This window comes from Dermacentor andersoni, chromosome 10, assembly GCF_023375885.2.
Source record: "Dermacentor andersoni chromosome 10, qqDerAnde1_hic_scaffold, whole genome shotgun sequence".
Lineage (NCBI taxonomy): Eukaryota > Metazoa > Arthropoda > Arachnida > Ixodida > Ixodidae > Dermacentor > Dermacentor andersoni.
Window position 1 is genome coordinate 32506824 of NC_092823.1, and position 72089 is coordinate 32578912.

The following is a 72089-nucleotide window of genomic DNA, read 5'->3' on the forward strand; positions in this document are numbered from 1 at the left end:
AAAAAATGACGCGCAATGGAACCAACGTGGTCATGAACAAGCGAGAAACATCAATAAGAAAACATGCGAGGACGCAACTGGCACATATCACTCTGTATTGTTTCATGTTACCAAAATATGCGCCCGCGAATGTCACAACCATGGATAATCAAATGCTCGATTCGTTATATGATGTCGCTCAACAAAAAAGTTGGCCAGTTAGCATTTTGCTGATAATTGTGCATTTGCTCAAATGTTGCGCCAGTTATACGTATTTTATAACCATGTATACTTTCAACCACAGTATTGTCGAACCCTGAGCACCCTTCTATTATACAAGCTGGTTCTGTTCTGGGTAAAAGTCTGCAACAAGAACAATACCTTCTATGTCGACGCCACGAGTGGGGTATGGGAGAGCTATCAACAATACGATGAGAGGCAATGTTTTGAGAATTGCTCCGAAAGCCTTTGAGCTAACCCTTATTTTCTTGCGGAGGGGGGAGGGGGTATACTGCACCTGAGTTAGGTTATACCCATGTCCCTCTTACTTATTACTGGTCAAGAAGCACGCTAAGCATCAAGTCTTGTCAGAGCGTGGTATTGAGTTCACTGAGAATGCTTCGGCTACACTTATCACAAAGCAGATAGAAATTCCCCACTACGGTAGCTGGCTTGGTATCCCTTTTTAGTTTCCTGACGCATATCTCTGAAACAGTTATTACAGCGAAGCTCTTTATCAGAATCAGAATCATATTCGGTATTTATTGAGATGATTAGAAAGATTACAAGATGTTAAATACAGAAGGAGGTCCCGAAATCAAAGACTGCAATGGGACCGTCTTTACAATGTAAACGTAATTGATTTGACAAAAGGGCACCTGGGTTATATTTAACCGGTTGTGTGACTGAAAGAATGTGATTAGTTCATAAAAATACGAGGCGTTGTGGTTATATGGGCTAAATGTAATTATCCTCATAGCCTGATTTATGGCCAGCGTTCACCCGCCGTGGTGGCTCAGTGGCTACGGTGTTGGGCTGCTGAGCACGAGGTCGCGGGATCGAATCCCGGTTACGGCGGCCTCATTTCGATTAGGGCGAATTGCGAAAACACCCGTGTACTTTGATTTAGGTGGACGTTAAAGAACCCCAGGTGGTCAAAATTTCCGGAGTCCTCCACTACGGCGTGCCTCATAATCAGAAAGTGGTTTTGGCACGTTAAACCACGTAATTTAATTTTATGGCCAGCGTTCCGTCGACTTGCCGTGTCCGTCAACAAATATTTGTGTTCAAGAATACAGCTCCCGAATTTGATTAAGATCGCTGCCTTCAATGAAAAAGCTGATGCGTCTGATCACTTGAATATGTATTTTCAGTGGATTAGTTATTAATAGGCATTCTCTTGAATATCAGAGTACTTGGTGAACTATATATTTTTTCTTGCTGACGGGGGTATGAGCCCTCGTCAACTTCGTCGTTAAAAGACAGAAAACTGCGGCGTTAACAGCCCAAGATGGCGGCACCTAAACGCTTCCGTAAAATAGTATTTACTTTCTCAAGAAGCATTTCACTCCAAGACTCATTGGGCTTGCCTCTTTTTATTTTCTGAGGACCCTCCATGGATCCCGTGCCTTTGTTGTTACCCCACCATTAGTTCTCGGTAGCGTGTTTAGAAAGGAAGAAGCAGTTCCTGCCTGCCTTCTCCTGTTCACTTTCGAGGCTTACAATTGGCTGTTGTCCACCCGGCGTAAAGAAATGCGTGGAGGGGAAACCTCTACAAGCGCCACCTGCTCTCCCCCTTCGAACCTCTCTCTTTACTGCCTATATATTCGCGGTCATCTGCACGAAGGAACATTCGCTACCAAATCTTTGGATTAGTAGCATTGTCGACAGTGCACGTCCGACGACCACGTGTTTTTGTACACTGAACCGACTCGTATTGGTGCGAGCTTACGGCGAAGCAGAGACGCCGTTGGAGACTGTTGCTCAGTTATTCACAGGTTAGATTCACCTTACTCATCACCCCTTCTTGCTTCAATGAATCCTTTCAAAAGATGCAAATGTTTGATAGTCAAGTGACGCGAAGGTAAAGCACCGGAGGAATTTAATTTGTTGAAGCAAACCTTTTATTTCAAATTTACCTTTCTATTTCGATAGGCAACTGATATCGCATTCTGAATTTTAGTGCCATGAAGTTAGAACATCGCTACCCAGCGCTAAACGGTCTTAACGGTATCGATAATGGGAAGTCCCTTTTTTTGCAATAACGCATTGAATGGAAACGTCAGCGCTTGTGCAGTGTTTAATGACGTTTTATTGCTTTCTTTTTCACATTGATTTATGCTTTCTTATTTATGACTGAGTAACAACAGTAAGTTATTATATCCTTTGCCTGCAGGACACCAACTCCTGCGCCAAGTGATTTCGTGCTGCAAACGGGTAGAGTCGTCTCAAACTCCCAACCTCGAGGACAGCCACGATGACGTCACCAGTCGTCAAGCGGTGGCCGTACACGCTCTCTTCTAAAATAGGCCTAATCGACACACACTGTCACTTGGATTTTCTTCTTCGGAGAACGGCCCACCACGGTTCCTTCGCCCAGTTCCGGATGAGGAATTGGGAAACATTCCCCACATGCCACGAAGGTTGCGTCGCCATTTTATGAGGCGCCGCCACATTCAAGAAGGTACTATTTTCGATACCCTAATGTATTCAGACGGCTTTGGAATGCGTAGAACAATGAAAGGCAAATTAGGCTTTCAAATAGTGATAGCTCGTAATCAATAATCCAGTTATCATTGTATGGAAACACGGATAGCTTTAGCACATATGTTTGCTTTCCTTCGGCCACGTAGACGTTTTCTATAATATTGCAGTCACCATGCGAGGATTCGCGGTTCTGAAAAACGGTAACAGCTATTTCGACTACAGGTATAAATCGCCGCCACGAAGGGGCGGATTTGAATGAGCTCACTCGAGAATATATGGGTGATGTCGCTTACGTTTTCCAGTATAGATTATGAAGAAATATAATGGTAGATTCGCAGCGCTTTATGAAGAGATAAGGGGAAAATTCCTATACGGGAACTGTCGAAGACGCGAAGCATATAAAGCGGTCGTTGTTGTGCGGAATTTGTTATTCGCAGCATTCATGTACATGGGGGTTATATCGATCTGAGATGCAGTGTGCATTTATACATGCGTTAGCAATACGAGCTGGCATATGCACATATCTACATTCCTGAACATACATGTTCCCCACCACCACAATCGTTATATAAATATGCGCGCATGTTCAACAGTGCCGGTTCAGAGAGATTGCACTTAATTGTTTTACAGCATTGGAAAGGTACTATCATCTTGTTCTCTACCGTACATTGCAAACAGTGAGCAGCGTTCCTATATATATTCTCGTGAAAGTTACGAACCCGCACGGGTTAATGCAGTCTTAATCAGCGGAGGGGGACGGCAGCCCGTGCACGCGTATTTAATGCTCGAGTGGCACATCCTCTCGTTTTGGGCCCTCTTTTGTCACCTCGAATCGTCACGGGTCGTGTTTTTACCAAGACGTCCCGTACTGCTTGCTTTGCACCTATTAGTATAAGCTCAAGCATTTCTGGCCTAGGCTTACCGCCCCCTTTCTACCTATGGGGTATGGGGAACAGCGAAAGCGGACGGGTTCGTAGAATGTGTTGCTCCGCCGCGCCTATTGCAATCGCGCGAAATGGGTCATTTGTCACTGTACACTCTAAGCAAAATCCCGGGGAAAACGGGGCTAACTGGGCCGTTAGTCCTAAAAAGGGCGATTTCGTCCCTCAAAGGACTAACTGCATGAATGTGCGTGCCGTGTGCAAATTTCGGAGAGTAAATGTTTAGTCCCTGGTCTGAAAGAGAGCAACGGGAGGACGAACGACAACAGTTACTCCCACTGCACGTCCATGTTTCCCTCCACATCATTGAGTGAAGCGACGCGGAAACGCAAACCTAAATAATTTGAAGTATATATGCCTGGTATGTTGAACTACATACACTGGAAGCACTATATGTAGGCCTATTCGAGACAAAATTCCGCGAAAAAATAGGCGGAATATATATGACGAGCCATGTGTTGAAATAAATGAACGATATCCATTAAACGCGCAAGTAATTACTCGACTGGCAGAATACTTTGTCCGTGGTGCCTAAGACAACGCTGGAGTACCATCATGTACAGCAAAGCTTGCAAACACAAACCCACTCACCCTGTAAATTGCTTCTCAGGAAAAAAGAAAAAAAACTCCGATTGCATTTGTACGCACAACGCATGCTGTGCTCTATCTGGTGCTCCATTCTGAGGATGTCAGTGACGTGCGCTGACACACACACACACAGACATGCGGTATACGGCGTGTCAACGTACAGGGGATGGGATCGGGACCCATTTGTGCAGCAGCCGTAGAGCAACGTGGCCAATCAGTTTTCGAGCCACTATGACAACGCCGGCGCTGATCGGCGGTGCCGATATCGTGGCTAAGCCTTCTCCGGTTCACTTCAAAGCCAATGACGGCGCTTCTACGCTCAGAAGCCGCAGTATTTTGCTGCCGTTATTGTCGCTCCTCGAAATACGCTGTAGCGGCGCCGTCGGCGGCGATGCGAGCACAGCCGATCCGGTTGTTCGCCGTCGGTACAGACGCGTGCACTGCAGCTGAGCTCGACAACTATCGGAGCTTTCGCTTGTGTTTGTTGTTCTTTTTTTCTTTTTAAGACATATTATGACGCTCCCTTTATCGCGCCGATCTACATACACCAGATGTAAGCCAGCGCCTTTGCTGTGCAGGGACATACGTTAAGTACGTATGCTGATTGCAAGCACGTAAATTCCAACGCAAAGCAACATACAGAAAGTGAGAAATAAAAAAATGGCACTGAAAATAAACGGACTCCATCTCGTCTCGTGTGGCGTAGCCAAGACGTACTGCGGGGAGGCGCGGTGAGGAGAGTGTATACGCACACCCGACCCATGTTTCCTCCCCACTTTCCGAAATTTTGGTATACCAGCACACCTGGCATAAAACGGCCTGCCGCAACACCCGCCTCCGCGGTCTACTCTGCCGTTGAATGCATACCCCTTTCCCCCCGCAACCCACTTTTTTCTTTTAAAAAATATTCCTTGCGATGGCACTGACTCTGCATGGTTACACGCCGTTCTCACTGCTCCTGAGCAGTGGAGACCTGTGGCGGCTTGAGCTGGTGGAGCTCCACATTTTGGTATAGCGAGGGAAGCGCGAGGAGTGGACAATATTTGTTTGTGTGCCTGAAACGACTGTCATATAGCACATCTATGTTAACCTGTACATCTAAATTATTAAATAGAGCAAAGAGGAAAACAATAAATGGACATGTATCAATCACCACACAACAATTTAATAGCATCACAACCAGGGCTGGGTGAAGATACTTTGCATTTGCATCATAATACGATGCAAGATACTCGGGCCACAAGTATTTAAATATAGATACAAAATACTACTGCAATTATTGTATCTTAAGATACTTCAACACATTCGCAGATTTCTTATTGATGATATGTGGTGTTTAATGGCGCAAGGGCCAGGTGTGGCCAAAGAGCGCCATGACAAGTGGTGATGTTGACGATGTATTATGGAGATGTGACTTGGCTGTAAAGTGGCCTAAAAATAGTTGCTGTAAAGTGCATAAAATCTACGTGATCTAAAATTATGGCGGTGACTAATGACGAATACTATGAACATTAAAATCCATCGTAAAAGAATGACATAGAATTGAAAATATATGAGATGGTAAAAATAGCTGGAGCACTGTTGCCTCGCCGGAGCCCTTGAAACACAAGGGCCTAGAGGCACGTGCTATACGAGAGAACTATCACAGCGCCATCCTCTGAAGAGAGGAGACGCTACGAACATGTCGGGCTAACAACATGCAATACAACATCTTTCAGGTAACTTAAGACTGCATTGGTGTCAAAGAGTGGTTCTGGGCCAAGTAACATAACAGGATAAAGGGGGATGTGCTGCCGGTATGCTAAGAGAAAATGTTTCCTTCTTTCAGATTCGGCTTCCCGACACTCCAGTAGAACGTGGAGGACTGTCAGCCTCTCCCCGCATCTACCACAGGTTGGAGGCTCGTTTCCCGTGAGTAAAAAGTTATGTGTTCCAAAAGTGTGTCCTATTCTTAGACGGCAGAAGAGGACATCTGTCCGGCGGGATTTTGTTACAGGAGGCCAGAAACCTAATTGTGGCTTTATTACATGCAGTTTATTATTTATTTCTTCGTCCCACATTCGTTGCCAGTGGTTTCGCAGTTTCCTTCTCAACAGAGGCTTCAGGTCTGTGACAGGGACTGAAGCAGTAGGATTAACTGCATTCAATGAAATTGATGTGGCCATCTGGTCCACTAGAACGTTACCCTGGATGCCCCTATGGCCAGGCAGCCAGCAAATAATCACATGCTGGTTAGATACATATGCCTTACATAACACGGAATAGAGTTCAATTATAACAGGATTTTTGTGCTTACAGAACGATATCAAAGACTTTACGGCACTTAGGGAGTCTGTATATATAACTGATCTTTTGAGTTTTGATTTCCTTATATGCTTCATGGTCGATAATATTGCGTAGGCTTCAGCCGTAAAGATACTAGTTTCCCGATGCAGTACGCCGCATTCCGAGAAGCATGGACCGACGGCTGCATAGGACACCCCGTCGTGCGACTTCGATGCGTCTGTGTAGAACTCCGTGCAGGAGTGTTTGTGTTGGAGTTCCCGGAAATGCATTTGGATTTCAATGTCTGAAGCGTGCTTTGTAACTTGAACGAAAGATGTGTCGCATTGTATCAGCTGCCACTCCCAAGGAGGTAGCAGCTTGGCTGGAGGCATTAGGCAGAGCTCGAGGAGTGGGACATGCATTTGATCACTAAGCTCCCTCACACGTAGCGAGAAAGGCTGTCTTACTGAGGGACGATTATGAAAGAGTGTAGCATATGTCATATCGTTAACGGTAATGAAACATGGATGTTGAGGGTTAGAGTGGACTTTTAGGAAATAACTTTGGCTGATGTATGTTCTTTGAAAATGGAGTGACCACTCATTTGATTCTACATACAGACTTTCAATGGGACTTGTCCTAAAAGCGCCCGTGGCTAAGCGGATACCTAGATGGTGAATAGGGTCTAGCATTTTTAGCGCACTTGGGGCGGCAGAGTGATAAATCACGGCACCATAGTCTAGTCGTGATCGAATGAGGCTTTTATAGAGGTTCATTAAGCACTTTCTGTCACTACCCCACGTAGTCTGGGATAGAAGTTTGATTATGTTCATTGTTTTTAGACACTTTTCTTTAAGATGTTTAATGTGGGGGACGAAAGTGAGTTTGTAGTCAAGTATGACACCTAGAAATTTGTGCTCTTTGTTTACTGGTATCTGTTGTCCACACATTTGTAAGCAAGGATCCGGAACTAGGCCTCTCTTCCTTGTGAACAGCACACAAGAACTCTTTTGAGGATTGATTTTAAATCCGTTTTTCTCTGCCCACTGTGACACCTTGTTCAAACCATGCTGTACCTGTCTCTCGCAAACAGTGAGATTGCAGGATTTGAATGCTATCTGTATATCGTCTACGTAGACGGAGTAGAAAATAGCTGGTGGTAAAGATGCACGAAGCGTGTTCATTTTGACGACAAAGAGCGTGCAGCTGAGTACGCCACCCTGGGGTACCCCAGTTTCCTGTATGAATGTACGCGACAGTGCAGGACCTATTTTCACTCGAAATGTACGGTTCTCTAGGTAGCTCTCTATAATATTTAACATATTGCCGCGGATACCTATCGCGGAAAGATCGCGCAGGATTCCGTACCGCCAGGTTGTGTCGTACGCTTTTTCCATATCCAGAAATACAGATAAGAAAGATTGCTTGTGCACGAATGCATCGCGAATGCTCGCTTCGATGCGCACAAGATGATCGGTTGTAGATCGCCCTTCCCGAGAACCACACTGAAATGGGTCAAGCATTTTCCTGGACTCTAGGAGATGCACGAGACGGCGATTGATCATTTTTTCAAATACCTTACAAAGGCAACTTGTCAGGGCTATCGGGCGGTAACTTGCCACTGAGGAAGGATCTTTGCCTTGTTTCAAAACCGGGATCACTATAGCTTCTTTCCATGCAGTCGGGAGGTATCCCGCAGCCCAGATGGTGTTGAAAAGTGTGACTAGTGTAACTTGGGTGTCTTTATGTAAGTTTTTGATCATTTCATACATGATCCTGTCAGATCCCGGTGCAGAGCTCTTGCATGCACTCAAGGCAGCTCTCAACTCGGCAATGCTAAAAGGACAGTTGTATGGTTCATTCTGTTGACATTTTCTCATGAGTGGCTTACATTCTTCTATTTGTTTATATTTGAGAAAGGATTGCGAGTAATGGTTGGCACTTGACACGCTCTCAAAGTGCTCCCCAAGTGAGTCCGCCTGATCTTGTAGGGTATCGCCTTCTGTGTTTACCAAAGGGAGTGCATGTGCTTGTCGCCCTCTTATCCTATTGACCCTGTTCCAGGCTTTCGCCTCATCTCTGAACGAGTTAATACTCGATAGGAACTTTTGCCAACTTTCTCGTCTGGCCTGTCGGCGGGTTCGCCTGCCTTCGGATTTTACTTTTTTAAAGTTGACTAGATTCTCTGCAGTGGGAGAAGCGCGTAGCAACCCCCACGCCCTGTTCTGTTTTTTACCAGCGATCCTACAATCGTCGTTCCACCATGGGACACGTCGTTTGCAGGCCAAGCCTTTTACATCTGATATGCATTTAAATGCGACATCTAATATGAATGCTGTAAAAAACTCGACTGCAGCGTCAATTCCTAACGAAGACAGGTCAGCCCATGAGATACTAGTTAGAGATCGAAATTTCTCCCAATCAGCTGTCTCAATCTTCCACCTAGAAGCGTATGGTGGATATTCGTTTTCTTTATATGATCTTAGCAGTATAGGGAAGTGGTCGCTACCGTAAGGGTTGTCGGTAACTTCCCATTCAAGTTCAGGCAGTACAGACGGGGAGACTATACTAAGATCTATTGACGAAAAGGATCGGTTTGCAAGAGAGTAATATGTGGGTTCTTTCTTATTGAGAAGGCACGCTCCAGAAGAAAGAAGGAACTGCTCAACAAGGCGACCTCGCGCATCTATACGAGAGTCGCCCCACAGGGAGCTGTGCGCATTGAAATCGCCAAGAAGAGCATAAGGTTCTGGCAATTGATCGATCAGGGAGTGAAATTCATGTTTGTTCAGTTGGTAATGCGGGGGTATGTAAAGGGAGCAAATGGTGATGAGTTTGTTTAGTAGGACAACTCGAACCGCCACTGCTTCAAGGGGCGTTTGTAGCTGTAGAGGTTGACACGCAGTACTTCTATGAGTAAGAATCGCGACACCACCCGATGATGCGACGGCATCATCGCGATCTTTGCGAAACGTAACATACGTACGGAGAAAGTTTGTGTGTTTAGATTTTAAGTGTGTTTCCTGTAAACACAGCACTTTTGGATTATGTTTGTGGATGAGTTCTTGCAAATCATCAAGGTTTCTAAGGAGACCTCTGATGTTCCATTGAATGATTTGTGTATCCATGTTTAAGGTAAATTGGTGCTGTGTTTACGGAAACGGAAAGATGCCTTATATTACAGAGCCCTTTCGAGGCCCTGTAATAGGTGTTTTGTTCTTTTTGAAGCGTTCGAGTGATTCTCGACGCTCCTTAGGCGCCTGGTGCGCCTTGAGGATAGGTGTGGTGTCCATTGCCTCTTGTGAGGCGCCGGACACGTGCTCTTGCGAGCGGGAAGTTTTCAGAGGGAGTCCCGCCTTGGAGGGCAAGACCCCTGCGCCCACCAGCCCGGAGGTCGATGGGGCTCCCAGAGGGATTTGGCTGCGCTGGCCGCTGCCAGCGCTGGAGGGGGCCTCGGAGGTTGGGGCAGCCTCGGCTGCGCCCACCTTCGGGGTCGATGGCTCCGTCTGCTCTGTTGGCGGAGCTGCGCTAGCTGCAACCACCGTGGGGGCAGATGGCGTGACTGGCGACTCACTGCTTGTGAGCCGGACAGCCGCCGGAGGCCGTTGTGACGCTGCCCCCTGACGCGCCACATCGGCAAAGGTTTTCTTGGGCAGGTATGATACCCGCCTCCGTGCCTCCTTGAAAGTTATGTTTTCTTTGACTTTGATTGTAACGATTTCCTTTTCTTTTTTCCAGGCAGGGCACGACCGCGAGTACGCGGCGTGCTCGCCATCACAGTTAACACAATGTGGAGTGTTCTGGCACGTTTCGGAAGAATGTTCTTTGTCACTGCACTTGGCACAAGTCAGCCGGCCTCGACAGTTCTGTGAACTGTGGCCGAAACGTTGGCACTTAAAGCATCTGAGAGGATTGGGAACGTATGGCCGAACACGAAGTTTGATATAACCGGCTTCGATAGACTCGGGAAGGACACTTGAGCCGAAGGTGAGTATCAGGTGTTTCGTCTTGATCTCTTTTCCATCTCGCCTCATCTTAATTCGTTTAACATTTATTACATTCTGGTCACTGAAGCCCTCCAAGAGTTCAGCCTCAGTGAGCTCCATCAAGTCATCGTCAGAGACAACACCACGGGTGGTGTTCATCGTGCGGTGCGGGGTTATAATTATTTGGGTTTCCCCAAATGACACTAGTGTTGACAATTTTTCATATTGTTTTTGATCGTGGAGCTCCAAGAGGAGATCCCCGCTTGCCATCCTCGACGCCTTATATCCAGGACCAAAGGCTTCAGTCAATGACTTCGAGACAAGGAAGGGTGAGATAGTTCTTACTGGTTTATCTGGTTTTGCAGAATGGATAACATGGAAGCGCGGGAAGGATTCTTTTTGGCGGCCAAAAAATTGGAAGACTTCATCGGTGCGCCCTCTTTTCTGAGGGCGATCAAGTAGTGGAGGGAAGGAAGTAGCCATGTGTGGACGTGTAGTTTTCGGCAGCAACGCCAGCCACCCACCATGGAGTCCAACAAGGGGACGCTGCAGGGCCTGAAAAACAGGGCCTGCAAACGCCAGCTGTACGTTGCCACTATAACCCAATATGGCATAACCAAGGTTGGCTACTCACACAAGGTTAACCCTTGCTGCCAGGAAGGTCGGAAGTAATAAAGAAATGAGAAGGAGACAGGAAAGGTGGAAAGTAAGAAAAAGACGAAGGTTGTAGGGAGAGAGAGACAGGAAAAGGCAACTACCGATTTCCCCCGGGTGGGTCAGTCCGGGGGTGCCGTCTACGTGAAGCAGAGGCCAAAGAGGTGTGTTGCCTCCGCCGGGGGGGCCCTAAAGGTCCGGACACCCGGCATCGGCTCAACCCCCAGGATCCCCCTTTCCCCGGACACGGCTAAGCCGCGCACGGCTACACGCGGGAGGGTTCAACCCTCGTGTGCTCGGGTCCGTGGTGTCGCAACACACCAAACGCCTGCTGACGCAGACGCCCCTGCGGGCGCAGATTTCTTATTATAGATCTATATAATTTAGCAGCAAACATGTATGCTCATCAATGTTTGCTTGGAAATTTCTTAACTTCGACAAACCCTGTTTCATTTGAACGAAATTTCTGTTAGTATCTCAAAATTTTTGTCTTTCTTGCTCAAAGTATAATATCTTCATTCCGAAACAGTTTGTTGGGGTTGCTTTAGCTGCTTAACACGAAAGCTCTCATACGCTGCGTTCTCAGGTTTTGGTTGTTGCTTTTGTGACGCTTGCCAATTAGCTTGCGGGTCACCATCTAATTAAAAGAATGTCGATAAGAAGCCTCTGCACGATCGCACAAATACCGCTGTGGAGTTTTACCTTGTCGGTAAACATATTACTGTTACCGTTTTACGCAATACCGTATCATCGGACAGGTGTACAGCAGCAACAGCGCTAGATGCAAGGCAACACCATTCTTGCATTCTTCAGACTTCATAACAAAACATCATGCAAGAGAAACTTTGATAACGACACTATAGAGGCATAACAATTTGTGTGAGAGATGCCGCATGCATTGGCGTAGGCAGCAGCGTACGGTGGCTACAAGCAAATGTCATAGCACCGACCCAACTAAATACCAGAAACCAAGAAAACAAGAAGTAGGCTGTTCGCTTGTTTTTGTTGAGACGGCACGAGCGCCGCCACATGTCCGCTCCACGAATAGGGACATGCAGACCTCATTGCCGGCCTTTACTGGAAAGCCCTGGCGGAAAGATAAAAGAATGTCACTGCCTTACCCAAACTGACTGACTGACTTACCCAAATAATGCACATGATAAAGCGCATTACAAACCACCAACAAGGACTGAAAGAAAAAGACGTACTCCGAATTGTGCCAGCCCTCATAATTTGCCGATTAACCTACCACCTCCCCTATTATAATCTGACTCAGACTGAGATGCACCAGATGGACACTCTCCTCCGTACGGCACTAAAGGCAGCGCTGGAACTACCCCAACATGTGTCTACGCAGCTCCTACTACGACTGGGGGTGCACAACACCATCCGCGAACTAGTTAAAGGTCATCTTAACAGCCAATTGTAACGTCTGCAACGAACAATGCAAGGGTGCCACATTCTATCCCGACTAGGATACCAAACACCAAGAAAACCACAACAGGAAAACCGCACACTTCTTCCACTTAGTATTCGCAACAAAATTCACGTGGCCCCAATTCCCCGGAATATGCACCCTGACCGTCATAAAGGTCGAAGAAAGGCAAGAGCACAAGCCAGGGCTCGACTCTTTGGCGATGACACATCAAACACACCAGTCCTATACACCGATGTGGCCCGCTACCCACAGAAACGTACCCTATGTGTAGTTGTACTAGATAGTGCAGACATTCTGAGGGCTTCGGCCACGCTCAACACTGTGGACAGTGGCACGGCGGAAGAGGCTGCTATCACCCTAGCTATCGTACGCGCTTCAACCATGCCGGCACCGGATGGACCTATCACAGTGCTCACTGATTCTCAGACCGCCTGCAGGACTTTGGCACAAGGGAGGGTGACACCCTACACACACCGCATCCTTACATCATTACACCCCACAGCGTTACACAGGGTGCATATCGTCTGGACACCTGGACACGCCTCTCTCCATGGTAATGAACGCGCTAATGCGGTAGCCCGAGAGCTCGCTAACCGAGCGCCATTGGAAGAGCTGTCCAACCCAGACCGACGCACCGACAGAACCACTGAACTACACTGAAACTCTACAATATTACAGAAATACCAGGAGACACTTCCCTCCACCACATAATTCCCTTAATCGAGAAGTTGCTGTCGCATGGCGACAGATTCAAACTAATTAATTTCCCTGCCTCTTTTATCTTCACCTCTTCCACCCCACACAATATCCCTCATACTATATCTATTGTGGAGCAAAGCCCACAGTATATCATTGCACCTGGGAGTGCCCACACCCTCCGGGCTACTCCTCTATTCCTTCACCTTCCTCCCGGCAGACTGTGCTGACCAGCTCAGACCCGCAAGAGCAGCGACGGCTGATTCGGCAGGCATGCAGAGTGGCGCGAGCCAATGGGGCCCTGAGCTAAGGGCTCCACCCTGCGAGGAAGTCGCCCAATCTCATGACAAATAAATGTTCTCTCTCTCTCTTCAGTTTTATTCAGGTGACTCAGTGGCAGCAGCATCAGTTTGAGAAGTGGAATTAAGCCAACGTTTATAGTTTCACGCAGTGATGTTGCGATAGCCAGTATATGTATTTTAAGATACACAATACATTCTTTCATGTATTGGAAATACAGATATAGATATCGGCACTTTTCCACATCTTTATGCAGTGTGTCACACTGTGAACATCGCCACCATGTTCTTGTTTCTTGTTTTTAGTTGTGTCGGTTCCATGACATTTGCTCGTACCCACCGTACGGTGCTGCCTATGTCAATGCGTGCGGCACTCTCGCACAAATTCTTATGCCTCTATAGGGTCGTTATCGAACTTTCTCTTGCATGGTCTCATCTACATTTTCGATGGCTTGGATGTCAAGCAAACATTCCTGCATAAAACATTGTCAGGGTCTGCAACCACCGTGAATCTACCTGCAGCCAAAATTGCGGGTAGAGATAGAAGGCATGAAGAAAAAATGCAACATTCTTTCCTTGGTCTAGCCTGTTCTGCTTCAACATCACTAGAAGATCTCAGGCAGAAAAAAGATATTCACACATGGAGCCTATATGCGGTATTTCTCATTGTGCCCCCATGTAATTCCAGCCTTGGATGAACAGCATCTACTTAGACTATTCTCGCTTGACATCCAGTACAGCAGATCTATGTGCCACACTAGAAGCAGCAGAGTTCATTGCCAGAAGTGATGCACCTGAAAACTGGATGGTCTTCTTGTACTCAAAGCTGGCATTGGAGCTCCTATATATGTATAACATCCATGCGAAATCATCATACAATGAGATTACTGTTTCAGCTATGGAACATACACATAGCCCAGCATGTTGTGGACATGCATGGTGCTACATTTCAGTGAGTGCCCAGTCACACTGGATTATCCAGGAATGACCAGACAGGCAAAATGGGCCCGTGAATATGGTGACACATGTATTGTTGCGCTCTTCAGCTTTGGGATAGAAAACGCATTGTGAACAGCGCTTCCATAGAATAGCCTTTGACAGCATGGTTAGACAATACAGTGAAAAGATCTGTTCTGTATGCAGTAAACTCTGAAGTTCACTTTCTGGAAACTGTTGCAACTTTGCTAGGTGTGGCCTTTACCAACTGCCTTCCACATGAAATAGGGTGTGCTGAATAATCATAATGTGCCTCGTGGCAAACCAGATACCTCGCATGTGCTGCTAACTTGTCCATTAAAATAAAGTAAGGCTAGGCAAGATGGTAATTTATAACGAATTGGCAGCAAATTACAGTGCATGTGATATTTGTCACTACTTTCCTTGTCTCTTGATTGGATCGTCATGATGCTGATTCTTTGTAAGTTGCCTGTTTTGTGCCGAGCAGAGGTGAGAACTGTGTATCAAGCTTAGAGGAACAAGGGAACAGACATTCTCTTTAGCGATTCCTCTCAAACCGTGGCCTTCTCCAGTTATTGTGAGAAGGACATGATGTGCTGCGCAGTTTTTCGTTTTGTGGAACCTAGCCTAAAATTACTGACAGCGTGCATTTCTTAAAGCTATTCTATTTTCAACCTTGTGCTTAAGTATAATATAATGTTCCCTACTATTTATTATTTATTCTTTTACCAATTTTTACATGTCAATCAGCATTTCTTTTTGAAGTAATTTTGGTCCCTTTTTTTATAGCACCTTCGCCAAAACAATATTAAGTCAAAAGTCTGTCTTTATGCCAACGACTGCGTCCTATACCAGGTAATTTCTTCTCCTAGTGATCACACCTTACTTCACGATTCCTTTAACCTATTTTGCACCTAGTGTATGGACTGGCAGATGCGCCTTAACTTTCAAAAAACCGTAGTAGTGTCATTTACAAACAGCCATTTTCCTTCGCAGCGTGCGTACGCTTTCAATAACACAATAGTTCCCCAGGCACAGGTGTACAAATACCTTGAAGTTATCTTGATGCACAACATGAAGTGGTCCCAGCATATTGATTACATTACATCTATAGCACGAAGAAAATTAGGTTACTTGAGACGAAAACTATGTAAATTGCCAAAGCACACTAAATTACTAATGTATAATAGACTCATTCGTCCTGTATTAGAGTACGCTTCATGCGTCTGGAACCTGTATAAAGTGTGCGACATAAACAAAGTTGAATCTGTACAAAGGAAGGCTGTTCATTTCATTTGCCATCGCTATGATCGTGATTTGTCGCCCTTATCCACAATGAATTCCTTGATTTTATCTCTTCTATGCACGAGGTGGCAGATAGATTCCATGAAGCTATCACATTCAATTATTCACTCATGTTGTCGACTATCCGCTGTTGATTACATCGTGTATGCCAGTGCTCTTCCAACTAGACGTTGTCACACCCTCAACCTAAAGCCTTTCTTTGCATGCACTAACATGTTCAAACACAGTTATTTCCTGAGAGTTGCTGATTGTTGGAACGAGTTACCCGGTTCTGTGCGTGAATTGGCACTATCTGATTTTCTAGAAGCACTAGTGTGATAAGACTGCTGTCCTTTTTTTATTTATCTATTATGTTCAACTGCCTTTTTTTCTGTTTCTTGTGTTTGTTGTACCTGCACTCCTGCAATAGCCCTGAATAGGGCTGCAGTATTTGAAAATAAAAAATAAATAGATGAGTGGAGTAGAGTAGCCGTAATCTCTCAGAATGAAGCAGCAATCTCTCCACTTAATCCCTCATCTATATTCAATCTAGTCTGAGAACATTACGAGACATTTTTGGGCTTTCATCCAAAACTTTAGACCATTCTCCAGCTCATCCCACAATCACAACTTTTATCCCTGTCGTGTCACTGTATTCTTTTCTCCAGAACCGTACAGGAATCACTGCTTAAATGTGTTAATGTGTGTGTGCATGTTCATGCACACAATGACACAAATCCTGATGTGTACATATATATGCACATCACTACAGGTGCTGAGGATCAGAACTCCTCTCATATATATCTCATATACTTAACACCTCATTTTATGTATTGCCCTGGGAGGCACCTTTCAGGGCACCACAAATAATGCCATGATTGACTTGACAGGCCATGTTTGCACCACAGCTTTGTCTCCATCGCCCCCGAGTCTGTCATGCCTTCATTATCCATCATGCTCAGATCCTTGTGTTGATAACTGCTGCTCAATATATGTCACTGAACACTGGTATGGTCCCCCATCTGTCTGGTGTCAAGTGTGCACCCCCCTGGCTACATTCCTGGCGATAATCTAACCTAAATATCAAGCTTTTAGTTATATTATATAGTGACCTAAGAATGAAAAAAAAAAACTCATTGTATCAGCCTACACACATACCCTTACCAAAGTGAGTTAATTAGTTAGTTAGTTAATTCGGGTTTAATGGCGCAAAAGCGACTAAGGCTATGCTGCGCCAGTCACAGGACAGTACAAGATCCAATGTTAAGGTAGTTACAGCTGTGTTACCTTAAAGTCGATGTAAATAATCGGTTTCACCTAAAAACTGGAACAGGTTAGTGAATGGCACTAGTGGGTCATCGCCCAATATTAAGGTAGGGTGCACAGGTATGTGTAAGTGATACAAGTTTTTGAAATGTTTCTGCCTCTGTGTTTCAGTGTGTGGGCATGATATAATGATGTGGGTTACTGTGAGCGTTTCGTGACATTTCTCGCATGTTGGTGGACTTTCGTTTCGAAGTAAAAAATTGTGTGTTAGATGCGTGTGTCCAATTCGAAGTCGACATAACATTACCTCATAAAACCGTTCTTGGTGAGTGCATGATTTCCACTCGCGAAGCAGGGGTTTAGTTATATGTAACTTGTTATTTACACATGAGTTCCATTCTTGTTGCCATTTTGTTGCTAGGGCCTTACGAACCGCTCTGATACTGTCTCTGTATGGAAGTGTTATGTGTGTTATGCTTTTGTGCGCTGCCATGGATGCGCTTCTATCGGCAGCTTCATTCCCTGCTATCCCTATATGGCTTGGGACCCAGCAGAATCGTATGGTTCCTTCGTATTTCTTGTTAAATACTATGTTTAATATATCGCCAAGCAGGGGTTCACACGCGGAGGTAAAGTTAAGGGCTCTAGGGCACTTAACGAGTCGGTATAAATAATAGCATTCTTCTGCTTGTCGGAAGTAATTTTCTTAACTGCCATCCATATCGCATAAACTTCGGCGGTAAAAACTGAAGAAAAATTATTTATGCGAATGCTGTTTTCCCAATTTTTTGTTACGATCCCGACACCTACGTATTCTTGTGTTTTAGAGCCGTCAGTGTAATATTCTGTGTAATTTTTATATTTTTCTTTGATGACTCGGAACTCTTGTATTATATGTTCTTGTGGTATGTCTCTTCTTTATATGTGTTAACGTCCAGTCACACAGCTGTGTAAAATTGCACCACGGGGGCAATCTTAGTGGCCTTTCGGCAACCTGCAGAGCTTCGGGAGGAACATCATAGGTCTGACAATATTGTTCGTGTCTTAAGATGAGTGGCCGAATCATGTTTGGTTTATTTCTGTAGTGTATTCGTGATTGGCACTGTGTTACGATGCTATAGCATATATGTTGTGGTGATGACCGAATTCTTAATACATAGCGAAGTGTAAGTTGTGACGGCTCATTAGAGTCAACATATAAACTTTGTACAGGCGATGTCCTGTAAGCACCACTTGCCAGTCGTAGGCCGAGATTATGAACTGGATCAAGTCGCCTAATGTAGGACTGCCTAGCTGCCCCATAAACTACACTGCCGTAGTCGAGGATGCTACGTACAAGGGACCGATATATACGTAGTAGACATGTTCGGTCAGATCCCCAGTGCTTACGTGATAAAACCTTGAGGATATTTAGCGCTTTATTTCCTTTAATTTTAGTTGCGTTAATGTGGGACAGGAAGTTCAGTTTAGTGTCAAACGTTACGCCTAAAAATTTATAGTGTTCTTTGACTGGCAGCGTTGTACCGTGTAAAGTGAGACCTGGAGTGCAGTGTAACCCTCGCTTCTGCGAAAACAGAACTGTAACAGTTTTGTGTGTTGAGAACCGGAAGCCATTTTTATCAGCCCATTGTGTAAGATTATTTATTGTTATTTGTAGTTGTCGTTCGCAGGTGGGTAGGTTTGAGGCGCGGCAAGCTATTTGCAAATCGTCGACATATATTGAGTACATAACTGATGGTGGGATGACCTTATTTACAGAGTTCATTTTGACTATGAAGAGCGTCGTGCTAAGAATGCAACCTTGTGGAACGCCATTTTCTTGTGTGAATGTGCGCGAGAGTATTGTGCCAAGACGTACTTGAAATGTTCGATTTGACATGAAATCGCATAGACAATTTAGCATTCTTCCGCGAATTCCCATGTCAGCCAGGTCTCTCAAAATTCCATATCGCCATGTGGTATCATACGCCTTTTCAAAATCAAAGAAAACAGCAAGGCAGTATTGCTTGTGAAGAAACGCATCACGTATTTCATGCTCTAGTCGCACGAGATGGTCAGTGGTGGAGCAGCCCTTTTTGTATCCGCACTGGTGTTTGTCTATTAGGTTTCTTGTTTCTAGGATGAATGTGAGTCTTATGTTTATAATGCTCTCATAAGATTTGGCTAGACAGCTTGTTAGTGCAATGGGTCTGTAGCTGCTAGGGGATGTAGCGGGTTTACCAGGTTTTAGAAAAGGTACTACTACCGCTTTTTTCCAATCTGTGGACATTACCCCAGACTCCCATATATTATTGAAAAATTTAAGGAGTGCCCCTACCGACGCTTCGGATAGGTGTGCCAGCATTGTGTAGTGCACACGGTCAAGACCTGTTGCCGTTTTTTTACCAGCAGAGAGAACTCTGTTCAATTCATGTATTGTGAGGGGTTTATTGTACATTTCAGCTGAAGCCCCAGTGGTAGGCAGCCTCTCTTTCTCAGCCGATTCTTTATATTTTAAAAATGTGTTTGAATAGTTTGCTGAGCTGGATATGTTATGAAAGTGTTCACCTAATAAGTTGGCCTGGTCCTGTAGTGTTGTTTGTGTGCCTGGACATGTAAGTAGTGGTATAGTGTATGATGAGTACTCTCCTCTAAATTTCCTCACCTGGTCCCACATTCGTTTTGATGTCACTGTACTATTGATTGAAGATATGTATTTTTGCCATGATAATTTTTCTGCATTTCTTCGAATATATCGTGCTTTGGCTTTGGCCTGTTTGAAATTTAGAAGATTGGTATAAGTGGGGTACCTTCGTAGGATTCCCCAGGCCTTATTTTGTTCTTTTTTGGCTTTAGTACATTCGTTTGTCCACCAAGGATTTAGCTTTTTGCGGACAATACCGGAAGACTGCGGTATCGCCTTTTCTGCCGCTGTGATTATAACTTCAGTGATTTTTTTATTGAGATCATCAATACTGAGCTCTGGCGAAAAGACATTTTCCAGTTTCGCGTTCTGCGTAAAAACCTGCCAGTCAGCGAGCTGTAATTTCCATCGGCGTGGTCTAGTTAGTAGGGTTTGTGGTGATGATAGGTGTTTGATGAGTGCGGGTAAGTGGTCGCTACCATATGACGTGTCGAGAGCTTCCCATTTAAAATCAGTAAAAAGAGAGGGTGAACAAAAAGCTAAATCTAAACAACTAAATGTGCGAGAAGTCGGTGAGAAGTAAGTTGGCGCACCTGAGTTTAAAAGACAAATATTATTTGACAGGATAAAATCTTCAACGAGTTGCCCCCTTTGGTCAGTTTTGACACTGCCCCAAAGAGTACAATGAGCGTTAAAATCTCCTACCAAGACAAATGGCTCCGGTAACTGTTCTGTTAGGTTTTCTAAGTCTTTGATAGTGAAATGTGTGTGGGGTGGGATATATAGTGAGCAAATGGTGATTGTTTTGTAGGATAGAATGGTGACAGCTACGGCCTCTAAAGATGTACTTAATGGGACATTTCGGGTGGGAGTGCCGCCCTGCACGACTATAGCCACTCCACCTGACAACCGGTTGGAACATTCGCGGTCCTTTCGGACAACGGTGAAACCTCTAAGGAATTGACTGTGTTTAGGGCCTAAGTTTGTTTCCTGTAGGCAAAATGCGATTGGCGAAAAGTTATTTATTATGTCCTTAATGTCACCTAAATTGCGAATCAGTCCTCTACAATTCCAATGCACTATAAAAGCCATAGTGGCAGAATTGAGAATGGTAATTTACATATATATACTAAGTAACTGTAGGTGACATTTGTTAGTCGGAATGTGCTATTGGAAGAACGGTAACCGTTCAGGTTACCGGTCCCTTTATTCGCGTAGTTATTGTGAGCTTGTCTTTCTTAGTGCGCTCCAGAGAGCGCTGATGTTTTGGCGTCGATGACGCCGGAGTTTTGGTGTCGACATCCATAACCTTCTCTGAGGCGCTGGATGATCGAGAACCAGGCGCTGAGACGCGCGTCTCAGGCCTGGGAGTTCGATTTAGCCTGGGGCCCTGTGGAACCGGGGTCTGCAGGCCAGTCTGTGATGATGATGATGATGGAGCAGGACTGGCTGCTGCCACCAAGGGGACGGATGGAGTTACTACTGGGTCACTGACTGCGGTCCCTGTAGACTCCTGAGACCACTGCAGTGCTGTCCCCTGTCGCACCGCACTGGCGTAGGTTGTTTGAGGTAAGTGTGCTAGTTTCTTTCTTGCTTCATAAAAGGAAATCTTCTCTTTCACTGTAAGTGCAATTATCTCTTTCTCTTTCTTCCAGCAGGGGCAAGATCGTGAATATGCTGGATGATCTCCTTTGCAGTTTGTACAGTGTGGAGCAGCATTACAGTTTTCAGACTGATGGTCATTGGCACTACACTTTGCACATGTCGATTTACCTCTGCATGATTGCGATGCATGTCCGAATCTCTGGCACTTGAAACACCGCCTCGGGTTTGGGATATACGGTCTTACGTTGATCTTTAGATAGCCTGCATCAAGTGTAGTAGGTACAATACTGGTACCAAAGGTAAGTATAACGTGTTTGGTCGGGATTTGTTCATCATTTCTTCGGAGAGTTATTCTTTGAACTTTGATTACATTCTGTTCTTGGAAACCTTCTAGGAGTTCTTCATCACTTAGGTTTAAGAAATCTTCTTCTGATATTACACCTCTGCTTGTGTTGAGAGAGCGGTGTGCTGAGATTGTGACTTTGATGTTACCGACACTGGTTAGATCAGCGAGCTTTGCCACTTGGTCTTTGGTTTTGAGTTCAAGGAGGAGGTCCCCACTTGACATCTTTGAAGCTTTGTATTGCTTTCCGATTTTTTCAACTAGACATTTTGCTATTAGGAATGGCGATAGTTTTCTCATTGGCAGAGATCCTTCACTGTGGATCACATGGTAGCGTGGGAACGTTTCTGCGTTGGTTTTCAAAGTGAAATCAAAAATTGCTTCGGTGCGCCCTCTTTTGATAGGACGATCTGCAAGGAGGGGGAATGCATTTGCCATGTATTCTTGGAATATTCAGCGGCGATGGTAGCCACCCACCACCGAGCCCAACAAGGGGACGCTACGAGGTTAGGAACATACCTGTATGCGTCAGCTATACAACGCCGCTATAACCTAATATATGTACCCAAGGTCGGGTAGATACACACGGTTAACCCTTGCTGCCTGGAAAATGAGAAGTAAACTGAAGTGAGTAGAAGACAGGAAAGATTCAAAGTGAGAGAGAAAGACGAAGAGAGGAGAGGGGGACAGGAAGAGGCAACTGCCGATTTCCCCCGGGTGGGTCAGTCCGGGGGTGCCGTCTACGTGAAGCAGAGGCCAAAGAGGTGTGTTGCCTCCGCCGGGGGGCCTTAAAGGTCCGAACACCCGGCATCGGCTCAACCTCCAGGATCCCCCTTTCCCCGGACACGGCTAAGCCGCGCACGGCTACACGCGGGAGGGTCCAACCCTCGTGTGCTCGGGTACGTGGTGGCGCAACACACCAAACGCCTGCTTACGCAGACGCCCCTGCGGGGTACCAAAGTGAGTCTGTGTACAGCTTCATGAAGAAGAAAATAAAGTTAGCCTTGCACTGAGCTCCATTGTTCACCATGCAGACATTGTAACTTTCACTGCATTGTACATTTTTCGACGTTTGTAAGTTACCGAAGGTGATTGTTCTCATTCAGTCGATCCTTATCATTGAAAGGGCAACACATGTCAGTGACTGATATCATTTACGCACACCTTATTCTCTGTTCTCAGAAGTTAAGGCAACTAAAATGCCATAAGTAATTTTGTGGATAGCATAATGATTTACAGAGACTTTCACCAGCATATGTTGAAATGGGGTTGATTACTAATTGGACAGAAGAAAGCTTTTTTGCAGCATGCAAATGAGAGAGAGGGTATGAAAGGACATGACAGAGTGCTAACCAACTGCCAGCTGAAATTTATCACTTAGAATAACAATATAGAGAGACAAGAAAGTAAAATGCTGCATAATTAAATTATTGCAGGATAACAGAAAGGGACTTTCACAGCATTTTCTGATCAGCATTTATCCGCCCCTTCAGCTGTCATATCTAGGTACAATCTTGCATTTTCAAACATACATGTCCATGTGCATTGGTATTCATCAGCACTTTGTTCTATCCATTGTTTAGACACAGTAAAAAATTTCCCTACCTTCAGTGTTTAGTTATTCTCTGTAAAGTCTGCAGGCCAAGGCTGGCATTGTGTAAATAAATTTTGGATTGCCCGCAGAGTTGGATACAACAAGCTCTTTCTCTCTCCCTCTCGCTATGTGTGTGTGTGCCCTCAGTGTTACACAGCATTACAGAGGAAGGAGGCAATACACAACATCATATTAGATGTACAAAGAGTACAGTGCTTGAGTCCTAATTGCTGTTATGCAACAAAACTGTTTCTAATTATACAATATTGCTACAATATGCTTAGAAATTTCACCTACATAAAAAAAGTAATGCGCTACATGTGCACCGATTATCTACCTCGGCTGCACTTGCTACTAAAAGTAGAAGACTATGTAGACATTCTGTGATGTTGCTACTAGACCAACAGAATTGCAAAAATGGGTTCCTATTTGAGACCTTTGCTGCTGGTTTAGCTTATGTGCAAAAGCAAAACAAACTTGTTTTATTTATGTGACATCATGTCATGACAGTTTTAAAACTGGCTCTCAAAGTCATCAGGTACACCTGCTTTAAAATTTTTGTCAGCGCAATTCAGCAGCATATTAAAGCTGATTGGATAAGAATATGGCTCTGATAGTAAGATTGCTATCTGAATGTAGGTTGACTTTTATTTCTGTAATACTGGACTTAAATTTCAACAAGAGGAATTGTGCATGTTTCTTCATCCCATCACCTAATCTGAGACCATGGGCTTAAACATGATGCAATAGTTTAAAGCTGTAGTAAGCTTAACATATTTGAAATTATATTATGCAGCATCAATAAGTAAACACCATTTATTAGTCGAACAGCTATTAGATTAAGCAATGCATCAGAGGTGCGTAAGACAGTTTGTATGCCAGTGACTTCTCAACTCCCTTCTTTGTCGGCAGTGGGGACAAGGTCAAGAAGACGCACAGCATCTTGCTATTTATAGGTTACCTGCTTGCCCTAAAGCATTACAGCATATATATAGCTTCATTGCATTTTATCAGTCGATGCTTAGCTCTCATAATCAGAGAAGTGATCATATTTAAGTATGTGCTGCATGCTAATAGCATGCGATATTGAGGCCAGTTGGTGTAGAAAAACCCTGATCAAACATGTGAAGTGTAAACTTGCAACAATCGCTTTATTTATTTTATTCTTCTGCCTTACCTTCGTTAAGAGTTGGTTTCTGCTCAAATAGCATTGCACTTAGCCACATGCTGTGCCATATGGCACATTGTCTTACATGACCTTCTACATACAGCAACCACAAAGATGAGATGCAAAAAGAATATGGCTGTGCACGTGCCACATTTTTTGTGTGTCTCATCCTTGTGTGCACTGTACATGAAGATTAGGGACCACCAACTCATCCAAGCCTCCACCCAAGCAACCTAGGCCTTATGCGATAGCCTGGTATCCTGTAGTCAGGAGATTTCGTGTTAAATCGTGCAGGGAAATGCTCTTGCTTATGTTTACCTGCTTTCCCCAGATGATATGCTAGCTTGTATTTCTTTGCTAAGAGCTGTTGTTTTCATTTTCCACTTGGAGTTATGTCAATGCATATGTGAGAGGAATCACCCTAGATGTCTAAAAAATACTTTCATACAAGCCATACAAACATTTCATGTTTGAAGGAATGTTACAGATGCATTAATGACATAACTTCCTGTTAGGTGTGTCAAAACATTTATTTCATATAGGAGCAGCAACTGTGCATTGTCTTCCATGGACAGCAATGAGGCTATCAAGATCTCCTACAAATGATTTTAGGAGTTGTTTGCTATATTTACGATGGACCTGACACGCTGGAGTTTTGAACATGCCATGCTGCAACATGGTGGTGAGCAACAAGATAGGCTTGGTAGTAGAAGTCACAGTTCTCTGCATTGGGTTGCGCTGTCACCGGGCTGTACAGCCGCTCTCGCTTGCTTTGTTTGCGTGTTCAGGCTGCATTTCTTGGTTTATTCGGAAGTTCAGCTACCAGAAAAGGCACCTGCATTCCCTCAGAGTTGCCTTTTTCTCATCTTGTGAAGAGAGCACCCCATTCTTCCCTTACCCATGCAAAAACCTGGTGCAAAAATGTAGTCGAGCCTCTAAAACTGCGGGTGTTGTCTTAATTTAGAAGCTGCCATGCACAGAAATTTACAAGATTTAAGGGGACTGCTGATGGCAAAATGGCCCACATAAGTAAGCGAAAGTTCCTAGAGTGGTAGAAACTAATGCAGAACACATTGCAGAGAGGAGAGGCAAAAAAAAATCAGTCAACTGATGTGGTAGAGACAGCCACTTATAGCATGAAGCTAGGGAACTGTAGATAAGAAGTGGTGTTTAAACATCCGTTTTCACATTTTGCATTGCTGTAAACAAATTATTCCCAACAAATGAAATTACTGCTGGCAAATCGTTAGTTCTATAAAAGTAAAATTACTGCGCATCAACGCAAAGGCTCCAGGCACTCAGTCACGCTATTTACCGATAGTCATGTCTGGAGATGTGCTTTTGCTGCATAATAATATTCTTGGTGGGCACTCTCACTGTAAACACGTACCGGAACTGCTGAAGCTCAGCCATAATGCTAATGCCATCAGCTCATTTACTCTTTTATTTGTTTGATTAGTTGATTACATTGTTGTTCTGATGCCAAGCTTCAGAGTGGATGCCTGTTAAGCGAGTAGACACACAGTGCAACACCCTACCGTAGCAGCTCAACATTGTGCAACTTCAATAAATATAGACGAAAGCAGCAGTGCAGTGAAACTGTCTACAACTTCTGGCATGCAGTGTATGCATATGGCACAGCACATTGCTTCCTTGGCGAAGGAAGGCATGCGATGTACAAAGCCTCGCATGCACAAAATTATGCACAATTCCCGTCAAGGCATAGCTCAGACGAGCAGATACTTTTGTTCACCAGCAGGGCATCGCGTTTCGTACTGCCCGAAATCAATAAGCACAGCATGGAAAGCTCTACTGATGGCATTTCTGCAGCGTCGCCTCGGCTGTGCATCACGCCCATGATTCAGTACTTCTCAGCTAATGAGGCATTTTTCTTTTTTCAATTTCGCCAGGGTTGCCATGTGCATGCCTGCCACGTTTCCCACTTTCTGACTTCTTCAGTCATTTCAATGCAAGTCCAGCACATAATGTTAAAACAGATTTTGCTAGTAGTCTGACTTGCAGACACAGAAGCAATAGCTATGCCAGTCAAAGTACTCTACCACCAATGATAAAGAATTTCAGAATCTTTATGGTGCTTGGCACAGTAGCAAGAGTGTAATCTTTGTTTGCTGCACAGTTCTGATTCCTTCATAGTTTCAACTCGCCCATTTTTATTTGTATATTTGTTAACATTCTTTACCAGAAAAAATTGGTTGCGAGTGGAGCACATGTCCTGCCCTCACTTTCATCAGTCCTTGTTCGAGTAGCGCTATTGTTATACAATGAAATTTTGAGCCTTCACTAACCCTCCCATCACCCCCCTGGTCAACTTGCATCACGGCAAGCATTATGCAGGACAATCCACCGTAAGCACATGCTTTGTTATGCAACATTGAGCACTTGTCCTGTCGATATTTTATTTGTGCACATGTTGTTCGCACAAACTAGCATTTCCCGTAGTTTCCGTTGAAATCAAATTATTTCAACACCACTGATGTTTAGGACCGACAGTTAGCAAAATTACATTGCCTTCTTTTCGGCATTAAGGCTTTGAACATTTCTATATTGGGTTATGTTGTGGAAGAGCATGCCATAGCTATGAATAATGTGATATAGTCACACAAACATTTTTTTTTTGTGGGAGAAGCAAATAAGGCAGGACAAGCAAATTTATTAGACATATTGGCGGCACTCTCTTAAGTTGTAAGCATTAAAAATACAAAGCATTTAAAATATAAAAACAATGCAAAACAGGAACACTTCCTCTGCACAACACTCATAGGTAATAGTAATATGCATTGTTGCATATGCATTTCACCAGGTTTCGCATCGAGGAACTAGTCTAGAACCATGATACAAGTCCAGCAGGTAATGTTCGAACTTGTCATCTGGCTGGCATATCTTCTGATCACTTGATCTCTTGACGCAATAGCAATACTTGTGACGGTCAAAGCATTCCACTAGTAAAGTTCTTGTGAGGAGGTAGAGCCTTCCACTTGCTACAATTAACGACTCAATCATATGAAACTCATGGCCTTCCTCCGAAGTCGCAACAAGAACACTCCCACACCTGTATGAGCGTTGATCAAGCGTTGCACTGTTTACTTCATAGACTCTCAGTGGCAAGACTTCCTCGGCACAGCCTGGAAGTGTGTTCCAATCGACAGGCTTACTTCTAGCTGTTTGAAGCCCCTGGTAAAGTTGAAATGTATGCAGTTAGTAACACTGTTTCAGCTGGTGTCGATTTGCCAGTGTATACGTCAAATTTCTGAAATTCTTGACTGTTCTTGCCAGTTTCTTGAAGTTTTGGTGCTTTGCTTCAAATCTCATTGACCAAAAATGTCTCAGAGGGCCAACTTCACGCACAAACTTTGCATAATGCACCGTGTAGTGCAGCTTGGAGATGACTGCAAGAGGGCCATATCTGCCTGCAAATTCAATTAGAAGGTCTGCACAATTACATCCAAATAAGAAAGGCGTGCAGATGAGATTTCAGATGCAAATGTGATGTCTAAAATTTCACGGTACTTCGAAAAGATCTCCCAATCTTCATTTCCTTCTGGAATTTTCGATCCTAGTATCAATGGCAAAACCTAAAGAAACACCATTTGTTTGATGCAGTGCCTGCCAAGACAGAGTGGCTGTCTAAAAATGACATGTTTAACGGTGGGGGTTTGTTCTTTGCATCACTCGGACCATAGTCATATGATGACACTGCTTCAAGGTCTTTTTTTGAGATCAAGTGACTAGATATTAGAGATTTTAGAACATGCCGCAGAACACATTCTCCTCCCCCTTCCAAGATGACGTGCATTAGATCTGGATGCAACTGCCGGGTCACATCAAAATACTGCAACTGCAGAAGAGGCGATACCTCATTCACGCCATACAAGGACTTGTTAACTGCGTTCACTGTAACTGCTTGAAGATGCAACTGGTGCCTCTTTAACGTACGGGCCTTGCACATTGTTTCACTAGTTTTTACGGCCAAATGCTTTATTGATACCATGCAGTACCTGCAAACTCCTCCTTTATTGGAACAAGAAAATCCACCTAAGCGGTTTAGGGAAAGATTATCACCGCAAAAGGCAAGCACAACAACAGTGGCACATATCTTCTCTCCCCTGATTCTAATTGTGAGGCCGTCCTTGTACATGTGCTATAAGTCGTCTAGCATTGGTCGCAATACTTTGTCTAAACCATGAGTCTTCACATCGGCATAGCGCACGAGCCTGATGTTGTCAAGCTGTGACCTGTGCTTGGCGTGAAGGTTTAACAAGGCACAGTACACAGCAAGGAGCTTGTGCTTGCCTCGTTTGGCACCAAATCTCATCAGTACAGAACAAAGTGATGATGGTGTGTGTGCTACCCTCAGAGATTAGAGCTCGAAGGTGTTCCCTGTACACAAGACCATCAGTGTAGTCTCTGTACATACTGGGTGCATGATTCACAATGCCAGGCGTCGTTAGATGAGCGGCAATGTCAGGAATTTCACAAACTGCAGTGAGAAGCTTAGGCAATGGAATGTAGAGGTACTTTGCAGCCTGGCCCAAATACTGTTCCTCGGGTGCTACGAAAGGAAACGTTTTCACAGCATATTCATCTCGCTGATGTTTGCTGTCAAGACCACGGAAAAGCTCAGGCACAAATGAGCAGTCGAGCGGACGTTGTACATCAGGAGTTGTTGCCCATGCTTTCATGGCATCTGCAATCTCATTACTGTAAGCCTTTAGCACTAATTCGAACATCACATGCTAATTCAGCAAACACATTGACAGCTGCTGTATGTGGCAGACAATGTTTCTCTGTGACACAGAAAAAGAAATTCCATATAGTTGACTTTGCCTGCTTGAGAAAGCACTCGAAGCGATCAAGTGGAGCCGTTGTAGGCTCTGACGACAAATCATCTGTGGAAGGTCGTTCACTGGAAACGTTCGCGCTGGCGTCAGTACAGTACATTGCTTGTGGAAACTGTTCGCCATCCTGCACATCTGAATTTCCTCCACCAGCAGGCTGTTCAGTGTGTCGCTGTTGCAAAGTGCTGCTGTTTTATTCAAGTAAGTTACGATGCCGACGATACAGATGCGATCTGTATGAAGAGCAATTTGTATACGTGCTCGCACAGCCTTCGATGCCACAGTATACACTGAAATCGGGCTCCGCACTCTGCACTAGGCCTATGTGCGTGACGACTCGTGTAAATTGGCATGAGTTGAACGGGCACCTTGGACAACACTTCAAATTCATTGTTCGTGTCACAACTCACCAAATTCTCAGAAGTACGCTAGTGCATTTCCTAACCGTTCCGGAAACGAAATGTTCACATTTCAGGAGTATCGCGGACTTGCCAATGACACGCACGACAGATCGCACACGCACCAAAACGACGCAAATTTCACTCAACCAGTTCGTGCGCGCAAACGTCGCTGGTACAGTATACTAGCATGTACTGTCTTCTAGTTCGTACCACTATACGGACTATACCGTTTGCGCGTAACGAAGCATAGACGAAACGCGCGGAGTGATATATTTTGGGGACGGTACTTCTCGCGTAGCTGATATGAAAGTGAACGCTGCGCGCCGCTATCAACCATGCTAGTTCAATGAACGCATGTGACGTCTCACTATAGAGTTCTATAGCCACTGCATAGCATATATATAGACTGTAGCCTGACATCCATCCAGTCGGAGCCGAAGCCGCATTGTCAGCGACAGCATTCGAAGAGCGGCGCCATCGCACGCGCCCGTCAAACTGCCATGGCTGATTTTTGTTATCTATCCCGTATTGTGCAAAATTTGCTGTTGGTCTAGTCGAGGGTTCCCTGATTGCGGTCGGCGCATCCTTTTGCGAGCCATGGCGTCGAAGTGCCTGGTTATGTACGGCGACAGTAATGTCGTCGTGACTTTCGACGAACCTTGCAGCCGGCAGGACCTCCTAAGCCAACTTTCAAAGAATGGAATATTCAAGGATGTCGACGTCTGCGCGCTTGGATTAACGGTGGGTGTTCTTGAATTAGCCTCATAATTGTTGCGCTCTAAACCGGCTTTTTTTTTTCTCCTTTGTGTTGGCCATGCGTGTGTTAATCATGCGTGTGTTGCAGTAGCGGTGCAGGCACGGTTAGCGTTTAGAGAAGTTAATTTCAACGTAGCTTGGCGTTTGTCTTCTCTTACTCCAGCCTTGCGTTTTAATGCACGAACCTAGGTATTCGTACGGTAACTTTTGCATTCGGCACTATGAACCAGACTTCTGCAGTCGTGCTTTCACTGCACACGTGCACTGAAAATCGTGTACGTGCTTTGTGACGGCTTTACAGGCAGATGTGTAAGTGAATATCGGGCGTTTTGCATTCAGAAAGCGGTGGACAAGTGAATAGCCAACATTAAAATAATTGATAGTGAACGCGGTATCTTGTGCAGACGGTACGCTGTGCCGAGGGCTGCGCAATGCTGATTTGTGTCTCATGACGGAAAAGCAAGGTGAAAATACGGAAAAACAAAAGACAGTGTGCTGTCCTGGATTTGTGCATTGTATAAATTTTGTATAGGGGGGGATCAGTAAAAGGCATTATAATTAACTGTTTGTGTATTCATTCCTGACCCCCCCCCCCCTCTTTTTCTTTATTAGGCCTAAGTCCTAATTGGAAGGTTCGCTAACCGGCTGAATAGTTTTCGTTTCATGTAGCGTATTTCTGGCAGCTTAAGTTGCTCTTCGGCGCCTGTTGACAATATGCCACAGAAGCACAGCTTTTTTTACTCTTGGACCCTGGGATCTAATACCGACCATGCCGAGGTGTGAACATCTCCTTTGTTGTCATGAGGCACATTGGAGGTAGCAGTGTTCCTTGTCAAACTGCTGACTGAACAATAATTTAAACATCGGTTTTCCAAAAGCCAGACACACTACCAACTGTGCCTAAGGTATGACCAAGGAATACCAGTCTGTTTGCTTTAGTTGAAATGTGCTCAGAAACTTAGCGCAGCACTGAGGCCAAACTTCCTCATCGACCCTAAAGCAGTCATTTTAACCTGATGACATTTTCGCAGATCTTTGACGAGGACTTTGACACCTTTGTTGAAATAACAGAGGACTCCGCTATCCACAATAAGGCTAGAATTAAAGTCAAGGAGACGAACCAAGTAAGGTGAGTGTTGCATCAAGGCAGATGTTTGGCATTTAAGCCTTCATTTTAGATTGTGTCAAAGAGGCTTTTTATTTCATTCGGTTGTCACATCTAAAATTCAGAAAGTTATCCAAAAGCACTGCACAATGTCCTTCCTTTTTTCTCCCATCAATTGTACTGCAGGATAGCAGATGTCCTTGAAAAAGGACCACCAGAACAGGCTCGCCCTGGTCATGTATACATGCTGCCAACTGTGCCACAAGATATATCCATGAGCATTGAAAGACACAGGGCTGGGCAGTACTTCAAAAACAGGCGGCGGGTGCTACAATGGTTATACCATGATTTGTGTCTGCAAACAATTTAAGTCATTAACACAGACTTTTAGAAACCAAGTTCGACACATCTTGGCTTGTGGCTGTCTTGCTGAGCTATGTTGAAAGGCGCCTGCCATTAAAGCTATGTTGACTAAATCAGCTTGTTATGGAAGATTTCAGGTGCTAGAAGCAAAACATGATAATTGTATTGTATTGACTGGCAATTTTCCCCCTGGACGTTATTTCCAAAGCTGCTCTGATGTAATATGTAACTACAGTGATTTCATTATCTGAAGTATCAGTTAGGTATGTAAAGAATTGTATTCCTTCAGCACAAACCAGCTTTACAGCATTAAATGTCTGGTAGAATTCTTATAGCATTGCCATATTTAAACGTAGTTATGTAATCTGACTTCTGTTGGCTTCTAGTTTCCTCTTTGTTGCTTTTATTAGGGGTGTGCAAATAATAATTTTTACAATAGAATCGCATACGGTCGAGCCCACTTATAACAATATTCAAGTGCCACGAAAATTCCATTGTTACAACCAATAATTGTTATAACCGGGTTGCATGAAAAAATAAAAAAGGGGGATGGTAGAGCCTGATATGAGAAAACTATATAGGCGGGGAGGCCAGTGCCCCTCCCCACCACCTTCCTCCGCCCGGCTGCTGATTGTATTCACTCGTTTAACTGCTTCCTGGGCGCTCTGATTGCGTGTAATAAGCTGCGGCTGTCGACGTTAAACAGTAGTACTGCTATAACAACTGCAAAGAAGTGTCACAGGGGGCAAGCGATGTGTGAGCACCGCCTCTAGTTTTTACGTTCCCTCTGTACTTTAACATTTCTCCAATATGCACCAAATAAAACTGCCGCATTTAGTTTATTTTGTACCTATTGCTTCATTGCAATGGTAGTTCAGATTTGTAAGCAGCTGTTAGCCTGATAAATCAACAGGCACTGCTTTTTCACCTCGCCCTAATTACCCAGGTTGCTGTTTGGATTAGCCAAAAATGTTTCAAAGTGTAGCACTTCAGTACTGTTGGCAAATTACTGCCTACCTTTATTTCCTTAGTATTACTGCTTGAAGATCAATTTTTCATCATGCCACCCAAGTTCCTTGCCTCTCTAAATCTGCTAGGTACCCTGGGAAACTGTATGCAGAGGCAGCCCAAGCCCTCATAGCCAAGTTTCCAAACTTGGCTGACAGTACAGGGACTGGCTAGGTAAGTTTTTCATTGTTTTGTTTGCAAACTGTACCATGGTGTGGCTTCAGTTGGTTGTCAACCTTCTGATAAGGTGGCTCGTCAACTTTAAGGTGAAATGGCAGAATGGTAGTCCAGGTTGCTGTAGCTGTAGCCTTTGCAGGCTTCATTGCCTTACTAGGAAGACCAAGGATTCCAAAGGGTGGAAAAAGAGTGCCAGGTTGAAATGTGTTAAGGGTAGTTTTAGTTTACTTTGAATTTGTGCGCATAAGCCTTTCCGCAGGCATTTATATATAAACCCTGGCATGTTTGCTATGACATGTTTGACAGTGCAGCGGTGACATAGAGGTAGAGTATCTGCCTTGCGTGCAAGAGGACCGTGGTTCAAATCCCGGTGCCGTGTAATTATCTATCGGATTAAAAAAAAACTGCGTCTTGATAAAATGACATAAACAGGCCTGGAGTGCGGCCTGATCCTGGTGACCAGAACCGGTAACGCACTCCCTCACCAGAGCAGGATTGGCCACCCTAGTGCAGTACTTTGCCACAACCTCCTATATGAATACAACAATCAAACCCCGGCCCTCAGTCCCCAGGGGCTGCGAAGCAACTGACCACGGCGGCTGTCAGACCTGCGACGCAGCAGAGGGTGCTAAGAATACCTGGGTCTGAATCTGACAACGTCTAACGCTAGAAAGTTATCTACTGAGGCAAGTCTAGCAGTGCTATTGGAGGTATTAGCGGGCATTAAATGGGATTTAATAGGGCTCAGTGAGGTTAAGAGGACAAATGAAGCAGATACAGTGCTAAAAAACGGGCACGTCCTGTGCTGCCAGGGCTTAGCAGAGAGATGAGAACTAGGAGTCGGATTCCTGATTAATAAGGATATAGCTGGCAACATACAGGAATTCTATAGCTTACGAAAAGGGTTCTACTTAAATTGAGGAGGATGCAACGAGCTATGGAAAGAAGAATGATGGGTGTAACATTAAAGGATAAGAAAAGAACAAGTTGGGTGAGGGAACAAATGCGAGTTAATGACATCTTAGTTGAAATCAAGAAAAAGAAATGGGCATGGTCAGGACAGGTTATGAAGAGGGAAGATAACCAATGGTCATTAAGGGTTACGGACTGGATTCCAAGGGAAGTGAAGCGTAGCAGGGGTCACAAAGTTAGGTGGGCGGATGAGATTAGCTAGTACATGACCAGCGTGGTTGAAGTATGGGAAAGGCCTTTGCCCTGCAGTGAGCGTAACCAGGCTGCTGATGATGCTTCTTTTTTTCAGGGTACTTTCTTTATTGTCTGTTTCAACGGATTCTCTCCGTGTAGGGGGCAGAGGTAAAGGCAAAATGCCTGACAGAGCCTCTGCGCCCCTACAGTACAAGGCAGCATGACATATCATTCACATACATATTTGCCGAGCATATCTTTAACACACAGCAACGAAAAATTCAATTATTCAGAACACGTCTCCAAAGCATTACTTTTGCTTCAACGGGATAGATTTCGAAAAAGCAGAAGATACCTATGCAATAAGTATTACATAACAATAAAAGTGGCTTACATCAGAAGTCAACAAAGAAAACCATAGAATCACTTGCTCGAAAATACATAGCACATACAGTAAATAGATCAGTACATGGAAACATTTCAGAGAGAAAACGAAGGTTTAGACTGATACACAATGTAAATGCCGAAACAATGGCAAATATGATTTACAAGCACTGAGAAAAATCTGTAATATAACTGAGGTTACATGTGTTATCAGGGATGAGCACAAGTTACTCAAAATGAAAATGCGATGTCCCTGCCCGCTGATAGGTTTTTACAGTCATTTTTGAAGTTGTGGAAGGATTGTGTGTATTGTACGTTAAAGTGATCACTGTTTAATATATTAATCGTTTGATAATTCAATGTTTGCTTTCCGTAATTTGTTCTTGTGGCGGGCTTTACATAGTGTAGTTAACGTATTGGGTATGAGGTGCAACTGTCGACAGGTATTGTGTGCAGCCTATTTTGATATATCCACTGGAGTAGTTTGAAATAATAAACTTGATCTGCTTTAAGCATGCTATATGTATGAAGAGCGGTTTTCTTCGGAGTCCTCGTTTGTCACCCACATAGTTTTCACACATTCTCAATATTTTCTTTTGTACAATGATTAGTTTGTTGTAGTTTGAAGCTGTCGTAGTTCCCCAGACTAAAATGCCGTAACTGTGTTTTGAATACAAAAGTGAGTAATATGTTTCAACCAGGAGGGTAGTATATTTTGTATTTTATACATGCAGCCAGTAACTCGAGATAGCTCTTTTTAATTTGTCAATGTGAGTATTCCAAGTAAGGTCCTCTGTAAACCATGCGGCCAAGAACTTTTGCACTGTAACTTGTTCTAGTAACGTGTACTCAAAGTGCAGATGAACACAGTAGGGGTCTCTTTTATTTGCTGGCTTAAAAATTATATGTTTGGTTTTGCTTGTGTTTAAACTCAGTCAGTTGCTTTTAAGCCACCTGGAGAGGTGTAAGAGGTAACTGTTAGCTGATGATTCTATATATGTATATTTCATACTGGAGTTTTCATGTAACGTGAACCAAACCTTAAAAATAAGTAGTGCATGTAAGTGAATGAGACAGTGAGAGGTGGTCATGTTAAAGGAAACCTTAAACTATTTTGACAAATGTGCATAAACTGAGTCATTAGGGTAGGCTCTGTGATCACTGACACATTTGATTGAATCTTTATTGGTTTATCACAATAAATGTGATGGGAGGTGAATGGAAAAGCCATTTAAGGATAACTTGAGAGGGTCCTCTGCCCCCGTATACTTTCTTTAGGAGCTCCACGTAAAGTGTGTAGTTTATTATAGGGCTATGAATATGTGCATCGCTACCGACTGCAGTGTTGCTGCTCCCCCGAGTTTTCAGCCGCCCTTTCACCTGCTACATAACAAGTGCGCGCTAAAGTCCCTCCATATAAGTTTTCGCCGACCAGGTTAAGTACCGCCAACCTACCCTCCTCCGCGCTTCTCCCCCTCAGCTTCCGGCAGCAAGCGGAACTTGTTCAGCTTCTGGTTTTAGGCAGAAGCGACGTCACTGCTCTATTGAGGTGCGAGTGTGCAACAAGCAAAAATTCAGGAACCGGAAATCCCGGAAGCAGAATGACAAGAAACTGAAATTGCGGAAGCAGAACTGGTATGAGCGACGAATCGGAGAACAGTGGCACACATCAAAGGTTGGCGCTGCTTAGCCCAAGCGGTGCTGGCGCATGGATTTAGGGGTTTTAGTGCACTCGATGTCAGTCGGGCAAGCTATCCGATTAGCTACCCATGTTGCATCCTCGGGAATTCTTGAAACATGCTGCTGCATTAAGCTTAGCTTTAGTAACATACATATGCATAGCAATTCCTCTACACAAATGTAACAAATATAGACTTTTCTTTAAACCACTGGCCCCCATCCATCTGAGAATGGGGATTGTCTGCTACTGCTCTGGACTGAGGTAGCTGATGGGATGCGGAGTAGTTGCATGAAAATAAAGGCAGCAATGTGCTCTTTGGCCACAGTAACATGAATGGTAGTGGTGCTGTATTATGCTCATCTTGCACTGCAGGTGTGTGCAGGGAGTAAACTGCAATGTCTGCATGCTGTAGAAAACATAATTGCTGAACTTGGTAAACAAGCGGTCACCTGCAGTTCTGAAAAGAAGGGTGCTTTGCAGCAGTTGCCACCAGTTCTGCATTTGTCAAAGTGAAGAATTTTATGTAATTTTTACAGAATAGCAGAAAGTTTTCCTAACAAGCCGAGATCCAGGAAGAAAAGCATTGCGAAGGAAATTGAACGTGCTTTAAAACATGTCATATGTCCGTCATAACACCACCAGCATATTTGTGCTCAAGTATGCAGAACTTAAAATAATTGTTTTAGGACTTAAGTTGTACGTGAAGAGTTGTAGAGCATGCTCAAACCCCAAATGGAGTTGTTTCTGTAAAATTTTTGTGGTTCTTTCCTTTTGCAAGCTGTGAAGAAACCCAGCAAATATTGAAAAATTATCCCTCCTATCTCTTAGGACTGGCAGATTTCAATCTCCATATCAAAGGTGCTGACGTACTCTGGATGCTGTGGTCGATTCATTTTTTTTTTCTTTGGCAATAAGCATGCAGGCTTTCTCCTTTCAAAGCGCGCTAGAGAGCTGTGACAACTTTGGTTTTGTATATCGTAGAGCCCAGAAAAGATAACCACATAAGAGATACTGCCATTTAAAGAACTTCATTTGGTGGTTCTGAGCGTGCTCTAAAACTTTTCGAATACGGCTTATGCTCTAAAACAAGGTATTTTACACATATAGATGTTACTTATTACGTAACTCATCAAACCTTATGAAAATCCGACAACTTTGAGCTATTTGTGTCATTCGTCTTAAATGTACCACTCTATTTTGAGACTTTGGTTCAAGCTATGTAAACACTGGCTGTAGGGTGCGCCAGTTAAATTCAACCAATATTTTAAACATATGTTGATGCGTTATATGAGGGTCAACTTGATGTTAATTGCTCAGTGGAGCATGTTGCACTTATTCCTCAACTCCTTCAATTTTATGATTAGACAAGATAATCCTCTATGCAAGTTTTAGAGGAATACATTAACTGCACAGTTATAGCGCGGGATTAAAGACTCCACATTTGTAACTATCACACAACTATTTTCTGTGTTGTACAGCCTACAGAATACGAAGATTCACCTAACTAGCTGTTGGCAAGCTGTGTTTGCAGTGCTCTTAAAGGTGCTATGCATTAATGAATAGTGTTTTTAAAGAAACCTAGTGTTGATGCTTGTAGAGTGACAGTAGCCACAATATCATATTCTATCTGTTTACTGCTGTAATCAACTCCCGTACTTCTTCGTTTTGGCTGTGCAAGTAAAACCAATTGCTGCATTAATTTTGAAGCGTACTGCATCAAGGCTGTATCACTATCTTAGCGACAGCATGCTCTGCTCCATTTTACGCCTAGCAGGCAACACTATGAAATCAACTAAAATTATGCACTTATACATGTCTCAGTCTTTCCATTTTGCAGTGCAGTTGTTAGGGATGTGCGATTTTTACAGAATAACCACTTCTTATTGTACATTTATAGCTTGTGGTTGTGAGTTAAAGGAGGGATATGGGGTTAACAAAAAATATTTGTCGTTGACTATAGAAAGTTGAAATTTTCAACAAATATTCAATCTTAAGGTAAAATCAGGCATCCACCCGTTTCGTAGCAATTGCTATAAAGGACACACATACGAGGAATCCGTATGAGTTTCCTTTGTAGCAATTGCTACGAAACGGGTGGATGTCTGATTTTCCCTTTATTTATTGCTTCTCCCTACCTTGCGGGTTACCGCAGAACTACTACGTCAAATATTCAATCTTGTTGCCAGTTGCCCATATGCAATTTGTTCTTTTTTTTTGCCAGGTAAAGAAATAACTTTTCCATGTTTAAATTGGGTCTTAAGCTTCAAAAATGTACTTTGGCATGAGAGCTAAAATTAACCCAGTATGTTGTTAAATGTCCAAGGAGTGAAAGTTCGTATTGTAATGTTTGTATCTATAGTTCAGGCAAAGTTGTGAAATTCTAAATTTGCAACATTGCCAATGTGAACTGATTTCTATATTTCAAAATGCTTCCATGTCCTAAAACACTGTCACAGTGGTTCTGCACTGTATGTATCTCTAGCATATAGGCAAAAAAGGATTGAGTAGCAGACAGACAGTATCACTTCCAAAGTTTTTGACTTGCAAGAAGTGTGTAAGGAAAACAGACAAAAAAAACTAAGAGTGCAAAATGTGCATTTCATGCAAGGCTCGTTCTGGCAGGATAGCAAGCCGAAAAGGTGCTCATTCTAACAAGATCAAGATGGCTTGGCTATTAAGCGGCTTTGCAATGGCAAAGACACAAGAAGGGTCATTTTCAGTGCCTTTATGGGCATACTGAACATTTTGTAGTACTAATACAGTGTTATTTCTTTCTCAGCTACATGTTGATTTGAGCTCGTTTTTTGCCAGCACGTGTGGAATGTACGCAGATTTGAAAAAATAGGACAATCTATGTTTTAGTGTGTGTGTGTGTGTGTATACACACACACACACCCTAAAGACCTGTACCCTTTAAGCGAAATCACTTAGTTTCATCTAGAGCACAAAGAGTTGGCTGCAGTTGCTGGTTGCCAGAAATGTGCTGCTCCACTGGTTCAAATCAGTACCCTCCTGGTAATGTTTGCAGCATTTATGATGTAAAAGTATGAGACAAATTTACATGTAATTGCATGATGCATGCATATACCTCTCTTTAATATGTGGTGTGCTATCTTTTGGTAGCAAATGAGAGCAGGAAGAGAAGTCTTTTGAACCCTCACCGCATTGGAGTGTAGATTTAAAGCACTGCATTCGTGCGTGGCACAAGTGAGAGCACTGCAGTCACGGAGCCTTCTGCCCCCCACCCCTAATTTCAAAGGGCGTTCTTCATAAAGCAAGATACAATATTGCCCCATCAGAAAGTGGTGATATTGAAGCTTCCTAGCACATTCTACAACTTTCTCATTCGAAATTACCTATGAAGTGTTTTCCAATTGCAGAATAAGGCTTGTGAAGTTGAATAATTACCAACCTTTGCTAGTTATACTGGAACATTGAAAGCATTGTCTTGGTCTTTAAAGCGGCCACACATGGCTTTAGTTGTATGCTGTGGCATCTCTCTAAAACCTTGGCTTACAGTTGCCTGTGTACACATGGGCTTTGTACACCAAGAGAAGGTAATGTAATGCAAACTGATGATGGCCTTATTTACCCTCATTAACCTCATTTGCAACATTGGCTACTGGTTGACACCCAGGTTTTGTTCAGCTTTTATCCTTAGTTAACTGCAATGCGTAGTACTTTTGACTGTTAATGCTGAAAAAATAGATGCATTAAAATTGCCGCCTAGTTATAGCCAGTTCATGTATATACATAAGAACATAACATTGAGATCGGTGAGCACTTAGCAGAAGCATTGGGCAGTGTGCCGAAAACTCCTGCCACTCAGCTGTGTCCTTCTTGAGTAAGATAGTTATTGCGTTCACTGGCAGAGCGGCATCTTCCTCTCACAAGAAGCACTGATCACAACTAGTTGAAGGTGCTCCAAAAAGTCAGTGGTGGTTACCATGGATCGAATGCCAACCAAAGCAGACAATGAAGCGAACGACGCTCAGAGAACTGTATTGATATATGACAGCGAATGCATCAGTTTTGTAAAAGCTGAAGTTTGCATGTATGAAGAACTGATAAGGTTGCTATCATCAGGCTTCTGTGCCAGGGGACATAGTTTCAAAACCCACCATCAGACACGATTTAAAAAATAATGGAGGCTGCATTTGAAGCTATCTGGATGGATGTATGAAGAAAACTTTGGGATCAGTGATAGTATTGCATTGTAATAAAAAGTTCAGCATGTTACACTCCTGTAACACATGAAGGCGAAAGCTTGCTGCACACATAGTAATGCATTAATTTGTACAATCAGAGGCGTCAGACTTCTTGCATGACATAACGAGCTGAACGAGAAGAGAGGGGGTTAACCGAGGGTCCCGATTTTTATTAGTCATATCATGAGAAGCCAACAAACACTGACACCAAGGACAACATAGGGGAAATTACTTGTGTTTAATAAATGAAAATAAGGAAACGATAAATTAATGGAAATTAAAGTGGATGAAAAAACAATTTGCCGCAGGTGGGAACCGAACCCACAACCTTCGCATTTCGCGAAGGGATTTACTAGGACACATAAATACCCAAGAAAGTGGATGGGGAAACAGCGCCGCGGTAGCTCAATTGGTAGAGCATCGCACGCGAAATGCCGACGATTGCATCCCTCCTTACGTTGCATGAGGAGGCATGCAGGAACATAACAGTACAGTTGTTTGCCCGGAAATGAACTCATTGGATCGCTGCATACAGCTTTGGAAAAAACATACTCGCCAAAGAACATTTCTAACACGAGGAGATGCTAACACATCGCTTTCGTTCGCGTCGAAAGTACTGCTTGCTACCAGCATCTTTTGCTTCTTGGAGAGGCCGGCTACATATACATGTACGGAGCAACGCCGAACTCCTCAGAGAAACGCAAGCTCTCGAAATTTACCATTACCGTCTCACCAAACCACCTTGCACCGTGCTTCATGTGTGGCGGCAGCCGCCGGTCCGGACGATCATCAATGTTGATGTCACGAGGCGCCCGACCAATCACAGGCGGAAACAAGGTGCGCAAGCTGCTCGAGTCTACTGCTGCACTTTGCGTCGAAATAAAATCTGTTTGCGCTTTCTTGCGCTCAATTTCAATGCGATATTCGGATTCGGAGGGTTGAAAGCCATTACTCACAGCTCTTCACTCATTTCTTCTGGAAAACTCTACAGCTTCCCTTTAAAGGGCCCTTCACCAGGCCATGTGGCGAATTTTAATTATATGCTGGAAGTTGTTACGTGTTCTTAGGGAGCACCGTTCTACCGCCAGAATGTTCAAGTTGGTTCCTCAATAGATAGAAATATTTGTGGGTGATCCAAACCGATCATTTCAGGAGATGAGCATCACAGCCAACATAGACGCTCTCTCCACTTGCTCTGTCTAGCCTCCCCAAGCGAAATTCCATCCCTGTGTTCTCCCCTACTCCAGCTGAAGATCGCATGATGCATGTGTCACGGGCCCTGCCTTTATTTTTTTTGCTCACTTCATTACTGCGTGGCGCTCTTCCGCTGACAGTCCTGCGTGCGAGCACTTGCATTTGTCTTCCTTTGCACAGCAAACAATTTGCATGCTGTGCACGAGAACACTTAACAAGTGGTATAAGTCAGTGCAACACAAATGCTGAGGCAGACGCAAGCGGATCACAGCGCATGATCGTGCGCTAGTACATGGTAGACAATGACAGTGTCACTCTGCGCATGCGAGTGTATGACCTGGGTACAAGCAGATGAAATGAAAGTACATCTCTCTTGCTATACGGCACGAAGTAAAACAGACATGTGGACATTCTGTTTGTAGGTTTTATTATTTCTCTAAACTTTAATTTCTCTATTGCGGCAAAAGGTCAAATGGCTTGTTGCCTTGAATAATTCTCAAATTCACATGCCACTTTGAATGACATTGCAGCCCTGGCATGCATGAAGTGCACTTATGCGATGTATGTCGACCCTCCCGCTGGGAGTGCGACCCCCGCAAGGAGAAGGGCAAATAGCGTCTCGTTTGACATTTAACTTGTTTTTTTTTCAGTGTGTAGGGATGTAATACTTGGCAGACATGGTCACTAGCTGCATTGTATGCACTGCACTTGTCAGCTCAAGATGACCAGACCTGGTGAAGGGGCTCCCTAAAAACGGTGCTTTCTACAGTTGGTACATATAATCTGTTACTTTAAATGCAACAAACCTAATCAAAATTGGTGCGTTGTATTCCGAGAAAAAGTTTCTATAAAATGTACTAGACATTGCGTGTTGCAATGCCTAAAATGCTGTGAAAAGCTTTTTAATCTGCACTTTCCTTGTTTTAACAAGTACAAGCGAAAACATATTTTTTTGGGACCTTGGTTCCACTTTTGTAGTCCAGGAGATGGAAGGAATGCAAGAATGAAAGCTGATGCGATGAGCATGGTTTTGTGTGCTTTTGTCCTTCATTTTTCATGTGTGCCAACCAACTATCCCATTAACATATGTGCAGCTAATTTAATGCGTCCATCAATATGACAAAGCATAACTCGGAGCTGCTGTAAGCCAATACTGTTGCTTAACAACTTCAATCTGGCCAAAACCTGTGATGTGATCTGCCTTGTTATTCATTTTCTTTAGGCTCGGCTGGAGTTCCATCGAATGACAACAGTGGCAGTTACGGAGAAATTGGAAGAAATTCTAGCAAAAGCTGCACAAAAGATCATTATGGCGTCTAAGAAGAAGCGACACCTTCAGAGCTTCCTCCAAAGATACGAGGAAACCATGAGCGGCATCTCAGAGGCCTCACACTATGGTACCTATCACAATATCAGCGAGGCAAAACTAATATTTTATCATGCTAAAGTCTCTCCATAAACTATATGGGAGTGAACATCTTGTGATTGGAAAGGGTACACTGCAATAAGTTCTTTAGCATAAATAGTAACAATAATTATAAATGGGCAGTCAACCAGAGCAGTGGGCGGTATTTCCCCCGCCACCTATTGTGGGGAGTTTGGTTTGGCAGTAGGGTTCTCCTGACATCCCATTTGCATGTAATTGGACATGCGATCCCATTTGCATGTAATTAGACATGCGAGATAGTATTTTCTAGGGTAATTTTTAAGGTGCTCTTTACTCAGTATGCTTCAGTGCAGCTTAGACCCTGCCCTCAACTAGAAGACCACTGTTTGCTGGCAGTTGTGAGGAATTTAGTCCATGGTCTTTACTCTCTTGTGAAAACTATTTTATTCGCTTTGCTTTTATATGGGACTGATATGTTGCAGGTTCCCTTGGCTATGTTAGCACTAGCACATTCTAGAGTATGTGGGACACAATTTCTCTTATAGTGACTCAGTTCAAGGGCTGCATGACGAACGGAGTCGTCTGCACATTAGAAAATTCCTTAGATGCAGTCTACTACAGAGTTTCCTACATAGTTTCATGTAGCATTTACTGCAGCATATGATGGCTAAGTGTCAAGTCTGAATTTATGATGATCCAGTAAACCATTCCTGCGCAAGTATAGAGCTACTTTTGCTGCCCCACATAGGCCCATTATCTGTGATTTCCAATCGAGGCCTTTCAAAATGACGCATGCAAACAAAAGTGAGCAAACTTGATGTGTGGTGAAGCAGTGCGTCTAATGCTCCTGCATAACATTTTCAGAGATGACACTTACAGCAGCAATTTGTCTTCTTCCCAGCATGGTGAAGGAGCGAATGGAAACGTTCATTTGCTCTTCTGTAAGTAATTCCCTTTTCAGAAGTTTTTGGAAATTGCAGACTGCTTTGCATCTGGCTGCAATGTTGAGTTTATGTATTTTAGTTATAAATGCTTAGAAAGTATTGTACATACTATTGTGGGCAAATGAAACAAACAGGAAAGCATTAAGTAAAAAACGCCTGACCTGTAGGCAACAACTGTCAAAATCACTGTGTATGCTGCTGCAAAAATTGTGCGGGTCCCGAGGCAAGTGTACAAGCCTAAATGATGCTGAGATCATATGGAGAGACAAATGTAGAAGCAAAAGAATGCATTCTAGTCTGCCCTAGTTTCCTGTTAGTTTGTACCATTGCAGACATCTGTGAACTATGTATTCTTAAAATCTAGGCAGCTACTTTTGGCCATGAGAGAGTGGCTTAAAAGGTAGAGATCGGCAAGTTGTTGATATGAAACCTGCAAACTGACGAGGACCAAGGCAAAAGGTGATAGAACAAATGCCGGGCTCACAATTGTTACTTTTCTCTGAGGTAACAAACGTATGAAAGCACCACATCACTGTAAATATGCCTTAACGTTCGGTCATTGCTTTTGATCACCGAGAATGACACAGTTCACTGGCACCATATTCCTGCATGGAGCCGTTATCTTTTAAAAAGTAAGACATGCTTCTGTGAAGTTGCATCACATGTTTTCTCGCCATTCACACATAATAACATTTACAACATGAGAGGGTAATTGGCCATTTACGGTTCTGGATGATGTGTCAGAGCGCTGTCCTGATATGCTCATTGATGAAAATTGCAGTTATCAGGAGCAGGTCTGAATGCTAATAGAAAGCTTCAGCACAAGGGCTGAAGAGATGAGCATCACAGCCAACAGGAGATGAGGAGATGAGCATCACAGCCAACATAGACGCCACAAGCTAACATAAAATGTTAGCTTGTGGTATCTTTTGAATAAACCGAAAAACGAAAGTCCAGCATCTGTCCTATTTCCATCTTTGTATCTGTTCTCATCTCTTTTGGCTAGATTCATATATTCATGGCTTATCATTTTGGAAACACTGTAGTCACCGTCACAACTAAAATTTTTGTGCTAGTGTGTCGCTTTGTGGCACCCTGCTGTAGACTTAAAATTGACTGATGATGGTGTAGCTTGGTAATATGAAATTATAGATAGAATTCTTGCATATTTGTTTCCTGAGTTCTTGCATTGTCAATGCAAATATTCTTTTATTGCAGGTAGCATTCTTGGTATTGTCATACCAGTTTTCTTTCCATGTGTCTGCGCATTTTCGTGAAGCACCCAGATGGAAGTGGCGATGCTCTAGCAAAACTACGTACTGATATTTAAGTGCTGAAGGAATTTTAAATAAGGGATACATAGAGAAAATTACTTGTATTATTTGGATTAAATAAGTTCACTTATATATAGGTCATAAATGATTTACGTAAGAAAAACTGCTAACCAAGTGAGTGTGAGGGCTCCCTTGAGCGCAGTTCCAATGTGTGTGGGTTGCTTCCAGAATGCTAAAAAGATGCACATTGCACACGCTCTGCCCTAGGCACTTGAGCATTTTAAAAATCTGCGTCGTTCCCATGGTTATGTGCTCTTGGAACCAGTAGGTATGTGCTTATTATATGTTTCAGGTATATTTCCTTACAGAGTATGTTGCAAAGTATTAGCAATAGAATACTGTTTGAAAACAATGTAGGTCTCTTGAAAACCATACCGAAATGTCCTTTCTGTAAATTATAATTTGCATTTAATTTCTTGCAGGACCCCACAGTGGTGCACTATGTGCCCACTATTACATATGAAGGTGATCTGTTGGAAACAAGATCATTTGCTGTGTGCCTTGAAGGGCTGAAAATTGAAGAAGGAAGTTTGCTGGCTGCAGCAGCCACGCTGCTGGCTCTATACTTGGCTTTTAATATTGTGTTCGTAAAAAAAGGCCAGAAGACACTATATTTACTGTGCCGCCTAATTTAAGTGGATAGTGGTGTCCCTGCGACACCACTCGTCCGTGTATCGCACAGTCTTTTGATGCAATAAATAGTTCCAGTGAAACGCTTGTGGTTTTGTACAACCCCATAAAGGCGCTAACAGATGCACTGCCATGGCCGAGTTGTCCCAAGTCTGTTGAAAGCTTGTCAAAAGTGAGCCTAAAGGGACAAGTGGAGCAACGGTTAATCTCCTGGATGGAACACTATTGGATGAACATTTGTGGCAAGTGGAGAACTTGTAGGGTTCAAAGTTTGCCTTTGTGGCAACATTGGAAGGAAAATCCGTTAGTCCCTTCAGGAGTACCTGAAAAGATTAATAGTTACTCCTTTTGGGAGCATCTGTTAGTCCCTCTGGGAGTAGCATAAAGGATAAACTATTAGTCCCTTTAGGTGCATTCGTTGGTCCCTTCGGGAGTATCTGAAAAGATTAAATGTTAGTCCTTTTGGTCCCCTTGGGAGTAACATAAAGGATGAACTGGTAGTCTCCTTAGGTGCATCCGTTAGTCTCTCTGGGAGTAACTGCTAGGATGAACTGTTGGTCCCTTCGGGTGCATCCTTTCGTCCCTTCGGGTGCATCCTTTCGTCCCTTTCGGAGTAACTGAAAGGATGAACTGTTGGTCCCTTCGGGTGCATCCTGTAGTCCCTTTGGGAGTAACTGAAAGGATGAACTCTTGGTCCCTTCGGGTGCATCCTTTAGTCCCTTTGAGAGTAACTGAAAGGATTAACTGTTGGTCTCTTCGGGAGTAACTGGAAGGATAAACTGTTAGTCCCATGAAGACTAAATGCAAGGGGACTAACAGTTCATCCCATGTCAGTTAGTCCACAAAAGGACTAATGGTTGTGGCAAATCAGTCCTCAAAAGGACTAACCTCTCTGCCCCTTTTAGTCCTTTTTCTCTTAGAGCGTACTCCGGATGGCAGCTCTGAATCGCGCGCACGAAGGGCTTAATTTGCGCATTCTCGCTCTTTCATGGCAACGGTAGTCTAGTTTTACTCAGTAGGTTTCGATCGACTGGCCAATTAATACTTTGCGTAAATGAAATATTCGCGCAAATCTACGGTTAAGCTCTCCCGCAAATGCCGTATTCCTTACGCGCGAACTCATGACTTGAAATTGACACCGATGTTTGCAATCTACGCAGCGCCACGTGTGGGAGGGACTCCTGTCCGAGGAAGGTGTCTGGGCAGCTTTCGGATGCCACCCACACATGGCCCGACAGTACGATGAAGACATCGACGACGACCTCATCGCGGCCCTGGAACAGCCAAGCGTCGTCGCACTGGGCGAAATTGGACTTGATTATTCCAGCAAGTGAGTTCTCTCTGCCATGAATTTAGTGTGGGTGGATCTTAGGCCCACCGAGCTTAGCGAGTGGGTGCCCATTCCTCTTTTCTGTTTTGGAAGTAGTCGATTCATTCATTTTCTCAAAAAAATTTTGACTACACAAAAAAAAAACAAAGTGTTTGGAGCACTGTTCAATCACAATTGCTCGATATTGCAGAGCGTAGCCTTCTTCATTTTGGGGGGCATGACCGTACTGCGATTGGGTGCGGAATGCAAAGTTAAAATGAAATGCTTGCTTTTGACATTTCAAAACCACAGGGTTGTAAAAGTGTTGTCATCCTGAATCTGTGTTTTAGTCTGTGAAGCTTGCATGATAAAAATTCTACTATGAGCTTATTCCATGCCTTCCCTGGTTGGTTTGTAGTAAATTAAGCAATAAAACAGACTTCAAATCAAGAGTAGCGCTTCTCTGTATTCAGTGCATGCGTTAACGGTGACAGCTAATTGTATAGCGAGTCGCTTACATTTGTGTTTGCACATTGCAGGAACAAATCCGACCGGGCCTTACAGCAGCGCGTGTTTCGGCGCGAGCTGAAAATGGGAAGGAATGGGCGGCTGCCCCTTGTTATTCATTCCAGGGACTCTTCAATGGATACGCTGAGAATCCTTAAGGAGGTAAGGCGGCATCCCTGCAGCACTGCTAGCTTGACTGCTCTTCATTACAGGGATTATCTATAGACTAGCACGTTGTCGATGCCCGAGCAATGTTGTGACTCGTTATACGGAGGGATTCGTGGCTTCTTATATCCGGAAACTTCAATGTCGGCAGCACTGCCTTGGGGCATGACGTTAGGGGCCTGATTACGCCATTGCGTATTTTCTTGTTATAAGATATCTCCCAATTGTATGTAAAGATTTGAATCAGCCATTTGTTCGGGAGAGGATGAGTCCCTCATTTTTACTAGAGCTCAAGGTAAGATGATGCCATGCTAATGTCATACTGCGTGATGTAACATGTGGCTATGGCACCGGATTTTCACTTTCTTGTTTTACTTCTTAGAGCTACGGTAAGTATGCTGTAGGCGTACAATTTTAAGATTACGAACGTTATATCTAGATAAAATATTTAACTTTTCCAGCCAATATTTCAGCACTGTTTCCATCACCAATTTGTTCAAATAGTCGTACGTTGTGCACTCACAATAAATGCAGCACTTAACATACTGTTGCTTCAGGAGCGCGTTTTTTGTATTCTCTCTAAATCTAATTTGTTTGGCGTTGGTCCTACCTGCTGGTCTGTTTTCATCAGCGAGAAGTGCCTCATATATTTCAACGTCACAATTGTTCTCAACATAGCGTTAAAGAGTCACATGACACCCACACACTCGGAGCATCGTGCGTGGCAGTGCTAACCACTTGCTCCTATCTTCTCGCCCAATCAGTTGCTACCAGCTGACTGGCCAATACACCGCCACTGTTTAACCGGGGTCTGGTCCGAGGCGCAGCTGTGGATGGACACATTCCCCAAACTGTGCCTCGGGCTGACTCCGCTGGTGGGATTTCCGAACGCGGGTCCGGTTGCTGAGGTCGGCCGCAATATTCCTCTGGACCGGCTGCTGCTGGAGACGGACGCACCGTACTTCCTCCCGAAAAGCGTACGTGTCAACCAACCTCTTGATGGCCAAGTTACGAAATATCGTTCAGTGTACGCGATGCTCATGGGTTCTGCTCATGTCAGAGACCACGTTTTTTCATTTTCGTCGCACTCAATTGCAAATTGTTTCAGTTCTATCAATGTATTGGCGAATGCAAACTGAATACCTTTAAAGATCTTGTTATATAAAGCTATCACATAATTTGAGTGGGAAGGATAAGTTCGGTCGCATGACGTTTAGTGCGGCTCGATCACTGCAATAACTTGGTGCGCATTAGAGCTCAGAATAAATGTATTGTCTTTATGCAATTATAACGCGCACATATTTCTGAATGGATAACCTATTGTACGACATACTTCTTTCATAGTACTACGAAGGAAAGGGTGGTGTTTTAATTCTAGGGAATTTAATAACCGGGTCATCTTCCAACCACGAAGACGCCAGCTCTATTGATAGTGGGACTTTGCACATGTATTGTTGGTATATAATAATGATAACAACGCCTCGAACAGCCATGGTGAGTGATCTGCTTTCCAGAGTAACTCTAATACGCAGGATGTTCTTCCCAAGTGAGAAAAAAGTCACTAGCTCTCTGTCTCACCACGATAAGTTAATGAGCTAACGATTCGGTGTATAGTAGGCCGCATCTATATGTTCAAATATCAGCAAGGTTGTACTAATTATAATCGAATGCATTGCACTTCCGAGGTCTGGCGTTGAAATATTGGCTACGTCTGAGAACGGAGTAACACCGGTATTTCCGTGAAGTAACATAGCCGTTCTTATAGCAGAATGGTAAGGCGAAAAAAGCTGTCGATAGAAATGGCTCATTAGAAAAGATTACGTGCGAACTTGGTGAGTTAAGTGCACTTTGAACTTGAGGTGTGGTCGTAGCGAGTACCCGAAAGAGGCACAAAGTTAGGCTGGCGCTTTGATCTTTTAATAGAACGTATTCCCAATTTAACTTGAAGAACGATGTAGTAATTGCTGCACATAATGCTGACGTCCTTTTTTTTATTAGTGTGGTTAATGGGCTCGTTATGGTGACGTAGCAGCTTCAAGGAAGGCAAGAGATATGTAGAAGGCAGGGAGGTTAACCAGAATAACGTCCGATTGGCTGCCCTACACCGGGAGATTGGAGTAATTGAAGACATGCCACTGGTCATAGCCTGCCCTGCTTTGCTCTAAGCTGTGTGTGTCCTGTAGATTAGCCCTCTGCGGATCACGGGTCACAGCATAATACAAGAGAGGACGTTTTATGCTGATTGATGCTAGTCATAAGCGCCCACCTTTACACTTGTATGAAAACAATATTATTTCAGCTATAATTGCGACAGCAATTACACGGACATTTCAGGCATATTTCGGCCGTTGTGTTAATGTTCCGAACAAAGTCCAAGTGCCAAAGCAGCGCGGCTGAGCGCCGTATTCTGCGAGTGCCAGGTTAACCCGAAGATGGCGGCTCGATCTCTTGCGTGCACGGGAGGATTCGCGTCATATTCTGTAGCGCACATTTCGTGTAGCTGACTTATTGTTTCTGTCGCAATAGATCGGGCGAAGCAGCGATATTTTATATATACTTGCTGGAAACACCTGAAGTTTTGCGTATACTCATTCGTCTATCATTCGCAGGAGTCCGGCCGTCTCGCGCATTCACATCCCGGCAAGGCTATCCACGTGACCACCCGACTGTCGCACATACGCAGGATCTCCGTTGAAGAAATCCTTGGCGCAGTGCGAGAAAACACGCGAAATATCTACAAGATCTGATCTGACAGCGAGTCAGCAAGTTATTTTCACCTTCGTTCATTACCTAATTATGCACAGAACAACGTCCACAGATTTTGCTAGACCACATCCCCACGTCTTTCATTTAATTGGAAACCCACATTGAAATTGCCGTGATATATTTTTCGTTTCATTTTTTAAGAAGTTTAACATCCAAATGTAAATGCACGGCTAGGATCGACGCTGCTGTTCAGGACCGTGGAATAAATTTCAGTCAAGCGCGGTTCTATAGTGTGCACATAAATCTAAGTATAATAGCGCTCTTGCCTTCCGGCCCCGTGGGAATGTGGCCGTTGAATGGAGTGTGCGAATTCGCATGTGTCCAAGCTTGTTTGTAATTTTGTGTATGTACTGTGTACTGTACTCTGCTAATTCCGGTGAATGTTCAAGTGCAGTGTTGGTAGCGCTATTACGGACGAGCGAGTAAAGGTGTACATTCTCTACGCACCGCTCTGTAAATGAGCAGGTGTTGTGTGTACACCGGTGAATATTTATTTGCAACCTTTGCAGCGCTATAGATCAGACGAGCGAGTAAAAGTGTAAATTTTCTGCACAGAACTCTGTAAATGAACAAGTGTTGTGTGTACACCCATGTATATTTATTTGCAATCTTTGCAGCGCTATACAGCAGACGAGCGAGTAAAAGTGTAAATTTTCTGCACAGAACTCTGTAAATGAACAAGTATTGTGTGCGCACCCGTGTATATTTGTTTGCAACCTTAGCAGCGCTAGAGCAGACGAGCGAGTAAAAGTGTAAATTGTTTTCGCCGTGCCATTGTTGTGTAAGTGTGCATGAAATTTCATGTGTTGCCAGCAAGAATGTAACCTGCCTCCAAAATGAACTATTGTATTGCGTTAATTTTGCACGCTCCATGTTTGTTCAATCTTTTACGTTGATGTATTCTAGTGAGTTTGGCACTTTCGACTCTAATAAATATTTTACAAGCAGTGCCAGACCTGTGTGTGTGTTTTATTTAAACAGTTTTTGTCCAATTTGGAGAAGCTGGACAGAGCAGTGCTCCACCGATCCAATTTCTTGCTCTTCCTAAGGAAAATCTACTCCTTGCAAAATTTGATTCGATTCTGCAACTGGCCATATATGATAAGGAGCTCCAGGTATTCAATAATTTCTCGTTTGAATCTGACCGCAATGTACTCTTGATCTCTCACGTTATAATAACCGTCACAAGGATACTGGAATCGGTAAATTGTTAGATTGGTGCAGCAGGCGGAGGAATGACTTGGATGATTAACACATTTTTTTAATGTTCAATGCCTAGCGCAGCACGATTTATTATTAGCTTTCTCTTCAGTCGATTATTCCGTTAGTCACGATTATTAGGTTGAAGCCCCATGAGCAAGATCAGGCCAACGTGAGTTTGTGTGTTTTGGTATGCTTGCTCACCGGCGCGGAAGAAGGTGAGAAAGTCAGCTACGGTTCCAATTTGTAGACCTTTTCATCGGGCGAGGAGTAAAGGGCAAGCTATTTGCCTCCTCTCTGGCTTTTGCGATCCGCCACGGCGCTGGTTTTCTGAAAGTAGTGCTGTTGCGTGCTGGGGAACAATTTGGAGATGCTTTAGTTCGCACTTTGTGAAGCTTATGCAGTGTCCCTTCATACGAGGTCATCGCGGACCCGGCGTGTAGCCTTTCGGTGCGTCGGTCCTTACAATATGCGGAAATGCATCTGTTGAGAGCTATTGTGAACTGTTTTTCGTGAATCGGTTTTAATCATACTCAGAAAACCGGCGTCTTTGAATTGCCAGGAAATGGAAGATCTGCTCAATATCTGTTTGCTTGGCGCAGTAACTAAAACATAAGCGCGCATTCTCGTGTACGGGAAACCTAAGGCAACCCCGAAACTTCTTAGCGCAAGGCGCTATCCAATATTTCTGATACGCCGGCATCGTCCTCAAGCATTTCAAATCCAGTAGGCTTGAACTAAATATGACATGTCTACGCTAGTGCCAAGTGTAAGTGCGATGGCGCTGCTCGATACAGCGATCATGCCTGAAGCTCACTGTATCTCACCTTCAACTGCGTTAGCTGTGTTGACTTTGCTGCCAAGGATAACTGCAAGTGCAACGCACTTGCAAGTGCACTGACTCGTGAGTGCAAGTGCACTGACTCGTGATGTTGGCTAAGGTTCTGACTGTGTTTTCGTGCTGCGTGACCGTGGCTTGTGTTCTTCAGTACGTGAAATGCGACTTGTATGTCCTTGTGAGTACATGCTGACAACGTCCGGTGTAATGTATGAAAGGACTGCGTAGCAATGGCAACAGCAGTACCTGTTCGAGCGACGACGTCCGTGCTCGTCGCACATGAATGGCATGCTCCATGTTCGTTGCGGTGCTGCGTTGCCAGTGAGAAAGACCGGAATGCAAGCAACTGTTCTTATATATCTGTGTACGGATATCCTCGCCCAAGAAAAACGGTAAGACATAAGTATCTGTACTGTAAATAAAGCTTCTTACTGAGCCTTGGAATCGAATTGTTATCGTGAATTTCTGTTTTGGTCACCTCGTTGCTTTCGATATTGCGCTAAGATTATGCTTTATCCTAGACACTGATTTAGAAGCATGCCTGCTGGCTCCGCGTTTGAGGATTCGCTCGACAGCTCACGGATGTAGCTCCTTTTTACAACTGAGAGAAATTGCTTGGACGCTGAGCAAGTAGTACGGTCTACAAAATGTATAACTGTGCTCTTTTCGGTGTTACGTCGGCTCGGGTCATGCTCACACTTAATAAATTCTTGCTACGCTACCACTATCTTGCACAAAGTTAATTTTGCCATGAAGCGCACGCACTTACATTTTTCTTCCTTACTGTAACTAGCGCATTACTATTTGGCCGCGAACGCCGGCGGTGTACGAAGTCGCCCCAGCACTCACAGAATGGCATGCTCATTGTGAACAATTACGGCGTTAACATTTTTCTCGCTATTTTGAATTGACAGTTTTGTGTTCATTAAGGTCTTCTGTTAATTTCAGAGAGGCAGATCTTGTATGACCGAGCGTGTGAGTCGTAATTATGAAAACAGCACAGCTGCTCACTAGGCCTGTTTGAGGCACACAGTATTGTGCCCATGTATACCGGCAGCGTTGCTTCATGTGTGTCGCGTGTATGTTCGATGTCTTTCAGAGTTTTGCATTGGCGTTTCCCAAATGTTTATGTATGTCATCATTTATGTGCTTTCATTGACTCGTTTCGTTCAATTTAACGCGGTCTTGTGGGTATTTCGAAATTTGAACAGTAGCATCTGCATATAGAAGTCTTCACGCGAACTAACACGTATACGTATCCTTTATTATGCTCCCGTTGCACCTCGAAAAAGCTCCGTCCAGTCCAAAGTAAAAAAAAAAAGACAGAAAAGCAACTCGCATGGTTCCACGCAAAAATTCCGCTCGCACGGAGTAAAAATTCTACTATGATCATACGGAGCATAATAAACTGCCAACCGGGGGGTCACCAGAGAACAAGCAATATACTCCTACCTGGGAGTTATTTCCGTTTACAGTGTGGCGTAGGTCAGTGATGGTAAACACTTGATCGTCGAACCGTGCCTGCGTGTGCGTGTACGAAGAAGACGGTCACCTTGACGGCCGCACAAGAATAAATCATCTGCAGACTTCAAGGACATCACGGGACCTGCAGCAGCGTTGGCACCGAGCGCAACGGTGTGTGTGCCAGCCGCCGTTGTAACTTCTTGTGGCAACTTAGACGGCCGCCCAAGAGCAAGCCACCTGCAGACCTCAAGAGCAAGAAGATCACGGGACCTGCAGAAACGTCAGCACCGAGTGCGACGGTGCGTGTGCCGGCCATCGGTGTAACGTCTGGTGGCGACTTAGACGGCTGCACCAAGAACAAGCCATGTGTAGACCTACCGAGCAGAAACATTAAGGGACCTGCAGCAGTGTGGAGGGGGGGGAACGAAGGAGGAGGGACTATCGAGAACAGGCGAGCGTTGTGGGAACGTACGCTCAAAAGATCAAATGCAACAGCCGGTCGAGATGTAATTAATGCAGATAAACAGAGACCACGCCAAGCGCGCACTAACGGCCGTGACACGTCGAATGGACGAACTAAATTTATGCATCGCCGCAGTAAACGACCCGCCTTGCACAAAGTACGGCCGCAGCTGCCGCCGGATTTCACATACTTCGGCGAACAGGAAGAACCTTTGAGTGCCGTCCTTGTCCACCGGCCAAACTTCGACGTATTCCCAGTGTACATCTCCCGGCGAGTGGTCGCGGTGCGCTGCACGAGAGGGAAACACACGTGGCTGTCGATCGCGGCGTACGCGCCGCCGCACAGCTCGATGGACCGAACACGGGAAGTGATTTCAGCGTGTCTGGACAGCGAACGTGCGTAAGAAATATTAATCATGGGCGACTTGAACACCAAACACGCCATGTGGGGTCCAAGAGCAAACGGTAACCGCGCCGCTCGCCTAATTGAGTTTGCGCCGGCGCACGCGTTGGTGGTGCTCGACGACGCGGCATCCCCCCTCACTTACTCCAACATGTACACCGAAAGTTGGATCGACGTGACACTGGCAACCCCTGCATTCGTCCGGGGAGGGATATAAGTGGCGAGTGTCGCCAGACGAGACGTTTTCAGAACACAGGGCAAAAGACCTGGTGTTGCGCAGTGAAAACAACGTGCGAGAAAAACGTCTCACCAAGTGCGGCAGGCGCAACTTCGTAGCGGAATTGAAAGAGCTTCGATGGTTCGAGCGGGCAAGCGGAGCCGACGTCACATCGGCACAGGCGCTCGACATGCTACTCGCCAAAATGTGTGAAGTCATGGAGAAAGCGCGCAACAAACACTTCAGGCCGGTTCTCCCGCACAAACGGGGAAAAAGTTGGTGGACCCCGGAATTGGAGATGGAAAAGAAGACAACACGGGCCTTGCGGCGCAGATTTCAAAGGTGCCGAGACGACGCGCTCCGACCGATCTACCGATACAAGTACTGCGAAGCGTTCGCAAAATTCCGCCGCGAAATTGAGCGCGAAAAAGAGAATGTCGCGCGCAAACGGTGCGCCGATTGCAGCCGCAAATCCGTATTTACAGACCCGTTCCCGTACAAAAAAATGTTATTGAGAAGGCATTGAATTATTTGTCAATGTTGAGTTTTTCATTGAGGAATTGTGGAAATTTTGTTGGAGAATTATTGGGCTGACTGCTGAGTGGTCTTGAATATTGGCCACTGAAATTTCATTGAAACACCACTGGGTGTTTCAATGTTGAATATTTGTAAAATTACCATTGAAATTCCATTGCGCTTAGACGGCTCGTTGTGGTCATTTTGTTGAATGGTTGTTGGGTTACCATTGATGCTGCATTGAATTGACGTTGTGGTAGTTCGGTTGACCTGTTCTTGAGTTATTGTTCTCACAGCACTGAAAAGTACGTTGTGGCCCAGTTGAGATGGCATTGAGATTTCAGATGTCCATTGAAATATATTGACATTTCGTATGGCTAGTAGATTTTTATTCATATATTGAAATCGCTTTGCTTTTCGCACTTGCATGCCCCGTGCCTGCTCATAGCTTTCACAAACACAAACAGAAGCAAAGGAGAGACTGATCAATTTGAAGTACCTTTATTTACACTAATGATGCGTGCCCATGAAACATTATTACAGTACATAAGGCACCAGTACATCGAACCTGGAGGCATAGGCTAGTACCTACAGCACTCTTAATAGTGTAAGTACATCTGAAAACACATACATATGAATTCAATCAAAGCGATCATAGTGGTCTCCACTTGCGACTTAAGTTTGTGACTAGAAGGCAAAGCGACTCAAAAGGCAGGGCTTAAGCATACCCTTTTAACAACCAACTTTGAACACATAAACACTTGAAGCTGCTTGCGTGTGAATACACACAAGACATCTGAATACGTTACATTAAAATGTTTCGCACACTAATCCATCACAGGAAGTTACGGCTGACTGTGAGAAGGCAAAATAAGACTTGAAACAAATGACTTCACGTAAATATATACAAGCTTTAGCACACGTCTTTCACCGCGATTAAAATTTAATGAAGTACCAAAGTAGACTTGTCTGAGCTTTTTGTCTTCTAGATGTATATATTTTCAGGTTGCCCAATTATTTTATAAAATAACATCACTCAACTTAGCTATTAATTGATGAGGCATCATTTAGGAAGTTGTCGGGCATGGTGAACACCTGAATCATGTTTCTGACGAGCCAGGTTTGCAAGAACAGTACACCATTTGTATATGCTAAATCGAGGTACAGAAGACTTTGTTCGTAGTATTTCCTCAATTTAGTGAGCTCATGTTCAGTTAATTTTTCTGGACTTGCACAAAGCTAATTAGAGCACTTTTGGGGCCTTTTTCACTGTACACAGTAACTAAGTGGTACCTCAGTCAATAAAGATAAGGCAAGGCTAAAACCTTGAACGATAAGAGAAAAAATAATTATTTAGCCGAGAAAATTGGTAGTAACACACGGCTAACACAATTCCAAAGTGACAAATAGATGATCACCTGCACTTGCAGTATCAAGTACCCCAGAAATAGTCATAAAGGATTAGAAAAGGTTTCAATGACTGCACAGCCACATTGGTGAGACAGTGACAAACGGAAATGCGTATACGAAAAACTAATTACCTCATTTGCGCAGGTAAAATGTTATTAAAATGCTACCAGAATTTTATTGCATAAAATACATAAAAGTTTCATAAGAATTGGGACAAAGCAGTAACAAAGACGAAGGGAGATACAGCACCCGTGTTGAAAAAAAATTACAAGTGATATACATGCATCTTTAAGCTCAAGACAATTTTTTCTCCAATATATACAAAAAGACCACATGCACTGACTCCATAACAGAAGGTCCCTGCGCCTGGAGAATACAGCACAGTACAAAGCAGCGTCATGAGAACCGAAAACTAGAGCTTAGTATGTTTAAAAAGTACGAATACTTGCATACCTACAGGCATGTGACATGTCATGCCTTGAATGAATGGAATTCATAAATCTTACACAAATGAAGTTACCATCACTCTTATTGGCTTCCTCAGAGGACTCCTTGAAGTTGAACTAGAAAAATGTACATCAGTGTTAAAAACAGGAGATAAGACCCTATAGCGTTCTTCCTGAAATAAACAGCGCAAATGTTTCATGTATCGATTCTGTGGACACTTCGCCAATTTGGTCTGCATTTATATTTGACAACCACCCAAACAGAGACGAGAAGGATGAATTAAGGTAGGAACACACATGAACGCTGACTCAACTAGAAGTTTATTCGTGAAGACAAAGATTTTAAACACATTGGCCAACTTCACAATGAAAAAGCCGTGGATGTGCAGCAGAAACGGCCCGGCACAACAAAAAAGGACCGAAAGACATGTCCTGTAGAACAAACATGTGCGTCAGAAACAAAAACACATGATAACTGAAAGGTTTGTCCTGTAAGTGTTATTAACGAGAAATACTGCAGCAACTCTTTCCCACTAAGGGTCACAGAAATCTTGCTTATGAATTTTTCTTCGTGATCAATAAATAATTCTTCCATAAGTCCTCTTGTGTTCTGGTCTTTGTGATGAAACAACCGTTCTTTCTGCACTATACCTCAACACCAGAGGAGTTCCAGAACCAATATTTATTGATCACAAACAAAACAAATGCATAACCAAGCTATCTGTTACCCTTAGTGGGGAACACTTGCAGTTCTGAAGAGTATTTCTTGTTGGGTAGTATCACTCATCGGACAAATATCTCGCTTTTTCGAAAGATTTGTCCGATAGTTCTCGTTTTTCACGCACGTTTATTCTACGACACGGCTTTCTCATATTTTGTTTCTTGTCGCTCGTGGCTGTTTCTACCACGCATGCACGGCTCTTTACCTTTGTCAAGTTGACCAGCGTCTTTAATACCTCTGTCTTCAAAAATGAACTTGAGCTCGTGTGTGTTCCTACCTATTTCGTCGTGCGTCGTCCGCCTCTGTTCGCGCTGCTGTTTCCAGTACGCACGTATCACTTGGTTAGGCTGGTAAACAATCTCGCAAGCAGAAGGAAATACCTCCCAAGCTAGACCAAATCGAAAGTAAGCCTTCACAGCGTCCATGCGGCAGCTAGTACACCACACAGCAGCACAAAAAATAGTTAAGAATCCCACTTGATGGAGTGTGGCAACAGAGATGCGAGCTTGCTAGTGAATCAGCCACATATCAACGGGTGTCTCTTGCACGACGCCAAGCTGCTTTTGACGTAGAACACTTTAGCATCCGGGTATTTGCTGCATGCGTAACCTGCGAGAAGGGAATGCAGACAGAAAATGATATTGCGCGGATTCAGAATCTGCCACACACTGCACATAACTACGCACAAAATAGAAGTACACACTATACTGGCAAGTAAAAATTTGCGACTCTTTACGAGTGCTGTCTGCAAAAGGAAAGAAATGGGTTGCTACGGTAAATGTTAGCTAAGACCCGCGCAGCGATGTTTCACAGCGGGGAGAAATATTCCCGGCTCTCGCAGAACCAAAGACCACGCGACAGTGCATAGCCGATACCAAGCAGATATCGAATCTTTGGGTAGAAGTCCAGCAGCAGGAATGACCTAAAGATACGCCAAGAGCGATGAAAGCGTGGAGCGTGCCTGTTCCGAGTGAGAAGATGCACCGCTTCTTTGAAGCTAGCCGCTCCGGAGTGTCTCCGATCATCCCACGCGATTTGTGTGCAGAACGTCGTGTACACGCCCTTGCGCGTTTTGCGCGGTAGCGTCTGCGCAGTGAGCTAGCTTCATGCACGCGTCATTCTTCACCGCGCAAACGATGCTTGACGCGACCACGCGCCGAGTGGCGCTCCTTTCGCTTCTGCAAGCAACGCACATTCGGATCGGTCCAGCTCAAAGAGGCAGCAGAGAACGGTGGCATGTTTCGGTTATCGCCAATAAAAATTTTACAGTACGCCTTCAACGGAAACGCGCCGCGCTAGATAAAGATGCTTACTGCGGTAGTTTTGGCGGTGATAGGCGATAAGGCGAATCCGTCGGCGTCTGTGTTCTTTGGCGACGTCGTCACCACACCTCTGTTCATTTGCGCTGTGTATCCGTGTACAGTTACCGCGCGGAAGCTGCGACTTATCGGTTGACCGTTCTCCGCAAATCCCAAAGACGCGAAATATATTTTGCGGTGCGCCCCATCATTAGGCGCAACCTAAATCTAGGCGCGCTTAACCGCTACGGCACAAAACGTGACCACTCTAACCGTATGGTATACGATGAGCCACTACGAATTAAAAAAAATAATTATGATCTCCTAGGTGCGAAACCAACGATCTGATTATGAGGCAGGTCGTAGTTGGGGACTCCGTATTAATTTTGACTTCCTGCAAATTTTTACGTGCCTACAATACACAATGCACGAGCGTTTCGCATTCCGCTCCTTTGGAATGCGGCCGCTGCAGGGATCATATCCACGACCTCGAGCCCCAAACTGCCACGGCGGCCGCCATAATTACGAAATGCGTAAGCGTGACGTGAAACACCGCCTTTCGGTACGAGTGTGGTACAAAAGTAGCACAGCTGCACACCTGCTGCACAATTATTTGTCGCGGTTCTCCTAAGCTCGTGGTGTCTGCCTAAATACCTTCAAAGGCAGCGCGCCCCTCACGTATCGGAACGCGATAACAAGCGCTTAGACGACCCAAGTGAGCCCCTATGAAAGATGGCGTGACCACTGTACAAAATTATCACTGCTCAGAGAAGCTGATCCTTATGTTCCAATTGTGTTTTCTCATACAAATTAAGGAAAGATCATTAGACAGGAACAAATGCAGCAATGCAATTTTACGCACATGGGGCGCCGCTGCCTCTTCGCCTACTATTGCTTCAAACGAAGTGACGGCGGCAGCGAGCGTTAGTATCGCGCGCTTTAGCTCCGGGGCATACGGTTTGCTTGTAGAAAGTGAACGGTGTGCTTAACATCTCACGCTTGTCAATGTTAAAATAGAAAAAAGGCTATGTGCCCAAGAAAACGAGATTGCTTACCTATCTGTACAAGTTAGGCTGCGACTGTTTCGGGGTGCCTTCTCTCCAACAGGCATCATGACCTCTGCCGTGCAGCTCATCAAAACAGCCAGGCTCGCACATCAGTCGAAGACTAGTAGCTGGGTCAGCCAACGACTTCAACGGATAAACGTCCCACTTATCATCGTTAAAGCATTTCGCTAAAATGTGCGTCACGATGCCCGAAAAGAAAAAAATATTTTCATCAAAAAGCACGAGGCGTGATTCACTACACAACGGCAACCAACTAACTGAGTCCGAAAGCCGTTCACAGCTTCACTATCGTATGGAGTTATAAAAACCTTTCAAACACAAAGTAACCGCACGGAAAAACCACTAATAATTGGTAATAATTTTTCATCCACTAACCTTGTGGGGTCTTAGGGTCTCACAGGAGTACAGACCACCGCGGGTTCGAGCTTAGCGAGTCACAGGGCCACGTCAGCCTCTAGCGCCGCTGCGCGCGAGCTCAGGCCACAAGGGGCTACCGAGCGACGCACGCAAGAACACAGTATTGCCCTAAGTTGACGGCAACCGTTTATTGTCTCCAACGGCGCCCAACACTGCACGAACGCCCGGTCTCGGGGCGGCGGGGAACCAAAGGGGTCCCGCACCAAGGGCGAAAAATACAGTTAGGGGCGCCTGTAGCACGTCGCTACGAGAGCACAGGCTCAAGCTTGGACGCGCCGCTAGGAAACGTCCCGGCGGCTATGCTACTATGCCAACTCGAGAGAGCTCGGGCAATCTCCTTCGGCTTGGGCCTCCGATGAGTGCGGCTCGGCGTGGTACGACCTAGCGCGAGCACTAGGCACCCGTTCTTCGGCTTAGCGTCGGGATAGGAACAACACGAGGTACGCGCTCTACCGCACGGGCAAAGGCACCGTGCGTGAGCTCAGTCCTAGTCACAAAGGTGTCGGCGGACGAGAGGAAGCGTGTACGTACCGGGCGCCGTCCCAAGGAGCAAGAGAGTCGCTACCGTCACGGCAGTAGCCACCAGGGGCCGCTCCGTGACGTCACTAGCTCCGCCCTCACCGCGAACCACCGCGAGTGGAGCGCCATCGCCAAAACTGGTTCGGAGCAAGAACGATGTGGCTTTAAGAATTGCAGACATGGGTGAAATGCGCCCGCGCAATGGCGCGTCGAATTCCCCAAATCCCCACAACCTTCATAAAGTTTAAGAACAACCTAATTTGTAGCGTAAACAATAAATACTACGACCAAGATATGCGACTACAAAACTAGCGGTAACGATGTTGCAAAAGCCTGCTCAAAATGAAGCTACAACGGTTGCAACCGCGTGCGCGCGCACACACACACACCCGACCGCTACCTTGACGTTCGTAGCGCCACCTAGAAATAAATATTACTACTAATTTTATTGCTTTTAGAAAAGTAACGCTACTAGAATAGGTTATAACACCTTTGCAGATGACGAGGTGACAAGTAAGGTATAATAAGAGTCCGTGACCTGTATTTCTTTCACTCCCCTTTGGTGTTCTTCTGAACATACGGGACGTGTCCTGCAGGCATGGGAGACGGGAGGTCGGCAGTTCGGCGAGGCTCAAATAAATCGCATGCTTCTTGGAAGGCGAGAGTCGGGAGCAGCCGCAGATACAGCAATTAGCTGCGATACTGTGGCAGCTGTTTCTGAATCAGAAGCTCTTTGAAGTCAATGGCTATAGCGGCTGCGCGCTGCGATCTCCAAGCGTGTTCGTTGTTTGATCTAGTACCACGGCCGTTGGATAAAAAAAGCGATATTTACTTTCCGGACAGAGGGTGCGACGCAGGAAATTCAAAGATCTCTCATGTGTACGTTTGCAGCGTGTGCACCGCTTGCATCCTACGGTTCCCACAGCGCGTCGGATGCTCGAAGGTAGCGTCGTCGCGTGTCGGCGTCTGTCTTATCGCCGGCCGCGCTGCCGCCGTGTCTACTTTTGGGGAACTCCACATGCGCGTAGTCACCGTGTTGGCGAGTGAACTTCGCATTCTTCTGCTCCCCGAAACGTGCTCATTTTGGATCGTACCAATGGCTACGTCATCTAGTGTATGTTAAAACGACGATGGCATTTGTACACCGGCGAAGAAGTAAATCGTTATGAACTTGGGCGGTCATGAAGCTAGTCTAACGCTGCAGTTTTTACAGAGCTAAAACGGCTACGAAAGTGGGGCGCTCCCGGAGATAGGCGCTTGAAAGCTCCAGCTGTAGCGACTGCACGAGCAAGTGGCACGCTGCGCACGCGCTAAGCATTTCAGAACTTACTGGCTTTCGAACGCTAGGAGCATGCGCGCGTTCGTGGCCTAATTGTTAGAGCACCGGGCTCGACGGCCGACTTTCAATGCCACCCCATCGGTTACACATTATTTTCTTTTTATGAAAACGAGGCGAAAGAAGAACCTACCTGCCGCGAAATGACAGGAATGAGGTTGAAACGCTTCGCATTAAATTTTTGGAATATCTTCATATGCGAGTCCTAATTATTGTATACTGGACTCAACTGCTACACAACAAAAAAACAACTACAAAAATCAACACAAATTACCCAATAAATTGTTTATTGAGAACACTCAACGATAATATTGTTGTGAAAGTGTTGAGCGAACTCAATTGCTTATGAAAATTTGTTGAAGTCCGTTGTTTTGAACAATTCCCCAACAGTACATCAATGGTTAATCAACAGTCATTTTTGCACGGGTTCCGAGCGGCGTTCGCTAAAGCAAAGGGTCGAATGGTTTTGCCGCCGCTAAAACGACCCGACGGCAGTTATACCGAAAGTCTCCTGCAGTCTGCCGAGCTGCTTCTAAACACGCTGATTGCAAAGGACGACTCCCAAACAGATCAGCCCATGCACAGGGAAATTCGAGAGCAGAACGCTCAACCCTACGAATCGCACGGGCAGGACCGTCAGTTCACCGCCGGTGAGGTTGAAGCGACGCTGGGAAAACTGGTGGCCGGATCGGCGCCGGGACCGGACGGCCTATCTACGGACGTAGTGGCTGCGCTCCGCACGATCCACCAGCAGTTCATGCTAAACATCTTGAACACAGAGCTCACCATGAGCTATTTCCCCAAGACATGGAGGAAGGGAAGAGGAATTTTCATCGGTAAACCCGGCAAACCACCTGAGGCGCCTCAAGCATACCGCCCTATATGCATGACATCCACACTCGGCAAAGTGCTGGAATAATTACTGTATTGGCGGTTATACCATTTTCTGCTTGCAGGCAACCACGTTCACCTGACTCAATTCGGGTTCACTCAAGGGAGGAACGCGGTCGTGGCGCATCAGACCCTCTGCCAATTAATCAGTCAGCACAAAACAAAGGGCACGCCGGTCACGATGATATTCCTGGACTTCCAAGGTGCCTTCGACAGCATATGGCACACCCTTGTCTTAAAGTTCTTCAGAGAGCGCCAATGCCCCAGTAATCTGCTCGGATTGCTGCGGTCGTTTCTGAGCGATCGCACGGTGGAATTCGGCTGCTACTCGGGTCTCGTAACGATGGAGGCGACCTTGGGCAGTCCCCAGGGGTCGCCTTAATCACCGTTGTTATGGAATGCGATCGTCGATGGCCTTTTGCGACTGAAGATGCCAGAGGGCATACGCATCCAGACGTAGGCGGACGACACCGTGGTGCTGATCCCCGCCAAAGATCGCTTTGACACCGTGGAGCGAGCCACGGCCGCACTGGATATAATAAAGGAATGGACAAAAGCCAACAAGGTCAAGCCCAACCATGACAAGACCGAGTGTTTTGTTTTCGTTCGGCAAAGGGGGGATGGAGAAAAGTAAGCCCACTATCAAGATAGATGAGAACAAGAGGGGCCTCACATTCAAGAATTCCATAAAGGTAGTCGGGGTCATGATAAATCGGCGTCTTTCATTCTTCGACCACGCCGAATACTTACAAAGAAATGCGGAAACGCTCGCAATGAAATCGATCACGTTCATACGCATGCACGCGAACCTCGACTCGAAGATCAAAAAGCAGCTATATCGTAAAGTGCTGCTGCCCACCATTGCGTACGCCTCGCCCGTGTGGTGGAATCAGAAACCCGACTGCAGGCTGCGAACAAGAAGAAATACGGTGCAGAGAACACTACTACTCGCACTTACCGTAGCATATCGCACCACACATACAGAGGCCCTGCAGGTACTGCTCGACCAGCCACATTAGAGTTAGAATTGGATCGCCTGAAGGCAGAATTCGAACTCTTTCAAATGCAAAGACCGGTTACGTTGGGGCGATACATACGCAGCAGAAGACGTCTAGTACCCACGCGACTACTGGCGTGACGACCCATCGGAGGTGCGGGGCTTTCGCTTCAGGCGTTTGCAGGCGAGTGAAGTGATGCAAGCTTCCAGACGCCAGGGAACCCACATATACACAGACGGGTCCTTCACGTCTCGATCGGCCGGAGTGGCGGTCGTGGTGCTGACGCCGCGTGACAAAATAGTCGCTGTGCTGCGATATCGCCTCAGCGTCGCATCCAATGCGTATTGTGCAGAGGTGCTAGCCTTCAAAGAAGCACTAAACTACATCATTCTGCACGATCGCACGCCGCCTTACTATACACGGCCATTCTATGCCTACTGACGACCATTGAACAGCCCACCACCAAAGATACCAGGGTAGACTGCATAAAAAGGCTCTTACAACAAATGGAGAAGCGCGCCCCTTTCGAACTTCGCCACGTCCCGGCTCACACGGGTGTGTACGGCAACGAGCTCGCGGACATGGCAGCGACTACGGCGGCGACAAGCGGCGTTACCAGGCGCACGAAGACATCGGTGCGCGCCGTCGGCACTTCGTTTCACACAGCGACAATGGCGCGATGGAACGCTCGGTGGACGACGGAACACAGAGACACCGAACTCTATCAGTGGGTTTCGACGGCGTCCAGGATCCCGCATTTCTTCCCTCCATCGCGCCAGCTGGCCATGCTGTTAACGGCGCACGGAGGCTTTCCTTATTATGTCGCACAATTTCGAATGCAGAGCGAGCCCAAGTGTCCCTGCAGGATGACGTGCGAGAGCGCCGCTCACTTCCTAAGGGAATGCGACTTGACTCGCGAAGTGGCGGACGACATAAAACAGCGAGCAACAAAAGAAATCACGCGGCAAATGTACCCGTCGCTGCTGCAAAACGCACGAATGCGGGCATTATTAACGAAGATCGTGGCTATAATCAGTGCCTGCATGCCAGAGGTCACACGCTGATGGGCGCGTATCACTCGCCGAGGCTGGTCCGGCCGTTGGGGATGTCTCTTGGCGTCTGCTCGTGTCGCTGATTGGCTCTGCCGCACGAGCGGCGGCGCCGGGGTGCGCCCGGCGCGCTGAAGGGCGACGTGTGAGCGTCACTGTTGGTGAGCGCGGTCAGCTCGTGCCGACGACACCAGTCGCAGAGTGAGCGCGGCGACGGGACCCAGACGGACACAGCGACAGCTGCCGATAAAGACCGTCGACGGCAGCGACGACTTCGATACCGCGCAGTGAAACCTACCGGACAGTGAACACGAACGAGACATGACTGAGACGACACTTTGCACGTGAAGTGTGTGATGTGGAATTTTTTCTTTATTTTTTCTTTTCTTTCTTCTTACATTTTTCTTTTTCCATTTCTCCTGTTCTTTTTTCTTTACCTTCTCTGTCCCTTTTCCATCGAGCTAATTTAAAACACGCGTCAATCTGCTGGGCCTCCTGGGAGAGAATTGACTGTGACCTGGCACCAAGTAGATGCCAGCGGACAGGCCAGCAGCAGCTGCCACTGGACCTCGGCCCGTCTGAGGACCAGAGGCCCACCAGTATAACCCAACTGTGCACGTCGATGCGACGCGGCCGAGGTGGCAGTGCGAGAGTGCTGTGTGTGTTGTTCCTTTTCAAATCTTCTCGTTTTTTTTCTCTTTCTTTTCGGTTTTATTTTACCCAAGCTCGCGTAAATTTGTGTGGTGCCTTCTGAGAGGGTCGCGTAGACGACAAGGCACTCAGCAGATGCCATGGGACCGTGCGACGACCAGAGGCACTGAACCAGAACGTTCGCACCGTGCGGTTTCGGTGTTATGATCCGATGCTTTCGATTAACTTTTTCTCTTCGTTTACTTTCTTTCTTTTTTCTTTTTTTCGTTTCCCATGACTTTGATCTTGTATATTGACTGCACCGTTTTTTTTAACGTTTCCTTTTTTCACTTTTTTGCTGGGTAAAGGGCGGCTTTCACATTTTTGTTTATGGCATGACCATGCCAGCCCGTCTTTGCCTCTTCATTCCATTATCATTAAAAGCCCGACGCGAGGGCTTCTGAGCTCGATGAGACACTTTAGGACAGCGACGCGTTAACTTTCCCACATATTAATTTTCCCATTTGCTTTTCTTGAAATATTGCGCTTTGGGTACTAATTAATAACCCCTGTTAATTTATTTTCAATTGGCTTTAAACCTGATTGATTGATTATTGATGTTTGATGTTTAATGGCGAAAGGGCCAGGTGTGGCCAAAGAGCGCCATGCTAATGTTAATGAGTTCGCAGTGGACTGATGGGTTCTGTGGTCTTAATGTGCCATGGCTGTAAAGGGGCCTAAAAGTGCTGAAGCAACTTGCATAAAATGTACGAGTAATAAAATTATGGGAATGACTATTGTCTTTTACTACGAACATTAGAATGCATTGAGAAAGAATGATGCAATATATAAAATACGTGAGATGCTAAAATTGTCGAGAGGAATTCTGCCTCAGCAGAGCCCTTGAAAGTCAAGGACCTAGAGGCACGTGCTATACAAAGAAAACTATCGTAGAGGTATCCTCTGGAAAGAGGATGCACTACGGAATTGATGCGCTTGTCATGTGTAGCACAACATCTTTCAAGTAAGCGAGGACTGCTTTAATCTTAAAAAGCGGTTCTACACCAAGAAACATTGCCGGATGCAGAAGGACGTGATGGCTGTATGCAAAAGGAAAATGTTTTCTCCTGTCTCTTTCGCCTTACCGGCACTCCAGGAAGACGTGGAGGATGGAAAGCCTGTCGCCGTATCTACCACAGGTTGGTGGCTCGTTACCGGTCAGGAGAAAGTTATGAGTGCTGAATGTGTGTTCTATTCTTAGTCTAGTGAACAGGACGTCTGTTCTTCGTGGTTTCGTTGTTGGGTGCCAGAAACCTAGCTTAGGCTTAATTACGTGAAGCTTATTACTCGTTTCTGCGTCCCACAAGCGTTGCCAGTTGCTTCGCAGTTTCTTTCTGAGGAAAGGCTTCATGTCTGTGGCAGGGACTGCAGCTGAACGAATACCCTGCGATGCCATTGATTTGGCCATCTCGTCAGCAAGCACATTTCCCTCGATTCCTCTATGGCCAGGAACCCAGAATCATACTACATGTCTATGTGACAAGTAGATGTTACATAAGTGTGTGTAGAGTTTGTTGAAGACAGGATTTGTATGCTTTTGTAAAGAAATGAGTGCTTTTACAAAGCTTAACGAGTCTGTGAATATGATAGCTCTGTCAAGTTTTAGTTTCTTTATGTGTTTTACCGCAGACCGTACTGCATACGCTTCTGCAGTGAAGATACTTGTTTGGGGGTTTAACACGTCACATTCAGAAAAAGAGGGACCAAAAGCAGCGTAAGATACGCCACCATTTGATTTTGACGCGTCTGTGTAGAATTTGCAGCAGGAGTACTTCAGTTGGAGTTCACGGAAGTGCATAGCGATTTCGGGGTCAAGAGCATGCTTTGTGACCACTACAAAGGATATGTCACAGTCTATCACCTGCCACTCCCAGGGTGGTAATAGCTTAGCTGGAGGCATTAGGCGATGTTCGAGAGCTTGGACATCTGCATTTCCGTGCTAAGTTCTTTTTCACCCATTGAGATAGGAAGTCTCATAGAGGGCCTATTCCGAAAAAGTGTTTCACACGTCAAGTCGTTAATAGTTGTGAAACACGAATGTTCCTTATTAGAGCGACCCTTGAGAAAATACGTTAAGCTGATGTATGTTCTCTGTAAATGGAGGGACCACTCATCTGACTCGACGTATAGACTTTCGTCAGGGCTTGTTCTAAATGCGCCAGTGGCCAGGCGGATACCGAGATGGTGAACTGGGTCTAACATATTTAGCGCGCTCGGGGCGGCAGAGTGATATACAACGGCACCATAATCAAATCTTGATCGAACTAGGCTCCTGTAAAGATTCAGTAAACACTTCCTGTCGCTACCCCATGTTGTGCGGGAAAAGATTTTAAGTAAATTCATTGTTTTTAGACATTTCGCTTTAAGACATTTTATATGTGAGATGAAAGTAAGCCTCGAGTCAAGTATTGTGTTCATTGCTCACAGGTATTTGTTGTCCGCCCAGTTGTATGCAAGGATCTGGGACGAGACCTCTCTTTCTTGTAAAGAGAACACAAGAACTTTTTTGGGGGTTGATTTTAAATCCATTTTGGTCTGCCCACTTGGACACCTTGTTTAAGCCCTGCTGTACCTGTCTTTCACACACTGTAAGGTTGCAGGATTTGAAACCTATCTGTATACCGTCTACGTAGACGGAATAAAAAATGGTTGGTGGCAGTGAAGAACGAAGTGCGTTCACCTTAACGATAAAGAGAGTGCAACTGAGTACTCCTGCCTGAGGTACTCCTGTTTCTTGTATATAAAAGGTCGCGATAATACGTTGCCGATTTTCACGCGGATCGGATCGGATCGGAAAACATTTATTGGGCTCTAGAAAAGAGATATTCGCGGCTTCAGACGGCCTCTTCCATCTTCTAATGGATTCTTGAGTCTGCGATCACAGGGTTGGTGCCCTAGTCCAAGGCTCCACTGAGTATGGCCAACCCGCGAGCTCGCTCTACTAGGCGCTTTTGGCCGTTCAAGCTTACGCTGGAAAGCATACTCTCCCACTGTTCCGCACTCGGGTTTTTAATTTTATAGATAGTTGGGGACTCAATATTTTGACAGGCCCATGATATGTGGTACAGATCTGGTTTCTCTCCGCACCATGGCACTTAGCCTCATATTGCGTCGGGAAAATTTTATTCAGAAGGTTTAGATTCGGGAAAGTACCCGTCTGCAGTTGTCGCCATGCAACAGCATCCTCTCTGCTTAGATCCTTATCCGGGGGTGGGTACTTCAATCTGACCCCTTTATAATAATTTAGGATATCTGAGTAGCCCATGGGTACTGATTGAATATACGATTTGACAAATAGCTTTCAATTACGTTCAGCATATTTCAACGTATGCCCATTTCCGACAGGTCTCGCAAGATCCCGTAACGCCAGGCCGTGTCATACGCTTTCTCCATGTCGAGGACTATCGATAGGAGAACCTGTTTATGTATAAATGCATCGCGGATATTTCCTTCAATGCGCACAAGATGATCGGTTGTCGACCGCCCTTCTCTGAAGCCACACCGATAAGAATCGAGCATATTGTTGAGCTCAAGGAAATGTATAAGTCTGCGATTTATCATTTTTTCAATAAGCTTACACAGAAAATTTGTTAGAGCTATCGGACGATAACTTGCCGCCAAGGAAGGGTCTTTTCCCAGCTTCAGTATAGGTACTACGATCGCTTCCTTCCATGAGGATGGGAGGTATGCCGCAGCCCAAATTGTGGTAAAAAAGTACGAGTAGTGTGACTTGTGTGTCAGTATGTAAGTTTCTTATCATGTCATACATGACCCTGCATGTCAGGTCCTGGTGCAGAGCTTTTGCATGTGTTCAAGGCGGCTCTCGGCTCGGCAATACTAAAAGGCCGGTTATACGGTTCATTCTGTCTGCATTTTCGTGTGATTGGCTTTCGTTCCTCTATTTCTCTATGCTTAAGGAAGGATTGGGAATAGTGCATTGAGCTCGACAGACGCTCAAAGTGCTCCCCTAGGGTGTCTGCCTGTTCTTCTGAGGTATTTACTTGATCGTACACCAAAGGCGACGGATTTATTTGCTGGCCTTTTAGCTTCCTTACGCCATTCCAAAATTTCGCCTCCTTTGTGTAAGAACTCATACCTGAAAGGAACCTCACCCACCTCTCTCTCTTCGCCTGACGCCGTATATGCGCCTTCCCTGGGACTTTATGTGTTTAAATTCAATAACATTTTCTGCATTCGGCGACCTACGCAATATTCCCCATGCCTTATTCTGTCGCTTTCGGGCATTTCTACAGTCATCATTCCACCAGGGAACAAGTCTTTTAGGTGAACCGCCATTTGTTAGCGGGATAAACTTTTCAGCAGCATCAATAATAAAAGCGGTAAAATATGCGACAGCTTCATCTATACTAAAATTGTTTAAAAATCGAGTGATAAATGAGTAGATTCTTTAAAATGCTCCCAGTCAGACGATGCTGATTTCCAAATGGGAAACCGCGGAGGGTTGTTAGGCTGTGTTATTGATCTTAAAGTTATGGGGAAGTGGTCACTTCCAAAAGAATTCTTGATCACATTCCATTCAAGATGAGGCAGAAGGGAAGCAGAGCCTATTGCTAGGTCTGTGGATGAATATGAATTGTGTTGAAGGCTGCAATATGTTGGTTCCTTCTTATTAAATAGGCAGGCATTAGAGGTCAGAATAAAATTTTCAATAAGTCGGCGTCTTGCGTCGCAACGCGCGTCTCCCCACAACGTGTTGTGGGCGTTAAAATCACCTAGAAGTATGTAGGGTTCCGGCAGCTGATTTATCAGGTTATAGAAATCGTTTTTTTTTAGATGATAGCTGGGAGGTATATAAATGGAGCAGACGGTTACCAACTTCTTGAAAATAATCCCTCTAATTGACACTGCCTCGGGGGTGTCTGTAATGCTACCTGGCGACAAGCTACGGACTTGTCTGCAGGGATTGCTACACCGCCGGACGAGGTGTTAGCCTCATCACGGTCCTTGCGGAAGGTGGTGCATTGGCGAAGAAAGTTTGTGTGCGTTTTAGATGTGTCTCTTGAACACACAGCAACTTGGGATTGTGTTTGTGTAGTAGTTCTTTGATGTCGTCAAGGTTATGAAGAAGTCCTCTAACATTCCACTGTAGTATTTGTGTATCTATTATGCTATATGTGTTGGGTGTTGTGTCTTTAAGAGACTGAGGTTAGCTCACCGGCCTTTTTCTGGCGCCGTGACGGGAGTTTTGTCTCTTTTGGAGCGATCGAGAGTGCCTCGCCGCTCCTTAGGCGCTGGTGGCGCTGTCTTGCTGGTGGTTGTGTCCATCGCCCCTTGCGAGGCGCTGGATACGCGCTCTTCCGAGCGCTTTGTTTGGCGTGAAGGCCTCGGCACGTTGGACGCGGCCTTTGAGGTCACCTGCCCTGAGGTAGATGGCCCCGTCTGCTGGGTTGGCGTATCAGCACTAGCTGCATCC

At 44.9% G+C, this 72089-nt stretch overlaps 1 protein-coding gene across 1 annotated transcript; it reads left to right on the forward strand.

Moving 5' to 3' along the window:
- Positions 1-5130: 5130 nt before the first annotated feature.
- LOC140213435 (putative deoxyribonuclease TATDN2) lies at positions 5131-50694 on the forward strand. The gene is made up of 5 exons (XM_072284658.1): positions 5131-5223; positions 47127-47296; positions 47815-47944; positions 48712-48924; positions 50557-50694. The coding sequence occupies exons 1-5, from the start codon at positions 5131-5133 to the stop codon at positions 50692-50694; spliced, it is 744 nt and encodes a 247-aa protein (XP_072140759.1).
- Positions 50695-72089: the final 21395 nt, after the last annotated feature.

Bases quoted from the DNA above. Each gene is read 5' to 3' on its own strand.
- LOC140213435 (XM_072284658.1), top strand. From the start codon at position 5,131: ATGGCACTGACTCTGCATGGTTACACGCCGTTCTCACTGCTCCTGAGC. The intron at 47,945-48,711 runs GTAAGGCGGCAT...TCGCCCAATCAG, and splicing joins CGCTGAGAATCCTTAAGGAG to TTGCTACCAGCTGACTGGCC. The intron at 48,925-50,556 runs GTACGTGTCAAC...TATCATTCGCAG, and splicing joins CGTACTTCCTCCCGAAAAGC to GAGTCCGGCCGTCTCGCGCA.